General features: G+C 45.4%; 1 protein-coding gene across 1 annotated transcript; it reads left to right on the forward strand.

The window, feature by feature from the left end:
* The first annotated feature begins 2038 nt into the window (after positions 1–2038).
* ASB7 (ankyrin repeat and SOCS box containing 7) lies at positions 2039–39621 on the forward strand. The gene is made up of 6 exons (XM_048482168.1): positions 2039–2246; positions 7458–7579; positions 14051–14146; positions 16704–16963; positions 24392–24997; positions 38576–39621. Exons 4-6 carry the CDS (start codon positions 16753–16755, stop codon positions 38713–38715), a joined length of 957 nt encoding a protein of 318 aa, XP_048338125.1. The 5' UTR covers positions 2039–2246; positions 7458–7579; positions 14051–14146; positions 16704–16752; the 3' UTR covers positions 38716–39621.
* Positions 39622–71642: the final 32021 nt, after the last annotated feature.

Genomic DNA, 71642 nt, shown 5'->3' on the forward strand with positions numbered 1-71642 from the left:
TGTGTCTGGGCAATATATGTTATGTGTATGTGTAACCTCAGCTTGTGGGTTCTGTGGGGCAGAACCTGGAATGAGTTGCAAAGAACCAAATTTAAACAACAAAATGGTTTACTTTTCTTTACAATTAACACTTTTAAAACATCAACATTTAACGTTACAATTCAAGGTCCTGTTCAGGTTGCATTTCAAGTCCTTCTATTTACAGTCTACTGATATTGCCAAGTCCAAATCTTCTTTGCAAGTTGGCTGGCTCCTGAAGACTCCAAGGGCTTGATGAACAGGTTGCAACATGATGAAGGTCTCCAGGAGAACTCTCACCCATTACAACCACAAAAGAAACCCTTAACAAGGTGTTAAGGGCTTATAGAAATCAAGGTCCGAGTCTGGTAGCCTTGTTCTTCTGAAAAAGAGCTCTTTCAGCCTCTCTCCTGCTCCGAGTCTCCACCCCTTACTGGGTCAACCCATTCTGGGCCAACCCATTCTGGGCATGGGGGTTACATATGCATGTAGTGTAGTAGTTTAATACAGCATCTATGTGTGTGTGTGACTATACATGCGTACATATATATAGGTGTATTGTGGATGCGTATATATATGCGTATATTTCCTTACATCTCAATGCCATATTTAGATCTTGTTAAGTATATATGAAACATGAGCTAGATCTACACATCTGTAACTTTAATGAACACAGATATTCAACATGATATGTGTGTGTGTATGAAACACACATGGATGTATTGTTTATAGTGAAATAGTTTAGTACAGCATCTACATATGTTTGTGTGTATGTGAACATTACATCTCAATGCCACATTTAAATCTTAAGTATATATATATAACATGACATAGATTTACATCACTGCCACATTTAGATCTTTAATATCTCAATTTAGATCTGGAGGTCACATTTAGATCTTTAATAAATACAAATATTTAACATGATATGTGTGTGTGTGTGAAACACAATAGTATGTGTTGTTTATAGTGTAATAGTTTAATAAAGCATCTATGTGTGTGTATGTATATCTGCAGGTATGTATGTATTAACATATCTTGATGCCACACTTAGATCTTGTTGAATGTACATATATTTATGTGTGTGTGTGTATATAACATGAGCTAGATATTCACTGTAACAAATACAAATAATCAACATGATATAGACCATATTTTGTTATATGTATGTGTATAAAACACAAACACACGTGTAGGTTTATAGTGTAATAGTTTAATACAGCATCTAGCCAAATACATATACAAGACTGTCTATACAATCATAAAAGTCACCACAATCCTAAAAGAAAATAAAAGAAACCAAGGTTTGGTAATAAATCCTACATTGTGGGTTTAAAGGTGTATGGAACACACATATGTAGGAAACACATACATACACAAGTGTATATGAAACACACACATGACATGTCTATTAGTATTTTGCAGTTCGTTTACTAGTTTACATATCTGTTCACTAGTTTAAACACCGTTTACTTGCATTTTACACAATCAGTTTACTAGCTTACATATCTGTTTTCTAGTTCATTACACATTTGTTTACTAATATTTTATGAAATCTGTTTACTAGTTTACACAACCAGTTTACTTGTTTACATATTTGTTTACTACTTTATTACACGTGTTTACTAGTAATTTACACAGTCTGTTTACTAGTTTCCCCTCTTTTTATCAGTATTTATACAATCAGTTTACACCCTAGCAGGATTTTACACAATCTGTTTATTAGTTTGCACAACCAGTTTACTAGTTTAATAATAATAGTTTGCAAATCTGGTTTGTACCCGCCGTGGATGCATCACCGGAAGTGGCCGCCTGCCCTTCCACTTGACTGAGCCCCTAGGGCGAGACGCAGCCGGCGCAGCAGGGCGGTGGGTGGGCGGAGCTTCCGGAACCCCCTCCCTTCCCCCCAGCCGCGCCGTCCAATCGAGAGCGCCGGTGGGTTGCGGCGCGAGGGCGTGCAGGGGGAGGGGGCGTCCGAAGCGAGCGCGGTCACGGATTGGCTGAGCGCAGGGGTCAGGTCCCGCCCGCTGACCCTGGAGCGAGGAGGCTCTTCTCCAGTCAGTCAGTCAGTCGGTGCGAAGTGCCCCCCCTCGGTCTTCCCCTCCCCTCGCGGCTCCCTCCCTGTGCCCCTCTTCTTCTCCCCCCCCCGGCGCCCCCTCAAGCGGGAAGGGAGCGGCTGAGGCGAGGCGGCTGGGCTGGGCCCTGAGGAGAGGCGCAAAAACGGACAGGTAACGGCTGCCGAGGGAGGAGGGGCTTAAGCGCCCCTCCCCCAACAGCAGGGCCCACGGGGGGGGGGCGCTGCTGAGGGGGCTACCCCATAGCTCTTGGGATCCAGGTCTGGGGGCAGGGAGGGAGGGAGCTTCAGGGCTCAGGGTAACGGGGAGGGGGTTTCAGGACCCAGGTCGGGATGGGAGGGGGCTTGAAGAAGATTTAGCCTTTGGGAGGAGGGAAGGGGCTTCAGGAGTCAGGTTTGGGGAGGAGGCTTCAGGATCCAGAGTGAGTGAGTGAGAGGGAGGGAGGGAGGGAGGGAGGGAGGGGGTTTTAATTTAGAGAGAGGGAGGTTTTAGGTTTTCAGGACCCAGGTTTTTGGAGGGGAGTTGACTTCAGGACTCAGATTGGGAGGGAGGTGACTTCAGGACCCAGGATGGGCGGGGAGAGGGCTTCGGGATCCAGGTGTGTGTGTGGGGTGGTTGACTTGACCTCAGGACTCAGATTGGGAGGGAGGGGTCTTCAGGGCCCAGGATTGGGGGGAGGGAGGTGATTTCACGACTCAGATTGGGAGGGAGGGGGCTTCAAAATCCAGGTTGGGGGGGGGAAGGGAAGGGGCCTTTGTGTGGGATGCTAATGGGGTGGGGAAGAGAGAGGTGTTTGTGACCCCCCTCCCGCCCACTAAGCAACCATTTTGATGGCTGCTTTTTGATTAAAAAGAAAATTGGGCTACTTTTCTCATCAGAAATAATTTACAGCATTTTTCCCCTCGTTCACTCAGTTTGGAATGGGGTTGCAGGCAGATGTGCTAGTACAGATCAAGGTGTATTGTGGATGGTGTTTGCAGCTGTATTCAACTGGGTGTTTGGGGTTTTCTGGGCTGTGTGGCTGTGTCTTGTAATTTTAGCTCCTAATGTCTCAGCTGCATCTATTACTGGCACCTTCAGAGGCCTGTCACAATAAAATGCCTACACTGTGTCATGTAGCAAAACACATCTTACTGTGCCATGCTTCTGAAGATGACAGCCATAGATGTGGGCAAAACGTTAGGAACTGAAGCTACCAGACCATTCCCACACAGCCCAGAAAACCCACAACAGCCAGAAAAGAAGAAGAGTTTGGATGTATATCCTCCCTTTCTGTCCTGTAGGAGACTCAAAGGGGCTTACAATCTCCTTGCCCTTCCCCCCTCACAACAAACACCCTGTGAGGTAGGTGGGGCTGAGAGAGCTCCAAGAAGCTGTGACTAGCCCAAGGTCACCCAGCTGGCGTGTGTGGGAGTGTACAGGCTAATCTGAAAACCTATTAAGACCAACCACAATGACATAAACCAGTTTTCAAGTTGTCCTTGAACTCTTCATCAATCTTTTCTTCCCCGCCCTGTTTTTTTCCTTAATATCCAGCCTGCGGAATAGTTTCTGGGGAACACGAAAGCTTGCAGGCTGTTTTGTGCCACTTTGGTTGGTCTTAGGAAAAGGTATTTCACGTAGTTTTCCAAACTGTTTTGTCTCCTCCCACCCTCTCGGTGGCATCCTCAAGAATGTGCTCCATGGCACAGAGTACTCCAGTACTGCAGTCTGAGTTCACCAATCCCAGCAGAAGCCGCTTTCAGGTAGCTGGCTCAAGGTTAACTCAGCCTTCCATCCTTCTAAGGTCGGTAAAATGAGTACTCATCTTGCTGAGTAAAGCTTGTAAACAACTGGGGAAGGCAGTGGCAAACCACCCCGTAAACAAGGATCTGACTTGTAAACCTTCTGACGTGATGTCACTCTATGAGTCAGTAACAACCCATTGTTAGTACACTGGAGTACCTGGAGCTCAATGGAAGAGCCTCTGTTCGGCATGGTCCAAGATTTAATCCCCAGTATCTCGAGTTAAAAAGAACCTGGCAGTGGGTGGTGTGATTCTTCCTGAGGCCCTGGGGAGCTGCTGCCAGTCAGAGCAGACTCATCAGAGGGAAGCTTCTGCCTCTGTGAAGTCTTGCCATTTTTCCATTGCCTGATGTCTTTCCCTGCAACAGAATCCTCCCTGTGGGATTTTTTTCATTATTTTAATCTGGATACCGGATTCAGCCAGGCTGATCCATTTTCCAGGCGCTATGACAGCTTGGGAGCTGGCAGGCTTGGCTCTGGTTAGTATTTGAATGGAAGACCACCAAGAGAGTCCAGGGTTGCTTTACACAGGGAGACAATGGCAAACCACCTCTGCTCATTTCTTGCCTCGAAAATCCCACAATCCTAAGGCAGCCACCAGTTGGTTGTGAGGTGACCCCATACAATTGTGATAACCAGCAGAACCAAACAAGACTATTGCAAAGGGGGAAAAGACAGTTGTGTGTAGGAGAGCGGAGAGATTAGTGGCGGGTTTGTCATAAAAATAATTATAGCGCCTTAATTAAAAAAATTGGCATAAGGCTTTGCAGATTTGAGCCACATTTCTCTCTTCCCTTCTGTACTGACAGCCAGCATGATGGGGTGGTTAAGAGCAGGTGGATTCTAATCTGGAGAACCGAGTTTGATTCCCCACTCCTCCACCTGAGTGATGGAGGCTTATCTGGTGAACCAGATGTGTTTCCGCACTCCTGCATTCCTGCTGGGTGACCTTGGGCTAGCTAGTCACAGTTCTTCAGAGCTCTCTCTGCCCCACTTACATCACAAGAAGAAGAAGAGTTTGGATTTATATCCCCCTTTCTCTCCTGTAGGAGACTCAAAGGGGCTTACAATCTCCTTGCCTTTCCCCCCTCACAACAAACACCCTGTGAGGTGGGTGGGGCTGAGAGAGCTCCGAGAAGCTGTGGCTAGCCCAAGGTCACCCAGCTGGCGTGTGTGGGAGTGTACAGGCTAATCTGAATTCCCCAGCTAAGCCTCCACAGCTCAAGCGGCAGAGCAGGGAATCAAACCCTCCAGTTTAGATACATGAGCTCTTAACCTCCTACGCCACTGCTGCTCCTAAGGGGTCTGTTGTGGGGAGAGGAAAGGGAAAGGAGCTTGTAAGCCACCTTGAGTCTCCTTACAGGAGAGAAAGGTGGGGTATAAATCCAAACTATTCTTCTCCTCCTCCTTTTTTCTCCTCCATCCTCTTGAGTGTCTCTTCCCCCCCCCCCAAAAAAATCTTTAGTCTTACTTGCAGTGTTTGTATTTCTGAGCTAAGTGAGACCCTGCCATGCCACTTTCCCTTTTTATCTTGTCTGTATCATCTTAGTCTCCACTTTGGCATACATTATATCCCACATCCTTTCTTCCTATCAACTTAAAAAAATCCCATACATTTTAGTAGGAGATGTAATGACTGAGCTATTTCTCTAATGTTGTGGTCTTCAGTCATTAAAATAAATGTTCTATTTCTCAGATTTCTTCATTTCCACTCCTTGAACAGTGTCAGTGTGTCCTTAGCACCTGTAAAGTGTCTCAGGTGATGCTTCAGGTTCTGATTTGGATCCCACAGTGCACGAGTTTACTCCTGCTTGCACAGGGCTTCAAGTGACTATTGTGGTCTTTTTCTTACTTCTCTTTTTGGGGAAGAGAGATGTGGTGCATGCAGACATTTTGTGCAGGATCCAACCCTCTGTCATATTTTTGCCATGTGATCGAATAGCTTCCCCACCAATGTTCTTGGAAGTCTCCTGGGAGGAGATTCAGTGAACTTTTGTGTAATTTTGTATGGTACTTATTCCTTACATTCTGGCGTGTGATTGCATCTACGTTTATGAGGCAGTAGGGGAAAGAGTCCCAAGGAATTTGACATCTGAATGTAGGGTTGGAGAAGGGAAACCAACAAAGAGAGGATGAACCAAGCTCTGAATTGAGGATACTGATCAGAAGAAGATAGAGTGTTTCTTGAGTAAAAGTGTTTTATTGAGTGTTCTTAATCACTTATAGATATGTTTTTAAGATGGCATTAACGGTAAGTACCTGTTTTTAGGAGAGAAAGATGAGTGGCCACACAGTTTCAGGAACTACAGGATCTTGAAATGTGTATGTGCTCTGTCAAATCATTCCTGACCCAAGAAGACCTTATGAATTGATGGTCCTAAGCTGCATGGCGCAGGCTAGCCCAATCTTGGCAGATCTGAGAAGCTAAGCAGGATCAGCCCTGGCTAGTACTTGGATGGGAGACCACTAAGGAACCCGGGATCGCTACGCAGAGACAGGCAATGGCAAACCACATCTGTCCATCTACAGCCTTGATAACTCTGCAGGGTTGCTATCAGTTGGTCGTGACTTCACGGCACTTTCCGTCCCCACTTGACTTGATGATTGCCAGAACAGCCTTGCCATGAATGTCAGCCTTGCCATGGTTTTGCAAACGGCGCTGCGGCTTCATTTATTGTGTCAGGTCATTTCATGCCGGGTGTTCCTCTTTTGCTGCTGCCTTCACCTTTTTCTAGCGTACAAGATAAACAGATGCTGAGCATCTTAAAAAGGAGTCTCATATGTCTGCTAGAAGCAGATTATAAACATTATGTTGAAAAATTAATCCTGTCATGAAAAGCCTGGGTAAAAAAAAATTTGGGCCTAGCCCCTAAAAGAGAGTAGGGTTGAGACTCAAGTGGTAGGGCATTCCACAGTCAAGGTCCCAGCTGCTGAAAAAGTGCCATATCTGGTTGTCATTGACATTCATTTCTGAAGACAGCACAGGTAACAGGACTTGCAAGCGAGATCGTAGCTGAATAGTATGAAGAAGAGTTTGGATTTATACCCTGCTTTTCTCAACCATAAGCAGTCAGAGCTGCTTACAAACTCCTTTCCCTTCCTCTCACCACAACAGGGGCCTTGTGAGGTAGGTGGGGCTGAGAGAGTTTGGAGAGAACTGTGACTGGCCCAGACTGTAAAAATTATGTTGAAAAATTAACCCCATAATAAAAAGCCTGGGTAAAAAAAAATATATGGGCAGGCTTCATGTGGAAGAGGTGTGGTAAACTGAACCTGGTTCTCCAGATTAGAGTTCTCGAGATTTGATCCTTCCATTTCCCACACATCTCAGATCAAAGAACCACTTTTTAATATTCTACATGTAGCACAATTTCTTGGTCCAGTTATGCGTGTGTTTTCCTTGCAGCAGGACTGTAGGTAGCAGTAGGGTGTTAAGTTTGCAGTTGAGTCCTAAGTCCAGAAAGCTAACATACATGGCTCTTTTCCCTATTCAGTCTTACCAGATCTAATGCTACTTAATCACGACGTTTCAGATTATCCATGTTTAATTCCCCTATTCTTTTTTTTTTTTTTTTGCAGTGATTACAAACCTGGTTCCTCTCTTCATCGTGTCAGGCCCATGCTACTTTGGAGGAAATCTGGATATTCAGAACTTGAAACACCATTTAAGAGGCAAAGATGTAACAGAACTCTGCATACAGGTGACTATCTGTAGTCCTCATCCTCTGTTCTCTCACTGATTCACGAGTTTTTGTTAGCCAAATTCTGGCGTTAACTGCTGCTAAATGAAGTGTCACATGGGGTGTTTTCTCTCTGCATATTGGCAGGTTGTCCAGGAATATTCAACTGACGCTTTTTGATTACATGGTCTAAATTACTTGTCTAACCAGATCTTATGCGTATTTCTTTAAACCTAATTTAACTCAGTAGATCTTTGTTTTAATTGTCAGGGGTTCCGGGGGCAGAATTGCAACCTGGTGTTGGATCCTTTGTATTGCACGTCCTTAACACATGTAATGGACTTATTGTAGCTAACTGGAGATGCTACCAAGATTTATTACTCTGTGTCTTAAAATCGAGCTCTGCCATACATATTAATCTCACTCATTTTACACAGAGCTTCATTTGTCCCAGACTCATCTGTTGGCAAATTTCAAGCAGTCAGCTTTTTTTTTTTTACTTTTTCTCTCTGTTATTTGCATTTGTGTGATTATGGCTTGTTTTTCATCATGCAAGACGCCTTTGCTTTGCTAGAGGGATTTTATGATCTCTGAACGCAACTTGCTACATGAGGGAGACTTACTTGAGAATAAGTATCATTTTGACATAATGGGACTTGTTTCTAAGTAGGCTCAGAAAGAAGTGAGGAATGAGTGAGGGAAGGAAGAAGAATAAGAAGGCTGGATTTATAACCCTTTCTCTCCTGCAAAGGGGCTGACAAATATCCTTCCCCCCGCCCCCCCAACAACAAACACGCTGTGAGGTAGGTGGGGCTGAGAGAGCTCAGAAGAAGTGTGACTAGCCCAAGGTCACCCAGCTGGCATGTGTTGGAGTGCACAGGCTAATCTGAATTCCCCAGAGAAACCTCCACAGCTCAAGCGGCAGATCAGGGAATCAAACCCGGTTCCTCCAGCACCTGCTCTTAACCACTATGCCACAGGAAAACTGGCTTTTATATATATCCCACTTTTTGCTTTCTAGCCAGTGGGATTCTCTAATATGTGATGGTAGCTACTTGAGAGAATTCAGAGCACCTGATATGTGCTTGGATAATATGAAGTATTTGACATACCCTTGGATAGTTTGATTTTTTTTTTCAAAATGAAATCTGAGGAGAGCTGGGGAAACAGATCCTTGAAGATCTCTAGAAATACCATAGTGATTTAAGTTTCAAAATGAGAAAAGAAAACCGGGCAGCTAAGACCAAGTGAACTCATTACTGTAGATCAGCTTTTAGCTGCATCTGGATTTTTTCCCCCTTATGCATCAGTTTCTGTGTGCTCTTTTTGCAGATCCACAAAAATTAATTATTCCTTATGATTAGTATTTTCTTATAGTCACAGACATCTTCGATGAACCTTAGAATGTGTTGATGCCATTGTTGCCAAAGAATCAAATATTATTTTTGTTCAGTGCAGAAATTACTGCAGAAATTAAAAATATGTTGTTGGCAAAATAAAACTGAGAGATCTTCCATAGCATTTCTCTTAGTTTAGTAAAATAGATCTTGTGTTGTTGTTTTTTAAATTCAATATGTTTACTTTTAACCAAATTGTTATTGATGTTTAGAATCTTGAGGTGGTTTTTGCGCTTGTTCAAACAGCAGTTTTACACTCAAACTTTGAGTTTATTTGTTGGTGTATTAACAATATTTTGCCACACTTTTCTGCCCTCATAGGGCCGCCAAAGCAGCTAATATGTGCAAATAGTCTTTTGTAGACTTAAAACCAATTTAAGTAGTGCTCTAAATTGGAGAACCAGTGTGGTGTAGTGGTTAAGAGCAGATGGATTCTAATCTGGAGAACCAGGTTTGATTCCCCACTCCTCCACCTGAGTGGCAGAAGCTTATTTGGTGAACCAGATGTGTTTCCCCACTCCTACGTTCCTGCTGGGTGACCTTGGGCTAGTCACAGTTCTCTCAGAACTCTCAGTCCCACCAACCACACAAGGTGTCTGTTGCGGGGAGAGGAAGGGAAAGGAGCTTGTAAGCCACCTTGAGTCTCTTCTTCTTTGTACGGTCACAATCCAAAGGGTCCATTTATGAGTATAGAGGTCTTGTTTTCATCTGGTAGGGCTTTCCTAGATTTCTCTGCGTTTCAAGAGTGAAGCAGATGTCTTCCTGGGCTGCAGTTAATTTTCAGGATCTTGTGCCTAATCATCTGCTGGATTAACAAACATTGGAATCAACTTCCCAACTGTTGTGCAATCTTTAACATTCAGCTTCTTAGCGTTCCAGTGAAGAGAAGCTTTTATTTCCATTGTACAGTTGGCAAGATGAGGCACCATGACTTGCATAGGGACTCTTTAGTTTGGAGAGGAGATGTCTGAGGGGGGATATGATTGAAGTCTATAAAATTATGCATGGGGTAGAAAATGTTGACAGAGAGAAATTGTTCTCTCTTCCTCACAATACTAGAACCAGGGGGCATACATTGAAAATGCTCAGGGGAAGAATTAGGACTAACAAAAGGGAACATTTCTTCACCCAATGCGTGATTGGTGTTTGGAATATGCTGGCACAGGTGATGGTGATGGCCACTAACTGGGATAGCTTTAAAAAGGAAGCTTGGACAGATTTTTAGGGAGAAGTTGATCTGTGGCTACCAATCTTGATCCTCCTTGATCTGAGATTGCAAATGCCTTAGCAAACCAGGTGCTCAGGAGCAGCAGCAGCAGAAGGCCATTGTTTTCACATCCTGCATGTGAGCTCCCAAAGGCACCTGGTGGGCCACTGCGAGTAGCAGAGTGCTGGACTAGACCGACTCTGGTCAGATCCAGCAGGCTCGTTCTTATGTTCTTAATAATAAAATGACAGTGGGCCCAGCATTGAGGGATGCACGTTCGTAAGACCCACATCCAACGTAGACTACTGTCATTGGTTCAGTGTGAAATGCAGCCACTTATATGGAATATAACCACATAAGTGCTGTTCGGTAGTGCATAGCAACGGCAAGAGCAGTAATTTTTATTTCTTTATCTTGCCTTTGGCTGAAATTGCTAGGGAAGAGTCTGAAGAAAATCACTTGTAAAAAATGTTGTTTTGTCTAAAATGGGGGATGCAGGAATGTGGTACTGATAAGTAAAGTCCTGAGGTATTCCTAATATCCCCACTATTCTGCCAGTGGGTGAAGACTTTTTGTTTGTTCAGTATTCCCTCAATGATCCCTCCTTCCTAACCATGTTTTGTACCTATTTTAACTGCTCGATATTTACTTGAACTCTGTTTTTTAACTTGTTTAAACATTATTTCAATAAGATGTTTGGGAGGTTATTTAAATGGTCTTGCAATGTATTGTATCATGGACATTTAAAATTTTCAATTTTAAAATTCGTTTTTATTGGTTTTAACAAATACAATCGAAATAATAATGAACCGTACTGCAATACAGATGTACAAAAAAGAATAACCAAATACACAAAAAACAAAAACTGATTAGATCATTAAAAGTATTAACTTTTCACAAAGTTCTGTCAAGGATGACTTCCCTCTGCACCATTCATAAATTGAGGTGCCGTTCTCATACTTATAATAATGACAAAATCTACATCTAATATATCTTAAACTACAACTGAAAATAAGAAAGAGGACGTGTAAAATTTTAATGCCACCTTGGCGACCCTTGGAAGGACGGAAGAGGATATAAATTTCATAAAATGAATCAAGAGGAAATACAAGTGGAGGAGGATTCCCCCCGCACCTAATCCCACATGTTCAACATAGGCCCTTTCTGCACAAATCGCCCAAAATGTTTTCAACCCCGCCCCTCACCATTTACAATGATGTGTGTCTTCAGTTGTCCCTGTGAAACGATTCATGGCTGCCATTGCATGATTTCCGCACCCGCTTTTTGAGTTCTGTGTTGAATCAATGCTTCAGTGCTTCAAAGCCTCATGCCGCAATTCTCTATGCCTCATATACTCGATGCATCAAAGACAAAGCCCATTAAAAAACCCACAAAAGCTGCAAACAAACAGGCGAGGAAGAACAGAGTGAGCTCAGAAAAGGGTGCTGAGAAAGTTCAGGGAAGTAGAATGTAGTCAATAAGTCACACAGAAACTGAAGAAGTTTTCGAAACGTTTCAACAGGGGAATCAGTTAAAAGGAGAGCAATTTAAAACATTTTGAGGCTGTAAATAAAACTTTTGGGGTAAAAGCAATGCAGAACTCGTTGGAGGAAACAGTTTCCTTCCTGCCTCAAAATGTTTTAAAAGGTTTGGCCCTTTCCGCTTGGGCCCAATACAGCGCCCTGGGGACGGCAAAAACGCTGTCCCCAGGGAGCTGTTCGCATGGGGGGCTCAGCTGCTTAGCAGCCGTGCCACCCTCGCTCCTCCCCAGTGGTGCAAAGCCGCTGTTTCCCAACCTCGTTCCCGAGCGAGGTTTTTGGGAAACAGCGGCTTCCAACTCCTGCCGTTCTCACGGCAGCGGCTGGAAGGCACCATCCCTTCCCCCTTTCCCAATCGATGTACCTTCCCTGCGACCATCCGGCACGTCGCCGAGGCCTGGAGACACGCCCCCCCGACCTGCGACTCCGGAGCTGTCGCACAGGGCAGGGGGGCGTGTCCCCTGGCCTCGGCGACGCGCCGGACAGTCACAGGGAAGGTAAGTCGATCAGGCAACGGTGCAGCGCGGTAGTTTCCGGGACCGTTTGTGCGAACGGTCCCGGGGGGGGTTGGGTCGGCGTCATGTACGCCGACCCAACCCCCAGCGTGGCCGTGCGGAAACGGCCTTTGTGTGGAAAGGGTGTTCTGTGTAATTTATGATAATGAAACAAGAAGGAATCAGGGATCACATTGCAAACCTGAGATGGATTATGGAAAAGGCAGGGGAGTACCAGAAGAAGCTCTACTTATGCTTCATTGACTACACCAAGGCTTTTGATTATGTTGAGCACAATGAGCTCTGGGAAACATTGAGAGAGGTACACGTGCCTATACACCTAATCAAATGACAACCATGACAACCAAGAAGCCACAGTGCGAACCAGGTATGGGGACACAGACTGGTTCAAGATCGAAAAGGGTACTAGACAAGGATGCCTCCTCTCTCCTTTTCTGTTCAACCTCTATGCAGAAGTGATCATGAGGAAGCAGGACTTAAATGTTGGGGTGAAAATTGGCGGAAGAATCATCAGCAACCTGAGGTATGCAGATGATACAACCCTAATGATTGAGAATGAGAAGGACCTGAAGAAACTGGTACTGAATCTAGAAGAAGAAAACAAAAAGATGGGACTTCACCTGTACATCAAAAGGACCACTGCCAACAAAGAAGTCCATATTAAAGTCAGCAACATAGAAATAGAAGTGGTTGACAGCTTCATTTTCCTTGGATCCCTCATCCATCTTAATGGCAGCTTGACAGCAGAACTCAGACAACGCTTAGCCCTGCTACTCAGAATGGCCGGTGATAAACAGAAAAGAGGAGGCCAATGACTGTTTAGTTGGGAATCATTAAGAGGAACCTGGGCCTGAACATCAACCAGTTGAAAGAAATTGAGGCAAACAGGGAAGCATGGAGGGGACTGGTTTACAGAGTATCCAAGAGTCGGACACGACTAAACAGATAAAGGAGATGGAGAAACAAGAAGAGGGCTGGAAACTGACTGTCTGCAGTTTTAATTAAATGCCACCTCCACTAGGGTAGAAAAACAGAAGAAAGCCTTCTCTCTGCTTCAAAAAAATTACAAACCAGAAAAGCCAAGCAATGCATGTGTAGGATAATAGAAAGGCAAAAAAAATCCTTGTTATTTTTATTTATATTTTATTTATTTTATTTTTTCAATTTATATCCCGCCCAGTCCCCTTCAGCCACGTCAAAATGTGGTTAAAGCTCGCCAGTGTTGCTCAGTTAGCTCCTTAAAAGTGCGTGGGAACCTCAAGACGTATTCAAAGGGGAAACAGCAATAATAAAAGCCATGAGAGGAAGCTGTGCTGTTGAACATCTAGCAGCAGCGCCCTGCTGTGTAGGTCTCCTTGGGTATTGACTTGTAATCACAATAAGGGGAAGTTAGTTTCTGAACCCGTCACTGAGGCCACCTGTATGTGCGAGCCTTCTATTTTAATCCCGGGGTGACTTTTCCACTGAATAATCATCTCTGTTTTTAAAAAATTAGATTAATTGTAAAGGTGAAACAGGAAAGGAGTCGTTTCCTGCCCAAATGACCATTCTGTGGTTTGAGTTAAGAGACTGAACCTTTGGGGTTTAATACATACACATCTGTGCATGTGCTGGGGGGGGGGGATGCAGAACTGTGTGTGTGTTCCCTCCTTTCTTTTTTTTTCTGTCTCTCCATCTGCATTTACAAGCATCTTGTAAGGATTCTCTCCCGTCATTGTGTTTCTTTTTTGGGTATTATAGTATTTGGAATCATTGTGCATGTCAGATGGAACAAACACTCTTTTGTGTGCACTTTGCTTACTTTGATCTAACAAAACTGCATTGTTACTTTCCAGGAGATGCGGTTTTCTTGATGTACAACACATGCATGCAAGGTTATGTATAATGAAGATGAGACATGTCCCTTACAAAAAGTAACTTCTACCTATAAGGTAACGTCTGTCTGTCTCTCCCTCTCACTCACAGAGACTGATTTAGACCTTATTGTTCTAGGGTGGGGGGGTCTCCAACGTGGTACCCGTGGGCACAAAGTTGCCGGCCAATACTTTTTTCTACTTTTGCCCAGCAAAAGCTGATTGACTACTGGAGATTTGATTGGCTGTGAAATTTTTTTAAGAAGTTGCCTTGACAGCAGCTGTCCCCGCAGCCCAAGGATCTGCACTGGGTTTTCAACATTAAGCTGTGGCAATCATTTTGTGGCTGGCTTCACCCCCTGCTGCAGCCATTTTGTGGCAGACATTTTGTGACTGTGCCCACCCTGGCTTGTCAGAATTCCAAATGTGCCCACACAGATTCAAAAAGGTTGGAGGCCCCTGTTCTAGGGGAACAGGTTTTTTGCAGATGTTATGATAAAAAATATTCAAGAGCTCCAAGCCACCTGTTCAGTCCTCCCTCCAGGGAAGGGAAATGGTTTCCCAGCATGCAACACGCACCATGAGGAATTGAGCATTTTCTGTCCATGTTTTCCTTCATTTGCACGACAAAGAACTTTCCAGTTACCTGTACTCAAAATTGAAGTCTGTAAGACGGAATGTCATTTTGAGCATTAATTGCTAAATGGTACAGACTTTTTTCAATAACTTCTGCCCTACTCCTTACATCACAGATCCAAAGAGGAATTTTCAAGTGGAGTTTAAAGTGGAGTTTAAAGAGCCATTTTAACTGTGGTTTTTTTAAATTAAAAGTGTATTTATAAACATAATCCTTTTTTGTTTAGTTTTTTTGAAAACAGTGTTATCCTTTGTAGACTGTGAGTTGCTGTTCTTTGGTTGAAATTTAAGAAGAGTTTGGATTTATATCCCCTTCTTTCTCTCCTGTTAGGAGACTCCAATTTTTTTTTTTAGTATATGTGCTGCCGAAGCAAGCACATGTAAGGAGACTCAAGGGGGGCTTATAACCTCCTTTCCCTCCCCCCCAACAACAAACACCCTGTGAGGTGGGTGGGGCCAAGAGAACTCCGAAGAACTGTGAGTAGCCCAAGGTCACCCAGCTGGCATGTGTTGGAATTCACAAGCTAATCTGGTTCACCAGATAAGCCTCCACAGCTCAAGTGGCAGAGCAGGAAATCAAACCTGGTTTGTAGATTAGAGTGCACCTGCTCTTAACCACTACGCCACTGCTGCTCTAAGCAAGGAACCATCTCCCCCTCCCTTCTTCTTTGTATAAATTCGCAAGTTAGGGGAGAAAAGCCGCTGGTATGTTCCCACTTGTAATGTATACTTCTGAATTGTGGTTCCAGCTATTCTTGCTATATGCAAGTAGCAAACACAGTGTTGCATTATGTGGCGTTAAAAATACTTTAGGACCCCGAGTCTTCAGAAGTGGCATGAATATGCTTTCATTTTTTCCGCTTTATGTTTGAATTCTTGCCACTGAATTCTCCCTGCCTGCCTCATCTCCACGCAGACTCCTGCTTTAAGAAACATCCTTGGTATCCTGCCTGCCTTAAGCATTGAATGGTGCCTCTCAAAAGGTGGCACATTTTATTTTAGTTTCAAGGTGAAAAGCTAGGCACTTTCTTCAAGTGTTATAACTCAAATGAAAACCGGAGCGAGTTGTTTGAAGTGCACTCAAGACTTCAGCACAAGAATGGACTAGGAGTTGGTTCGCCATAAGTTACGGCAATGAGGATTTATCCAGGATGGAAGATGATGCCAGGCGCAAGGTTGCTCTGTCAGCGATGGTCTCAGTTGACCCAAATGTAACTCATGTCACAGTTAAATGTTACTGTTGGGGGAAGGCCCCTCAGCTTTCAGGAATGGTTCTTGTAATTGGAATATGTGAAGGGAGATGCAGTATGGTGTAGTAGTCAAGAGCGGTGGACACTAATCTGGAGAATGGGGTTTGATTCCCCACTTCCCCAAGGGTGACCGTAGGCTAGTCACAGTTCTTCGGAACTCTCTCAGCCCCACCTACCTCATAAGGTGTCTGTTGTGGGGAGAGGAAGGGACAGGAGCTCGTAAGCTGCCTTGAGTCTCCTGTAAGATGGGGTATAAATCCAAACTCTTCTTCTTCTCTTCTTCCCATCAGTGGTGGACTCTTAATCTGGAGAACTGGGTTTGATTCCCTGCTTCTTCACATGAGTAGCAGACTCTAATCTGGTGAACCAGGTTTGTTTCCCCACTCCCACACATAAAGCCAGCTGGGTGACCTTAGGCTAGGCACGGTTCTCTCAGAATTCTCTCAGCCCCACCTACCTCATAAGGTGTCTGCTGTGGGGAGAGGAAGGGAAAGGAATTTATAAGCCCCTTTGAGACTCCTTACGGTTGAGAAGAGTGGAGGATAAATCCAAACGCTTCTCTTCTTTCAGGAATGGTTCTTGTGGTTGGAGTATGTGAATGGAGATGCAACGAGGGGGGAAAAACCTCAGTGTGTTGATACCATGCTCAGCCTTTCGAATCCTAAATACCACTGAAGGAATGATGTTGTTGTTTTTCCTCCTCCCTTGCCTTTTTCTCATGTGTCTGTTAATTTTTTGTCCTTCGAAAGCGACCAGAGACACCTCATGACCCTTCCTTAGGAGGTAGATTCCGCTAGGATGTTACATCACCACTGTCGAAGGAACCCCGAGCTACAGGAGGAATTGCAGATTCAGGCTGCGGTGGCGGCCGGTGATGTCCACACCGTGCGCAAGATGTTGGAGCAGGGCTACTCTCCCAACGGGCGAGATGCCAACGGCTGGACCTTGCTCCACTTCTCGGCAGCGAGAGGGAAGGAAAGATGCGTGCGCGTGTTCCTTGAGCATGGAGGTTGGTTGGCTTAAGAAAAATAAACTTATGGTTGTCTGGCAAAGAGCCAGTGTGGTAAAGTGGTTAAGAGCAGTTGGATTCTAATCTGGAGAACCGGGTTTGAGAATCAGGAGAACCTGAGTTTGAGAACCAGGAGAACCTGAGTGGCAGAGGCTTATCTGGTGAACCAGATGTGTTTCCGCACTCCTACAGTCCTTCTGGGTGACAGTTCTTCGTAACTCTCTCAGCTCCACCTACCACACAAGGTGTCTGTTGTGGGGAGAGTAAGGGAAAGGAGTTTGTCAGCCACTTTGTCTCCTTACAGGAAAGAAAGGTGGGATATAAATCCAAATTCTTCTTCAAAGTGAAGACTCTGATCTCATTCCATAGCAGGAGACTTCAGTCCAGCCTTTCAGGCCTTATTTTTGAATTCTTCTTTCTTCTTTTCTCCTTTTTTAAACTGGCAGTATCTCTCCCACACCATAAATTTATTTATTTATTTAACTTCAACCCCACCCTTTTCCAGCACAGGAAATTAGGTGCAACCTGAAAATAATTGCTGGTAGGCAAAGGAATTGTTTCAAAGTCTGCCATGGGGTGGCAGCCTTCCATGGTGTCTGTAAGCACTGTTTTCCGTAGATGAAGAAAAGATGTAGAGCATTTATTTTCCAGAACCCTTACAGCAGGAATTGACCTATCGAAGTCAGTGTTTGCTCTGGTCCTTTCTGTTTTAACCCATGAACGGATATAGGTAAAGTAGCTTGACAATCTGTGGAGTTAGATATAAAGTGAATCGGGATGTCAAATTTCTACCAAACTGACAAATTTTGTATTCCCTCGTAACTAAGTGCCTAATAGTAGTAGGTAAAGAGACATCTGTTACAAGCAGGAGGTTGGTTGGCTTAAGAAAAAGAAACTTATGGTTGTCTGGCAAAGAGCCAGTGTGGTAAAGTGGTTAAGAGCAGTTGGATTCTAATCTGGAGAACCGGGTTTGAGAATCAGGAGAACCTGAGTTTGAGAACCAGGAGAACCTGAGTGGCAGAGGCTTATCTGGTGAACCAGATGTGTTTCCGCACTCCTACAGTCCTTCTGGGTGACAGTTCTTCGTAACTCTCTCAGCTCCACCTACCACACAAGGTGTCTGTTGTGGGGAGAGTAAGGGAAAGGAGTTTGTCAGCCACCTTGTCTCCTTACAGGAAAGAAAGGTGGGATATAAATCCAAATTCTTCTTCAAAGTGAAGACTCTGATCTCATTCCATAGCAGGAATGAGAACAGGGTTGGCAAAATTAGGTGGCAAAATCTTGATTTCACATAGCAATAAGAAGAAGAATTAGGGATGTGTATTAAGTTTTGTTCATATATTTAGTTGCCAGCCTCTCTTTTCATGTCCTTGCAAGAACATCCTAATTTTGCAGTCTTTGCTGGTGATCTCACAGTGGAAAAAATTTTGGAAACACCTATACTGGTCCACACAGAAATTCAAAAATTCAAAGTGACCTGGAAGTAGGGGTAGGTAGTGTGGTGGCCAAGTTTGCAGATGATACCAAATTATGTAGGGTGGTGAGAACCACGAAGGATTGCGAAGAGCTCCAAGTGGACCTTGATAAATTAGGTGAGTGGGCTAAGAAATGGCAAATGCAGTTCAGTGTAGCAAAATGTAAAGTGATGCACATAGGAACAAAAAATCCAAACTTCACATACACGCTACAGGGGTCAGTGCTATCAGTCACAGACCAGGAAAGGGATTGGGTGTCTTTGTTGATAGTTCCATGGGAATCTCAACTCAATGCATGGCAGCTGTGAAAAAGGCAAACTCTATGCTGGGGATAATTAGGAAAGGAATTGATAATAAAGCTGCAAAGATTGTCATGCCCTTATATAAAGCAGTGATGGGACCGCACTTGGAGTACTGTGTTCAGTTCTGGTCGCCACATCTCAAAAAGGATATCGAAGAGATAGAAAAAGTGCAGAGAAGGGCAACGAGGATGATTGAGGGATTGGAGCACCTTTCTTACGAGAAGAGGCTGCAGCGTTTGGGACTCTTTAGTTTGGAGAGGAGATGTCTGAGGGGGGATATGATTGAAGTCTATAAAATTATGCATGGGATAGAAAATGTTAACAGAGAGAAACTTTTCTGTTTCTCACAATACTAAAACCAGGGGGCATACATTGAAAATGCTGGGGGGAAGAATTAGTGCAAATAAAAGGAAGCATTTCTTCATGCAATGCATGACTGGTGTTTGGAATATGCTTCCACAGGAGGTGGTGATGGCCACTCACCTAAATAGCTTTAAAAGGGTCTTGGACAGATTTATGGAGGAGAAGTCGATCTATGGCTACCAATCTTGATCCTCCTTGATCTGAGATGGCAAATGCCTTAGCAGACCAGGTGCTCAGGAGCAGCAGCAGCAGAAGGCCATTGCTTTCACATCCTGCATGTGAGCTAGCACCAAAGGCATCTGGTGGGCCAGTGCAAGTAGCAGAGTGCTGGACTAGATGGACTCTGGTCTGATCCAGCAGGCTCTTTCTTATGTTCTTAAAATCAGGAACAGTCAGTGTCATATATTTATAAGGAACTACTGTTCTGTGTATTGTCAAAGACTTTAACAGCCGGAACCAACTGACTGTTGTGGGTTTTCCAGGCTGTGTTGCCGTGGTCTGGCAGTTTATGCTCCTAACATTTTGCCTGCATTTATGGCTGGCATCTTCATAGGCATGTCACAATAAGATGCTTTTCTGGGCAAAAACTACCCGACCACAGCCACACAGCCCTGAAAACCCACAACAGGCAATACTGTCCTGTCTTTTTTAATTTTGTAGCAGCTGACCTGGTTCACACTGTGGTATATGTCTGTCGGTCCTAACAGAATTTATTGCATGGATTTTTTTCCTGAATTTGGATCTCCTGGTGAACCAATGGAGCAGAATTTGTCCTGTGGCTATATTTAGAAGGAAAACAGCAGCATTGCAAACTGTAAGAACAAAAGGCAATATTAAATAATCAAATCTCTCGCTGTGTTCTGGATTTATGCAGCGTTCTCCTTCTGCCCCTGTGTATTCACTGTTTAAATAGAAAGCTCTTACTTCTAGATGGTGTTTGTTTTTGCTATGGGCCTGTTCGTTTTAATGGTAGTGGTGGTGATGAATGCCGGTTGGTGTAACCCCGGGATCACTGCTGGGGAATACAAAACTCCCTCTCCCTACCTTAAAGAATACAAAGAATACAAAGCTCTAAAGAATACAAAACTGCCTCTCCCTCCCTTAAAGTAAAGGTTATAGTCAAAAGAGCCCACAGGAGAGGAGAGTTTACATTTCAGCTTGTAGCTTTGGGGTTCTACTAAGGCACTTAAAAAAAATAAGACCCAGTATGACAAAGGCGACGTCCGGCTTGGCCAAAAGATGGCAGCACAGAGCTTGCCGAACAAACCTTAGGCAAGAGCCAAAGCAAATTTCCCCCCAGATTTCTTCTTCGTGAATTCTGATGGCAGATGTTCTCCAGGTGATCATGCATGTTCAAATATTCTCTATTGAAGAGCTGTATCTGACACACGGAGGTGCCAGTTTCAACATGTGATAATTTTTAGTATGTATAAAAGTTGGTACGCAGCGGTAGTTTTAATTAGACGGCTATACCTAATATACAGTGGGTTTATTGCAGCGCTGTATAGTCATAGGGCACTTCTGCACCTGTAATGCACTTTCAATCCACTTTCACAGTTGTTTGCAAGTGGATTTTGCACAATACTAGAACCAGGGGGCATACATCGAAAATCCTGGGGGGAAGAATTAGGACTAATAAAAGGAAACATTTCTTCATGCAACGTGTGATCGGTGTTTGGAATATGCTGCCACAGGAGGTGGTGATGGCCACTAACCTTGGTAGCTTTAAAAGGGTCTTGGACAGATTTATGGAGGAGAAGTCGATCTATGGCTACCAATCTTGATCCTCCTTGATCTGAGATTGCAAATGCCTTAGCAGACCAGGTGCTCGGGAGCAGCAGCAGCAGCAGAAAGCTGTTGCTTTCACATCCTGCATGTGAGCTAGCACCAAAGGCATCTGGTGGGCCAGTGCGAGTAGCAGAGTGCTGGACTAGATGGACTCTGGTCTGATCCAGCAGGCTCTTTCTTATGTTCTTATGTTGTTTGCAAGTGGATTTTGCTATTTCACACAGTGAAATCTGGCTGCAAAGTGCAGTGAAAGTGGATTGAAAGTGCATTATTCTGCAGGTGCGAACGTGCTCATAGAATGTTGTCCACTGCAGAACCTCTAGACCAGAAATTAAATGCACTTTAAGCTAGGAGCTTCGTTTTAGCAGCCTTAATAGCTCCAAATAGCCTGATTTGTTAGAGCTTGGAAGCTAAGCAGGATTGGTACTTTGATGGGTGACCTGCAAGGAAGACCTGGGTTGCCGTGCAGAGGAAGACCCGGGTTGCCAAATCACCTCTGCTCATGTCTTGTCTTGAAAACTCCATGGGCAGGAAGAGACCGGTTCCTCTTCCATCTGCCGAGCTGTCCCTGCAGCGTTTCCCTCTTCCTGTTGTTCCCTTGCCTTTCTACAGTCCTTGAAGTTCACTTCCCCAGCTTCAGAGAGGACTGCTTGGTGAAGAGGAATGCAAGAGCTCCTTCCCGTGACGGCCTCGCTGAATCCAGCCCTATAATCTTGCTGGCATTGCCAAAATGCCACTTCTCGCTTTTTAAAAGGAGATAAGATTAGTATTCATAGGTGGAGCTACCGGGGAAAATCCCCCCTTGCCCCACACTTACCTTATTGAAACAGTGCAGGCTGGAGAAGTGGCCTGTTCCCTTCAGGCTGAAAACAGCCTGGTGGGAACTACACTTCCCAGGAGACCTTGCGAGCCCCAGGGTCTCATGGGAAGTGTAGTTCCCACCAGGCTGCTTTTCCAGGCAAAACTAAGGTGAGGGGGCAGGGGGCGGAAAACGCAGATTGCGCAACGGGCACCGTATGGCCCAGCTATGCCTCTGCCAGTATTTAGAATTGGATGGCAGGCATCTTGCCAGTTATGTATGAGCAAGGAACGGGGATACCAAGTTAGAAGGGAAACATATATATGTGACTGTTTTGCAAGACTATTAAATCTATCCATCTGTCTGTTTTTTTTACTCTAAAGAATCTGATAGCTATGCTATTTTTTGTTGTTGTTATTAGAACATAATCCCCCCCTGAAATCTCCCCCCCCCACCCCCCGCATGCACACAAACGCTGTAGCTTTGGCCTGGATAGCCCCAGACTAATCTGTTTTCAAATCTCAGAAGGTGAGCAGGGTTGGCCCTAGTTAATACTTGGATGGGAGACCACCAAGGAAATCCAGGCTCTCCAAGCAGAGATTTTGGCAAACAACCTCCGTTTGTCTCTTGCCTTGAAAACCCTTCGGGGTGGCCATAAGTCAGCTGTGACTTTATGGCCCTTCCCACCACCACCCTGCTGTAATTAGAAGTTTATGTTCTTGGGTTATCTTAGATTTTGTGAAATGAGAAACCCAGAGCGGATTATTTTTGTGTTACAGAAATCAGTTTCTCTAAGTGATCTGGGGTAACATATGGCTTGTATTTTTTAGAAAGGCTGCAGAATACAGAGGAACTTTCTTTATCCCCTGCAGCATTACATCCCGTCCCCCAAACAACCTCTTCTTGGCAAACCACGATGTGTCCTCAACATGGGCCGGCAGATGTTGCTGCACGTGCTTCTCTTTAAGATGAAGAGGCAGCACAAGGGAAAACGAAAAAAGGGAAAAGAGGCATGGAATTTTAGGGCCTGAAGGAGCAGACAGAAATACCTGAATGGTTAGATTTAAATTTCACATTGGAGGCTAGGAAGTGTGACTGTGAGAGGGTTTTTTTTAAAATCCCTTGAATTTGGCTGTCGGAAGCATCATTCTTTATATTTATTTGCCTTATCTTGCAATCTGGGCGTGGTCAATCTAGCTCCAGTCTGATCTATTGTGTGAACTGGCTTTCTGTTGGTGCTTTGCATTTAAAACTTTTGTGCATAATATAGATTCCCGCAACACTTGCGTTCATTTCCCAACAGCTAATAATTATACACTGAACAAGAACTTCTTGAGAACAGCAGTGGTATAAAACCTTTTTACTTAACAATGTAGTTTGCTCTTCCTAGTCTGCATTTCGCAGCAAAGTATCATTTTATTATTGGGATCATACCTTGCAAGAGATCTCCTTAACGTCTTCCTTATTTTAGGTCGTTGTTACTGCTGTACTTGAAGGGAGGAGGGAAATCCCATAATTTGTGGCAAACATGTTAAAACTTTTTCTGTTCACCAGTAAAAATAAGTTTCATGGTCTTTACGCTGCTAAACCTTGTTTTAAGTTCCCTTACGTTTCAGAGCAGTTTTGAGACAGGGAGATGCTGCTGTGAAATGAAAAGATACAGAATCCTAGAAGCATGCATCCAATGTGTACCTGTGAAGTGACGTAGTTTAGGTCAAGGCTGACTTGGGAAACTCTAAAGTAAAGCCAGATTTATTTTCCAGTTGGTGGACCCAAACAACTAACTGTTCACCAGTCTCTCCAGTTCTTTTGTAATATTTACTTTAAAGAAATAAAAATCAGTGCTGTAACGTAGTGGATTAATTCTGGGTCTTATGAAGTGTCCCAAAAGAGGTCCAACAGACGACAGTTGAATAGGAGCATTTTATAAGCCACCTTTCCATCAGTTCTAATAATGTTTGGAGAAAAGCTTGATTCAAGTCCAGAGACCAACAAGATTTAAGTTTGGGAAAATCAAAGCTCCCTTCATTGTATCTGACAAATGGAGATTTAACTCCAAAGGTTTATAGCCCCCAAACCTTGTTGGTCTAAGGTACTACTGGGCTCAAATGTAGCTTCTACGGCAGACCGGCATGGCTACTTGTCTGAAATGCTTTGAGGAAAGTTATTTTATTTTACCTTTTTGTATTCTCTTACTGACAACCAAGGAGCCCCTTGGCACAGAGTGGTAAGCTGCAGTACTACAGTCAAAAGCTCTGCTCCCAGCCTGGGTTTGATCCTGACGGAAGTCGCTTTCAGGTAGCTGGCTCAAGGTTGGCTCAGCCTTCCATCCTTCTCAGGTTGGTAAAATGAGTACCCAGTGTTGATGATCGGGGAAGGCAGTGGCAAACCACCCCATAAATATAGTCTGCTTAATAAATGTCGTGATGTGACCTCACCCCATAAGTCAGTGATGGCCTAGTGCTTGCACCTGTAGTTAAGAGATACTCTTAAGTTAGTTGCATAGACAGATGATAGACATCAGGTGTACACACTTGTTGGGTATAACGTGTAGATGGTTGGGGAAGGCAGTGGCAAATCACTCGGTAAACAAAGTTTGCCTAGTAAACATTGTCGTTCGGTAATGATCCAGTGGTTTTACTACACCTTTACATTTTGACCTACTGACAACAAGTTATTTCCCTTTTTTCCTCAACGTTAGCTGATCCCACTGTGAAAGACTTAATTGGAGGTTTCACTGCTCTGCATTATGCCGCCATGCACGGCCGGGCCCGGATCGCCCGCTTAATGCTGGAATCGGACTACCGCGTTGATATTATCAACGCAAAGAGCAACGATGGTTGGACGCCCCTGCACGTGGCGGCACACTACGGCCGAGATTCGTTTGTCCGGCTCCTATTGGAGTTCAAAGCTGAGGTTGACCCGCTCAGTGACAAAGGTACCACGCCACTTCAGCTAGCCATTATCCGCGAAAGGTCCAGCTGTGTCAAGATCCTCCTTGATCACAACGCCAACATTGACATTCAGAACGGCTTCCTGTTACGCTACGCTGTGATCAAAAGCAACCACTCCTATTGCCGGATGTTCCTGCAGAGAGGGGCGGACACGAACTTGGGGCGCTTGGAGGACGGTCAGACGCCGTTGCACTTGTCTGCTCTTCGGGATGATGTGCTGTGTGCACAGATGTTATACAATTATGGAGCAGATACTAACACAAGGAACTATGAAGGACAAACTCCTCTGGCAGTTTCAGTAAGCATTTCTGGAAGCAGCCGACCTTGTTTGGATTTCCTACAGGAAGTTACAAGTATGTATTCTGAAATATCTACTATATAAATTTAAATACACTTAGTCAAAAATCCTCCAAGGTGATCTTTGGGTATGTGTAGAATAATGGGAATTTGTTATTTAAGGCGGTTGTGCTTTGCATTTTTTTCCTCAATGGCATAGTAGCTTCATAATTCTCCCCTCCTCCAATTTGATTCTTGAGTTATGGGCCCATGTCAAGCTGTTTCCCTGCCCAGACGTCATATTATGCACGACAACCATATGAGGTAGGCTAAGCCAAGAATATGTGACTGGCCCAAGATCACCCGGCGAGCTTCCATGGCAGAGTGGAAATTCAAGCCCAGTTCTCATCCTAATGCAGTCCCAGAGCTTTGCTCAAGCCTTTTATGTTGGGGGAAGATTGCCGTGTTAGCGACACAGAGTAGTAGGAACCAATCCAATTAATTTCTTATTGAAGAAATTATTACAAGTTTGTTTGTTTGGGAAGTCTACCGGGACAGGACAGCCGTGCTTTTGCATGTTTCTGTTTCCTTTGAATGAATTCTGGTTGAGAAGTTTTGAAAATTTTCCCGTCGGACCTCAATAAGCTTGATGGTAGATGAAATATTGAATTTCTGGGAATTTTTTCAGGATTTTTGTGAACTGGAAGCTGCTGCAATGAAACATGAAAATCTCGTGAAAACTATGCTTTTTTGACGACCAAGTCAACTTCCATGAATGGGAGAGATCAGCGCAATCTGGGGGGGGGGGATCCCCCTTGGAGGCAGCATGGGCTTCTGCTGGTGGATTTGGCCTCCCTGGTGCAAATCCACCAGAGCCTGACCACTCTGCGACCTTGGAACGCTCAGCTGTGCGCCTAGCTCTCTGCCAGCACTCCCACACTGCCCCAAGCTGCGCTGGTGTGGTGAGAGCATTCCCAGGGGTGGAACCGACCGTAGACTCAAGTTTTTCCCAATGGGAAAAATGGCTCAATCTGACCAGATGGGAAATGGCAAGGTGACATGCAACATATGCAAAACGGCAGGAGTTCTCCCAAGTTCTACACAAGCATCAACTCACTTTACATGCTGGACAGAGTTGCTGCTAAAAGGGGGTGGTGCAACATGAGTTCTAGGCCCGTGTCAAACTGTTTTCCTGCCCAGACATCATATTATGCTAAGGTATAGATTGGGCAGCTACAGCTGTAAAAAACCTCTCTATTTTATGAAAGAAGAATAGGGTAACGCAGAATGTTAACATTCCCCTTTTTTCCATTTTACCCTTTTTCCATTTTAACCCCTGGAGGTTGGTTAGGCTGAGAGCGTGTGATTGGCTCAAGGTCACCCACCAAGCTTCCCTGGCAGAGCAGGGATTTGAATCTGGGTTTCTCAGATCCTAATCTGACTCCCTAACCTCGACACCCTGTTTTCCCGTGCGTTCTGTGAATACCATGGCACATTTGAAAGGCTGTACGAGATCCAGAATCACTTTTGTTTTGAAATGAAATCTTCATTTTGGTGACTATTGTATTCTAATGTTACAGTCTTTTCTCTCTGATTTTTATGAATGTCATCTAATTAGTTTGTTAAAAAATGTGTGTTTAACATTTTAATAATATCCAGGAACTACCGTATATATTCGTGTATAAGCTGAGTTTTTCAGCCCTGTTTTAAGGCTGAAAAATGCCCCCTCAGCTTATACACGAGTCACTGTTTACCAGCCAGCTATTCAGGCCTCTGCCGAGGCTGGGGGCGTGGCCGGGAAGACCTCCCTGCGGCTGCACAAGCCGCTTGTTGCTGCCCTCCTCTGAGGGTGAAGGGGAACCCTGGCTGGCTGGGCTTCCTCAAACCCTGGGAGGCAGAGGGAGCTCCTTATTTGGGCAGTGACTCCCCCTGATGTCATTGCCCAAATAAGGAGCTCCCTCCACCTCCCAGCTGGGTTTGAGGAAGCCCAGCCTGCCGGAAGGTGGGAGGGTAGCTCACTTATTTGAGGAAATGACATCCAGGGGAGTCACCGCCCAAAGAAGGAGCTTCCCTCTGCCTGCTAACTGGCTAGACTTCCTCAAACCCAGGGAGGGTGGAAGGGAAGCTCCTTATTTGGGCAATGACATCAGGAGAGTCACTGCCCAAATAAGGAGCTCCTCTGCCTCCCCGGGCTTCCTACCTTCGGCCAGCTTATTCCACGAGTCAATACATTTTCCCAGGTTTGGTAGTAAAATTAGGTGCCGCGGCTTATACACGAGTCAGCTTATACACAAGTATATACGGTATTTGTTCCCCTTTCTTTGTAGGTTAGATACTTTACCCCCCACCCTTCAAACTTTTCTCTAAATTTCTGTAACGAATCAGTCCTTTTCAAACGCTTTACAGTTCACATTTTCACTGTGCTTTGCATACCTTCAAACTTCCCTTTGCTTTTTGGAGACCGCAGAAGAGTACTTTGTTTCTGTAGTATTGTTTCCATTTTTCAGTATGTAGATGTAAGTGATACACTTTAATATCAAATATTTGGCACAAGGGCTCAGCTGGTTTTGTCTCTAACCAACCTTTCTTGCGTTGCCTCTTTGTTTCAGGAATGCGTTTACCATTTCCCCCCTCTTGCTTTAAAATAGTGGTGGAAGCATTTGATTTGCAACGCTCTGAAGTTTTTCAGGTTTTTTTTTTTAAGATTCTTACCCAAAATACCTCATTGGCACTCCTGAGGGATTGCAAGATACATTTTCTGGTGGTCCCCCCAAACTGCTTCCTTTAAAAATATATGCGTGTGGTTTCAATATCTTAATTAAATTTGTATGGATGGATTCAACTCCCTGTTTTTTCAATTACCTTTTTGTTTGTATTTCTGACTTGATACCTTCCTTCATTGCTCCTATTCTCTCTAGCTCTTCCAAAGCCATTATTTTGGCTGGCTTGTAAAACCACAGTATTCAGCTAAAAAAAGACATCTGCTATTTTTATTTGTATTATTGTTTTGGGGGGGGGTGCCTTTCTCCCTTCTGTGAGTTGATTCTCTGCATCATCTCTGCACTTCATTATGATTTTTCTCTGTGCACGATGAGGAACATGTTTGTCCGAGGTGTACCTTCTGTCTAATCATTGGATGTTTCTGTGCAGTTTTTAAATCCTGCTTGGTTCTCCCTTCCAACCGCTTAACTTCCATCCTTTACATATTCAGCTCACTTTTTAAAAAGAAATAGCAGCAGATTTTCTCATGGTCAGTTGTGCTGAAGTTAGTCTGCTAGTTCACTCCTGAAAGCATGCATGATTACGCTACACCGTAGCTCCATAATACATGTTTCAAGACAGTCAATCACTTTTTATATATTGCACAGCACTCTTCCTTTCCTTCCTTGGTAGCATTCTGTGTTCATGTTGTATATTTCCCAGTGCCAGTTGCAGGTAAATTGCACAAAACATATTTTGATTTTGTCCTTGTGTTTATTTTCCTCCATTCCCTTGTTAATTTCAATGAAGTTCTTCATCTTTGCTCGGAAATATGAACCATCGCAGTTACAGTGTTCTTATTGTTTTGTTTGTTTTCAGTTTCAGAACAGCCATGAAGTGTGTTTTCGACAAGACTTGTTTGTTGAGATTAGAGTTAGCTCAGAAGCAAACTTGCTTAGCTCACCTTCCAGGCAGCCTCCCCCCCCCCCACACACACACACCAGACTGAGGTTTGCTTTGCTCACTCTGAGCTCAGCCTATCCCTGTCTTTCACCAGCCCCATTTTCTTTGATGCACTGTGCTTAACATCTGGGACGTTCCCATCGCTGTGGTTATTTATTCTTCATTCCGAAGATAACACTGTAGTTAACGCTGTAATGTTAACTACTGTAACGCTGTAGTTTCAAATATGTGATGTAGTTATGTTTGCTGTTTAAGAGGACAAGCAGGGACCTGTGAGACTGACAGCGGGTGAGATTGCATCTTTTTTGAACCCCAGTTAGTCACTGGTCAACTCACGTTGCAGCCACTAACATCTTAAGAGGTGATACCATGCGGGGCTCCTATAACAATTTAAAATGTGTGCGTGTTTCTTTAAATGAGAGATAAGTTGTAGAAGAAAGGGATGCAAGGGGGATGAGAGAGTGGGCTGATTTGCTGATACTTGAGAGAGGCAGTGAAGGGTTTTTTTAAAAAATAATAAAAGAAAAGCAGGGAGAAGGGGCTGAAGTAAACACAGAACAGTATGATGTTAATAGGCTGGAAAGCAGGTTTCTGACTAGAATACTTCCTAGTGTTGTACAAACCTGCCCAAAGAAATAGGTAGAATACAGATAAAAGATATTTGGAAACCAGAAAGTTAAATCCTAATATGGTCACAGGGGCTTAGAGAGAGTAGATTTGCATGAAGTAAAAGTCACCTTAGTCAGAAGTTACTGCCTCAAATTGTTCTACTCCTTGTAGAGAGGAGATAAACTATGAAGCTAAATAAAATACATCAATACAATTTTAATTTGTTCAAATTAACCTGGAATCCTATACCAGTAACTTATGAAGCTTTATTCTTCAGGACCGCATAGACCCTTGAAACTGCTTTAGAGCTCGAACACAATACTTTAGGGAAAATTTAAAAGGGGCTTGGAATTAAATTCCTGGTCGCAGCATCATATACCTTGGAAAGAAAGGGAGAAACAAACAGTATTTTGCATGTATCATATTTATTAACCTTGTCTGAACATGGACCTATTCTTTGGGTTTTTCTATCCACATAGGGGCCAGGTTTGGATTCCTGCTCCATGCAGTTTTCCATCCGATCAGTCCCAGGCAGAAACACAATGCGGGATGTACTTCTAGTGATCAGTCATAAATTGAATGTAAGTGTATCGAGCCACTCCTAACTATTTGGCTTGCTTGTGAAAAGACAAAGTGCCAACTACTTCCTGTACTCTTTTTGTAAAAGGAGTGGCTCACGGTAGCCCTTCTTTGAGCAAAAATCTTTCATTGTGAAAAATGGCTCTTTTGAGAGCAACCTCACACAGGTTTGCTCAGAATCCTGCTCGGGTGTATTCAGCAAGGCTTATCCCCCAAAATCTGTTTGAGGGATTGCACTGTTAGTTCTGCCAAACTGTGCAAGTTAAGCCTGACCCCCACAGCCATCTGTAGTCAGGCAACTGTGCATCTGAACGCTGTGCCAAAGTTGGTGTCCTGTCTTGAGTTCCACTGGTGATGGTGTAACTGTTTCTTGAAGCCAGGTCAGAAGTTAAGAACATTAGAAAGAGCCTTTTGGATCAGACCAGAGTCCATCTAGTCCAGCACTCCGCTACTCGCAGTGACCCACCAGATGCCTTTGAGAGCTCACATGCAGGATGTGAAAGCAATGGCAAAGATTTTGTGGGTCTTTTCAGTGCCAGTTTCATAGCTGGACGCTTGTAGCTTGAGGACCATAAACGGAAAGGAGCAATGAATTTTGGAGTGACAAGGAATTGAGCCACAGAGAGGCGCGTCTGTCGCAATGCCCTCTTCGTTGAACAACCGGATAACTTTCGTGGATTTACAAACCATTCAAAACCCTCCAGGTTCTCCTTTCCATACAGACCAACTGTTGAAGGAGGCCTAAATTTTTTTTAAAAAAACAACAACCTTGCTACGACTTCAACTGCCGCACCGTTTGAAACCCTTTGTAACAGAGAACTTCATGAAATGTAATTCTGCAGTTAATTGCTAGCTTTTACCTGTGGCTCTTAGGGAAACTGTATCCTCAGCATCTTTCGCACGGGTGGGAAAATATTCCCTAAAACTTAATGTGAAATTAAAGCCTTTACTTTAGTCCTTCCTAACTGTGAACTCCGCCATGTGTTTCATCTGCTTCATTTGGTTTTTGGTTGATTGCATCATTCACTTACCCTGTAACTTTATTTATTTAATGTTGAGGGTCCCGGTGCAATCTACTATAGGCTCTTCATACAGTACCTGTGTTCCCTTCTTAGTTAACTGATACTCAGAGCCCAATCTTAACATTATTTAAGGGGGGAGGGCTCTTTTATGTATGCTGGAGATGGATCAGACGCCTTCAGAGAAGTGACATACCCACTCCTCTTGGACAAGAAATGTAGAAGGCTAAGCTTTCAAAGTGTTGTGTAGTATCTTAGGTGAGTGGCTGTCCGTCAAAGCTGCCTCCCTTGCTATCGTATTGCCAGCACATTTTCAAAGCATGCATGTTTGTCTTGAAAGCATAACTGGGCTTTTTGTTCCAGGAGTTTCTTTGATATTGCCGTATGTTTTGTGTGTTTAGCCTCTAACAATCCCTTATTCAGACCCCAAAACTGCCCTGTTTTGTATAGCGAGGAGGTCAAATTTGGCTGCCCTTTCAACGTGGCAGTACAGTATGAAAGTGAAATACCAAAGACTACTGCTTTTTTAAATGTTTATATCCAGGCTGAACTGATTGCAAATCAGTTTAGAAACGCCATAAATGTTTTTCTTATATGTTGAGGCACTGGTATTTTTATTATGCCAGTGTGGTGTAGTGGTTAAAAGCAGGTGGATTCTAATCTGGAGAACTGGGTTTGATTTCCCACTTCTCCACCTGAGTAGCAGAGGCTTATCTGAGTAGATGTTCCAGATGTGTTTTCCGCGACTCCTACGATTTCCTGCTGGGTGACCTTGGGCTGGCTGAGTCACAAAGTTCTCTCCAAGAACTCTGTCAGCCCCACCCTACCTCTCCCCACAAGGTGTCTGTTGTGGGAGGAGAGAGAAAGGGAAAGGGAGCTTGTAAGAAGTCAATCTTGAAAGGTCTCCTTACAGGAGAGAAAAAAGCATGGAGATTATAAATCCCTAACTCTTCTTCTTATATATTTAATGTTGGTGATTTTTTTTTAAACATTTGTTTTTTTTTTTTTCCTTGAGCCTAGAAACTAAACTCTAATGTGGCAATTTGCTATCCTAAAATTATCGGTTTATTTCTTTAGTGCCTCATGAGGTCTAGGCATTATACCAAAATAAAAACAATTCCGACCCACAGATTTACCTTTTAAAAGACAAGAAATCTTTTTTGGAAGAGAAAGAGGAAGAGAAAGAGGAATTTTATTGTTCAGACATATGGAATGATTATTGCACTGTGTGGATCCTTAAAGCCACAAGCGCATTTTCTAGAAATGTTGATTCTTCATGGGCCAATTTGGGAATTGTTTTTTAAATGATGGAAAATTGTCTTTCTAATCTATATTACAGCAACAAAAGTCAACAGAAGTGTATCCTGTTATTTGTAATTAGGTAGGGGTTGTTAAATGCTAGCTTTGTCCTATTTGAGCTTACTAGCCCCAGGGAGAGCATTTTCTTGTATAGATCTCTGTTGTGTCACTAGCCACAAGAATCTGAAATGGTTGCAAGGGGCATGTTTTTTCTACAACAAGTTAGAAGCGAATTCACAGCTTTTGAGGCTATGTTTAGCACCGTGAATTCACTTTTGTGTAACTCAAAGTATGTAACATGCCAAGCCATACATGCATCGAGGAGAGAAATGGGATGGAGAGAAAAATACCAGTCGACAAAGTACTTAATTGCTCTGGGTTTGGTACATTGAACATTCCCATCTGTCAATTGTAGATCAATTTACCCTCTGATAGTAACGGCTTTTTTTCTGGTGAAATTTACCACAATCAGAGCCCCACCCCCAATCCTGTAACCCTTGGTCCTAATCCTGCAGGCCACTTAACCCTGCTTAGAGGGATCCTCTGATAGGATTGTAATTAATTTGTAGATGTTTTTATGTCCCACGTATAGCCTTGAATGATCTCAGGTTGGCGTCAAGTTTTTCTTACATTTTAACTACTGTGCTGTCTTGCATTGTACTTGGTACTTCTTATTGGTACTTCAGATGATGGCCTTCTAACTGTGCAGTGAACACATTGGTTGGTTGAGATTTTTTTAATGTTATGTTTAAAGATTGCAGGTTCCAAGCAATCAGCTTGCATTTTCTGAAAGATGGCCAGGTTTGGTTAACTAAGCATGAGAAATTAGTGATTAGATAGGATCCTCTAACCAGAAGCTTTATAGATGTGTGTCTTATTAAGTTCTGGGGATTCCTGTTACTACTGTTTTTGGAGTCTCCTTCTTTGGAGGTTTTTAAAGAGTGGCTGGGTGGCCATCTGTCAGGAGTGTTTTGATTGTGTGTTCCTGCATTGCAGGGGGTTGGACTGGATGGCCATTGGGGTCTCTTCCAACTCTGTGGTTCTATGATTCTACTTCTTTCTTGTTAAACCTGCTGGGGAGAGGTCCCTTTCTCAAAAGTGCTTCCACTCAATGGTAAAGTAAACTACATATTTAATTTCTGTATTTTGGAATAACCAGAATCTGTCATTCTTGATGAAAAGAGTATATAGATTGATGGCTGACCAACACAAATCCATTCCTGTTTAAGTCAGTGTAGATGGTTATTGACTTCTTGGTCATTTACTTTGGTCCCAGTATGCTCAGAGGAAGTATCTCTCCCACTACTATCATGAAAAATTAATGTCCATATTGTAGGGAGTGCCACCACCATCTTCAAGTGATTAGGAAACCAGTGAGTTTAATCCAACCCCCACTATTCTCCAGTATATCTGTCTGATGAAGTGTAGTGATAAAGAGTAGCATATCTCTAATCTGGAGATCAATGTTTGATTCCCTGCTCCTCTACATGAAGCCTGCTGGGTAACCTTGGGTCAGTTCTCTCAGAACTCTCTCAGCCCATTCAGGGGCAAGCAGTGGCAAACTCCAGTGTAGCTAGTGGTTAAGAAGAAAAGTTGGATTTATATCCCCCCTTTCCTGCAAGGGGACTCAAGGGGGCTTACAATCTCCTTTTCCTTTCCCCCTTACAACAAACACCATATGAGGTAGGTGGGGCTGAGAGAGCTCTGGAGAACTGTGACTAGCTTCATAGGAGTCCCGCAGCTTCCAAATTAGGTCTGGCTACTACATGGCCACTGGGTCATGCTGGTAGGGGCTGATAAATCTTCGTTGTAGTTCCTGAACATCTGGAGAGCCGCAGGTTCCCTACCCCTGGACTAGCCCAAGGTAACCCAGCTGGCATGTGTTGGAGTGCATAAACTAATCTAGTTCACCAGTTAAGCCTCCACAGCTCAAGTGGCAGAGCCGGGGAACCTCATGACACCTGCCTCCAGATTAGAGTTCAGGTTTTAACAAGTACAGAGATTCCCATCAGCCCCTACTAGCATGGCCATTGGCCATGCTGGTAGGCTTGATAAAGTGGATCCTAATTTATCTGGAAACCGCGGAGTTCCTATGGAAGTAACCAACTGGCATGTGTTGGAGTGCATAAACTAATCTAGTTCACCAGTTAAGCCTCCACAGCTCAAGTGGCAGAGCGGGGAATCACACCCGGTTCTCCAGATTAGAGTGCACCTGCTCTTAACCACTACACCACACTGTCTCTCTTAAGAGTAGAAGATTAATTTGAGACCCGGGTTTGATTCCCCATTCCTCCGCATGAAGCCTGCTGGGTGACCTTGGGCCAGTGACATTTCTCCCAGAACTCTGTCAGCCCACTCGGAGGCAGGCAATGGCAAACTACCTCCAAATGCCTCTTGCCTTGAAAACCCTATGGGTTTTCATGAGTCAGCTATGACTTGCTGACAAGCTGGCTAGGTCCAACCCTCTGTGTTCTCCAGTTTATCTATCTGATATTCCACATAAGTCACAGTCTCATGTAAGGTCAGTAGACTTCATGCTCTGCCTGAGTCACCATCCTGGTATTCCTTGGCAGTCTCCCATCTAAGTGCCAACCAGGGCTGACTCTGCTTGGCTTCTGATGAGATCAGGCTATCCTGGGCCATCCAGATCAGGTCCATTAGGACAGACCTTTTTCAGCTCAAGATGCTCAGAAGCTGCTGCCAATCAGAGGAGCCAGCACTGAACTTAACGGACCAATCGCCTGCCACAGTATAAGGTTGTTTCAGTGGTCAATCACCTCTATTCTGCTGGCATTCAGTTCCCCATGTTATTCTGCATGTGCAGAATAATACACTTTCAGGCCACTTTCAATGCACTTTGCAGCTGGATTTTCCTGTGTGGAATAGCAAAACCCCTTTGCAAACAATTGTGAAAGTGGATTGAAAGTGCATTATTGTGCATGTGTGGAAATTCCCTAAGACTTGACACATTTCATTAGCAACATCAGTTCTGTGTAAAAAACTATAATTTCCTATTTGATCACTTGCAGCCTCTTCTCTAGTGTGCAGACAACAGCAGATTGTGTCCCTGTCGCTAGTGATAATGTGTGCACGCCAGTATGATAACAGTGACTATACAGGGTATTCAACTTCCTTTAAATGTACTGGAATGGAGTGTTACAAGTAGTAAATAAGATAAATAGGGTAGAATTGTTAGATAGAAATCAGTTAATTTAGTCTTTTCAGCCATCATATCCTCTCTGTTGATACGTTTTGACCTATCGTACTGGCTCATGATTTTTTTAATTTCATGCAAGGCTTTCGTCTGTGTGTGTGCAGGCATGTTTGATTCCTTTGATTTGATTTTCTGAACATGTGCCAAGTCTTGGAGCAGGTGGCAAAGAGTTAATAAAATTGGTTTGGCCTCTGTTGCATTTCTGGGGCCATGGTGCCAGCTTCAGAAACCTTTTGGTTCAGCTAATCTCTTTTTAATCCGAACCTGACGATCTTTCCAAATTGAGCAAAGAATCCACACTTATTATATCTTAATCATCCTCAGGCAAAACCTGATTTGTTCTCTCTCTTTCTCTCTTTTTCTTGCCTCGCTATTTCCAAATCTAATAATGTTTCACATTTTACCAAATGAAAGTTCACTGACGTGAATCTTATAACCCTTCTCTCCTTCCCTTCCCTTGTTGCATTCAGAGGCAATCAAGAATGAGTAAGTGCTCTGGACACAGGAGTGGTAAATGGTGCTTAACACTGCAAATGCCCATTGTTAACACATTCCCAGGAACTGCTCTTCAGCTTATCAGGGGGAAATGTCAAGACTGTTGATAATCAACTCCTCAGGAAACTCTTAGTATGAATTGACCCCCCCCGCCCCCCCAGCCGCTGGAGTTCCTTTCTTTGCAGTGAGTCTCGTTAAATCCCCCAAACAGATACTGAGACTGTAACAGACCCCGTGTGCTCTTGTTCATTAGTTGGTCTTCAGAAAGCGGAAATATTTTTTGAACGCTCGCAAACACCATCCAGAATTTTCCACCTTCGTGTGAACACAAAACTTCAACTCGCATTCCGTACATTCTCTGCAATGAATGGGTAATGTTGAAACTAGACTATTATAATGCACTCTGGTTTTTTAAAATTTATTTATTGGATTTCTTAATCACCCCTCCCAGAGCTTGCTAAGGCGATTTACAAATCGACAACAGCACAATGAAAGTGTCTCTGCATACGTAGACCGTAAAATTGGAAACCAAGTCATAGTCTAAAATTTGTAACATCATTACTTCAGTTCGTTAAAACAGTCTGATTAAAAATTTAAATAAATTTAATAAGTATTTAAAATTTAATAAATGCCAATAACAGTCAGATGGTGGGCGGATAGATGATGGTGACAGCCTCGATACTTCGCACCTGCACCTCTCCTCAGAATCGACTCTTGAGATTTCAGTCAGTGCAGAATAGTTTGTCATCTGAAGTTTGGCAGAGCAGGGGTTACGAAGTTTAGTTACGAAGTTTTAGTTACGAAGCTTAATTTGAGATATTAGCTATCCAATACAAAGCTCTTGGTGGCCTTGGATACTTATACTTGCCTGTCATAACCACTGATCTGAGCAGGGCCTTCTTCAGCAGATACCACCTTGCAGGTAGGCACAATAAGCCACTGACCATCCACCTGTTTTTTCTGTAGTGATCCACCGGAGAAAAAGAAGAAGAGGAGTTGGGATTTGTATCCCCCCTTTCTCTGCTATAGAGTCTCAAAGGGGCTGACAATCTCCTTTCCCTTCCCCCCTCACAACAAACACCCTTTAAGGTAGGTGGGGGTCAGAGAGTTCTTCTAACTGTGACTAGCCCAAGGTCACCCAGCTGGTGTGTGTTGGAATGTACAGGCTAATCTGAATTCCACAGCTCAGGCGGCAGAGCGGGGAATCAAACCCGGTTCCTCCAGATTAGAGTATACCTGCTCTTAACCACTACACCACTACTGCTCCTTTAAAAGGGTCTCTGGCAACAAGAGGGGGAAAGATTTCTACCTGTGAAATACCATTGGCTGAACTTTGGCCAAAGTTAACAAAGCAGGGAAGAGGGTGAAGGGCTAAACCCTCTATCCTCACCTGGTTCCTGTTTGGATCGAGACCATCTGTACTTCCTGTTTGGTCTCCATATCAAGGAAATCTAGGGTTGCTACGCAGAGGCAGCCAACGGCCAACCGCCTCCGTTCATCTGTTGCCTAGAAAACCCTATAGGACTCCATAAGTCAGCTGTGATTTGGCAGCAAAAATTGTTTGAAAAAGAGGGTCAGAACTACAGTATATTGCTTCTAAAAGGCATAGTATCGTAGTATTGTTAGCATCACCTAACTTTACAACCAGAGGCTGTGTGCCAGTTCCTTAAATGAAGTGGATACTTTAGAACAGGGGTAGGGAACCTGCGGCTCTCCAGATGTTCAGGAACTGCAATTCCCATCAGCCTCTGTCAGCATGGCCAATTGGCCATGCTGGTAGGGGCTGATGGGAATTGTAGTTCCTGAACATCTGGAGAGCCGCAGGTTCCCTACCCCTGCTTTAGAACATAAATCCCTAAAATTATACAATAAGATCCATAGCACAGTTTTGCCTTTAGAAAATCAAAGGATAGAAGACTTCCTGTACTATCAAGTGCTATGATATTGACTACTCTTTTTAGCAGCAGCGGCGAAGTGGTTAAGAGCAGGTGTACTCTAATCTGGAGGAACTGGGTTTGATTCCCCGTTCTGCCGCTTAGGCTGTGGAGGCTTATCTGGGGAATTCAGATTAGCCTGTGCACTCCAACACATGCCAGCTGGGTGACCTTGGGATAATCACAGTTCTTCTGAGCTCTCTGACCCCCACCTACCTCACAGGGTGTTTGTTGTGAGGGGGAAAGGGAAAGGAGATTGGAAGCCCCTTTGAGTCTCCTTACAGGAGAGAAAGGGGGGGATATAAATCCAACTCCTCTTCTTGTTCTTATTGGGGTGTACCTAAAAGCCTGTGGAACCTTCTATTTTAAAATTTTTATTGTTTTACACTGGTTGTTGATGGCAAATAAATATTCATTCATTCATTCACTTAACTTTTTTATTTCAGTACAAGGTCTTCTATCTTTATGGAACCCCCCCGCCCTTTGGTATTGCATGTCAAACTGCACTATTTTGTTGCTTTAGACAATTTTTTCTCCTTGCATTCCTTTCCAGGTCTTCAGTCCTAACCTTACTGCATCGCTTTGCCTATTAGAAATCTTTGATTTTTGATTGAATGTTTTTTTTAATCAAGTCTTCTAGCCTACCTTGAGTCTCGGCGAAGAAAGGTGGGCTATAAACAAAGTTAACCATAACATTGGAGGAAGATTCAAACACTGTTAACCTGTCATCTTAGCACATCTCAGCTGCAGACATATTAAGTGGACCTCCTGCTTATCTACATCAGTTGCATTTGAAACCGTTAGTTGAGATATTAATCCGTTGTCGTCTCTTTTGTTTTTTAGGGCAACCCAGGAATTTGCAAGATCTATGCCGAATTAAGATCCGCCAGTGTATAGGCCTTCAAAATCTCAAACTACTTGATGAACTACCGATTGCCAAGGTCATGAAAGACTACTTAAAACACAAATTTGACGATATCTGACCCTTTGTAAAAAAAACGAACAGTGGACGCTAAGCAAGATTAGTTTATATTCCAGATACTTTTCAAAGGCTGGTTGCCTTGCACAGAGTATATCCTATGCAATTTCTGATTCTTTTGTTTTTTTCCAAGAAGTCAGAAGGCAGGTATACAATTCCAGGGGGAGGGGGGAGTGTTTATACCAAATGCTGAGAGGTCTTAATTTTTTTTCTTCGATTTCTTGGTCCAAGTTTACAAGATCCAAGGTTTCTATACAGTCTTAGAAGCGTAGGACATGTTCTTTTTTTTCTTTTAAGCATCGCTTTGGAAAGTCTTTTAATTTGCAGGTTTTGAAATGAAGGAGAAAAAAACCCACACTTGTCCCAAAGAAAGTTTCTCCTCACCTAGCCGCCCCATCCCTGCCCACGTAGCATGTGTAATACTGTGCAATGGCTGAGAAGCACTGAAGAACGTGAGAATAGAAAACGTAAGGGGAGCGATCCGTCAGCCTCACTGGTCCACCGCAAAACCATTTCAAAGGAGGTTTTGCGGGAAGCCGACTCTGAGCCCTCAGAAATAAAGAAACTGTAAAATGGCACTGGCTACTGAATTCAGTCCTCGATCTCTGCTCCTGTACAAATCGCCTATGTGAGGCTCTGCCTATGCCCTGCAAGGGAATCGTTCTGGTCTGGTCAGATTCCATACGCCCCTACATAGATAGCCTTCTGCCGAAGCTGTGTCACTAGCAGTAAACTCTCAACAGCTTAATTACGGCAAGTCTTTGGAAATGTTGCCATCTACAACTCTCTTTTTTTTTAGCACAAGTTGGTGTTCTAACATAATTACTGTAGTTCGAACGTCTGTATGTCTCACTGTTCAGTTTTGATGCCTGTACACGGGCTGTTGTTTGTAATTAAGTTTTACACCGCTCCGATGCCTCTGTGGTCTCTCTAACCTTCCCCCTCCCCCCTATAAAAGCGTTAAGGGAAAACAAATTTAATTTCAAAGTACACGCATCCCGCTTTTCCAATACAGCCTCACGTGTAATCTTTTTTCACTTAGTATTTTTGCCATCACGCGTGTGAATTTTTTTGCACATTCCTGTCTTGACCTCAACATGGTGTTCAGTTACTCTTGCTTTGTTATTTCAAGATCACTTGCTTTTTTTAAAAGGCCCTGCTCCCCCAAATTTCAAAGTGGACGATTGCGTTTAATTTTTGAGCTGCGGTTTTTTTGTGTGAGAACCTAATTTGTTTTGTTCCCAGCGTAGCCGTTCACGTTAAAGGGGTCCCGTGTTTTGCTCGTCTCTCACTTCTTCTGCTGCTTCAGCTGATCAGAATCCCCCCATAAGAATCACGTGAGAATGGCTGGTTGTTTAAAATACTGCAGGTTGAATACTTTCCCTGCAGACAGATATGTGTGATGCTGAACTCTTCAGTTCACCTTCATAAGTATTTGAGACACCAGGTGCCCAGCCATGCCCACAAAAACAATAACATCCCCATCTTGCAAACCTCATAGTGCGTTTCTGTCTTTTAATGCTGGCACATGATTACAGTTACAATACTGGCTGATGTGGGACTTGTTAGAGCCCATTCTTTGGCATGCGAGAGCATCATGGAAATGGGCATTTTGATTGGGCCCTTTTTCACAACCTGTTCCCAAACCGGAGGTGTTTGCCTTCCATATTGCCGGTGACATCATCAATTGGCCATGACCCTGAAATTTTGGGATTCACTTTCAAATTGGACATCAGCTCTGCATGGGGAGGAATATAACCTTCTTACTTGAATCTAACTTAATTTCCCCTTTTACACATATTTTTTACCCCCTTGATGAAGGAGGAGAAGCAGTAGGAGGCAGGATTTATTCTGCTTGTCCATCAGTCACGTGTAATGCCACCAGCTCTTGTTTTCGTAAGCATTGATCACTCCCTTGTCTGCCAATGGATTACGAGGAATCATAGTGCCAAGGTTGTGTTTACTCTGTTGTGTCGCTGCAGTAAGAGCAGGTGCACTCTGATTTGGAGGAACCGGGTTTGATTCCCAGCTCTGCCGCTTGAGAAGTGGAGGCTTATCTGGGAAATTCAGATTAGCCTGTACACTCCCACACACGCCAGCTGGGTGACCTTGGGCTAGTCACAGCATTTCGGAGCTCTCTCAGCCCCACCCACCTCACAGGAGATTGTAAGCCCCTTTGAGTCTCCTACAGGAGAGAAAGGGGGGGATATAAATCCAAACTCTTCTTCTTCTCTTCTTCTGTAAGCCAGTAAGAGTGGGAAGCTTGGAGAATTGCATCACAGGTTAGTCAACTATTGTAGGTTGCTGGCAGCTGATTTTAACACTTTTCATTGAGAACAACCAGATTGTCACAAGGCAGCAGGCAAACTTTTCAGTTCCCCAGAAACCATCCTTTGGTGTTCTCCGCAAAACATACAAAGGAAAGGTTGAGGGGAAGAAGAAGAAGAGGAAAAGATGTGCCCATCCAATTAGTTTTCTAAAAGTGATCTGACTAACAGCCCAATCCAAATGGGGAGAGGGGCTGAACAGCTATAGGAGGTGGCGTGAGCCTCCGCCACCACGTTTGCCCTCCCGACTGGTATAAATGATGCTTATGCTGGACGGGGGGGCAAATGGGGAGGCAAGTGGCCTGCTTGGGGCGTTCTGGGGGCATTCCCAGAGACTGAGCTGACATTAGATGGGAACGGCGGCGGCAGTGAGGACAGACTTGCGCCACCCTTTTGGGACGCGTAACTCTGTTTTCCCCTCTGGAAGACTTTCAGGCAGTCATGGAGGCTATTTGTTCGTTCTGCCTTCCTGGCTACCGGAAAGCCTTCCTGAAGCAGCACGGTGGTGCATCAGCAACATTGTCCCAATGGGTCTGGATCGCTCTGCAAGTCTTCAGAAGCTCCTGATCTCGGTTTCAGGATTTCCCCTTCCCTAGACCTCTCCCTCCTTGTTGGTGTGTGTCCCAGCCTGAAGCAGAATCCTGCTGAACACAGTCACAACGTTGTGACCATCTGATCTGAACAGAAAGGTATTACAGGCTTAGAAGCGTATTTTTCCGCCCCTCATCAAACCTCTGCTTTTCTTGAGCAGTGGGCAGAGAATAGTGGTTGAAAGGCCACCTCGCCTTCTGCAATAATAACCATTCGTTTTCGGATCTTGACAGAGACCCCAGCCGAGGAAGCCTGTTTCATTTCTGGGGCTGGGTCGAATGCAAAAGTTTTGTGAGGCTTGCACATAACAAGGCCTCAGTGCATAGCTAAGGGTTACAACCCAGCCTTAACCTTCAGAGAGCTGCAGAATGCCTTCCGACTGTCAATCTTTTCTGGTTCATGTTCTTTAGACTGGAAAACATTTTTCCGGGGGGGGGGGGGGGGGGGGGTGTTAGTCTTGCATAATTGAGGTTACAGGTCTGGATCTAGTTTGGTCGATTAAGGATGCCTGCTGTGGAGGTTTGTTTGCTGCTTCAGGGATCCTTGGTAAGGTGCATTTTATCCTGTCTTGCTGCAGCCGCTTCGGGAAAAGAAAAGAAACATGATAAAACGTCTTTGCTGCTTACAGAAGTGATATTTAATGAAATGTATAATGACATTATTTATTTGTTTTGAGGTTTAGGGTTTTTTTCTCCCTTGTTTTAACATTCAGGACACGTAACTGAAGTTAATCTTACGCCATCTCAAGAACTCCCTTAAACTGTGGAACCACCACCACCCCGCCGCCCCATTTCTATAAAGCTATTTCTGCAAATTTTAGGCAACAGGTCTGGTGTGTGTCGGGGTTCCCCTTTTGTAGAAAATTAAGCACTTGATTGATTGATTGATTAATAACTAGGAAGAGTCTTGCTCTCTTTTGTAATGTCTGGGGCACGCCGAAGCCTCTGTGCTGTGTTGAATTGGTGCTGAAAAGCAGAGCGTACCACATACCACTCTACATAACCCTCATTGGTTTGGGAGTTATATGGGACGTGCACATATGAACAAACAGCTTCTTTATTGGATTGGGAAAAAATCGGAAGGAAACAATGTTGATATATGTATTGTTGAAGGCTTTCACGTCCAGAATCACTGGGGTATGTAGGGTTTCCAGGTTGTATGGCTGTGTTCCAGTAGCATCTTCTGACATTTTGCCTGCATCTGTGGCTGGTATCAGAGGATCCTCTGAAGATGCCAGCCACAGAGGCAGGCGAAATGTCAGGAGAAAATGCTACTGGAACACAGCCATACAACCTAGAAACCCTACAACACCCCAGATGTTGATATATTTTAATTTTACAGCTAGAAAATGGTGGGAATTTTCCATTAACATGTGGGTTTAAACTCCGAAATGAAGAAGTTAAAAGTATTGTACCCCAGGCCTATAACCACTGCTTGAATATTTGTTAGATTTTTATTTTCGCTTTTAAAAATATATATATATATATATACACAAATTGGCAAACGCACCAAAGAAACAGACAAGATTATGATCATTACAAACCACAAACCTCATTTTTTTTTAAAAAAAAAAGCAAAACCAGCGTTTTGTAAATATTTATGTTTATAAATGTACAGCAGAGTATGTGTTTGGGGTGTTTTTTTAGATTATTTAATTACCCTATTTCTAATCTATTTACAGTTTTATAAATCACATTTCTCCATTTCAAAGGCTTCCGTTGGGGTGGTTGTTCTTGTTGTTATTACTGTGAGTGGCTGAATTGATTTCTCATACTAGGAGCAACTCTGCGCCTGCCTTGGGACAGCACGTAGACATAATGTTCTATGTGTGGTAAAATCTGGATAGTTCTTCAGACAAGTCCAGGGGTGACCAGGGGCAAGCTGCAGATCTCTTCAGATGCATGGCTTGCAAATGATGGACAACTTCAAAAATGTGTTCTTGCCTATCTAGTCAGCATTAACAATGGCTTTTTTGGTGCATCTGTGTCAATTCTAGCCAGGATCTTCACATAACTAGGGACCACAAACTAGTTTCAGATTCTGGTTTAGCATTTATTGGTGTTGTGCTGAAACCTGGTTCCGCAGACAGATGGAAGGGGGGAATTAATGCAGAATATGGAGAAAGGCCTGCAGGTTGTGTCTCGCAGCTAACCAGGTTTTGTCTGCAACAGGCCCAAGTGGATTGTTAGCAGAGCCCCCTCCAAAAGCCCTGTTGAACTTCTCGTTCTCGTCCTGTGTGAGCCCCCATTCATTTCAAGAGGGGCTCAAACCGCCCGTCACATCTTCACGAAGGGCCGATTAAGATCTTTGGAAACCCTGATATTGGTAAAGTCAGTGCAGTGTTAACAGGAGGAGGACCCAAACAATTTAACCACCATTCTGTCTTCCATGCCGCTCTTTCTGTGTTAGCAATATCGTAACATTTTTTGTTCTTCCTTTTGTAATGTATGGGCTGGGTTTTCGTTTCCCTTTTTTTTTTTTTGCATTGGGTCATTTTTTTGAATTAAAATAATTACGAATTCTTTTAAACACATTTCATCTTTTTCTTGGTTTTCCTTCCAATGTTTTAACTCATCAGACTGGAAAGAGAAGCTCTGTCGCTGACTGATACAAAATCCTTGTTCAACTGTGCCTTTTAAAGCATTTAATGCTAGCTTCGAGAAACTAACACGGTATTCCCAATCTCGGCAATTACTGTGTACAGAAAGCAAAATAGGAATTAGCAGCAGCAGAATTAGCAGCAGTGGTGTAGTGGTTGAGAGCAGGTGAACTATTATCTGGAGAAGCAGGCTTGATTTCCCACTCTGCCACTTGAGCTATGGAGGCTTATCTGGTGAATCAGATTAGCTTGTGCACTATAACACACGCCAGCTGGGCTTGTCACAGTTCTTCTGAGCTCTCTCAGACCCACCCATCTCACAGAGTGTTTGTTGTGGCGGGGGAGGGAAAGGAGATTGTAAGCCCCTTTGAGTCTCCTTACGGGAGAAAAAGGGGGGGATATAAATGCAAACTCTTCTTCATTTTTTTCCACCCATGGGTTATTTCTGCTAGAAGTTATCATCTTTACTCTTATTTGGGTGGCCACATGACCCCAGAATTTTTCTGTAGCAGTACCCCTGTTCCAAAAAGCAGAGATAGTTGGCTCGTGCTGAATGTGCTAAGTCTCTGCTGGCAGTTAAAGATGAGTTTGTTCATCCAGACTTTGACCCTGTGTCTGTGTGTAAAAATTTCGATGATGGGGCTTAAGCCATCCTGGGTACCTATGCATTTAATAAATCAGCCCTCATGCCATGAATTAGGGTAGATGTACCTGTCCTATCTGTCGGGATAGAAAAAAACAGTTCAAGGAAAAATAAAATAGGCCACCACACCTCAGGCGGCCAAGAAAACACACTGACACATAGACTGTGCAAATACGTATTTAAAGTGCTAGAAGATTTAAAAGTGCAGTTCTATATATATATAAATTGGCTGATCCTTCCTATGTCACTATATGCTCATGGCAGATGTACCTGCCCTATCTGTAGGGATGTCAGAGAGCCAGCGTTGCGTAGTAGTGAAGAGCAGGTGGATTCTAATTTGGAGAACCGGGTTTGGTTCCCCACTCCTCCACCTGAGTGGCAGAGTGGAAGCAACAGTGGCGTAGTGGTTAAGACCAGGTGCACTCTAATCTGGAGGAACCGGGTTTGATTCCCTGCTCTGCCGCTTGAGCTGTGGAGGCTTATCTGGGGAATTCAGATTAGCCTGTGCACTTCCACACATGCCAGCTGGGTAACCTTGGGCTAGTCACAGTTCTTCTGAGATCTCTCAGCCCCATCCACCTCGCAGGGTGTTTGTTGTGAGGGGGGAAGGGAGAGGAGATTGTAAATCCCTTTGAGTCTCCTGCAGGAGAGAAAGGGGGATGTAAATCCAACTCTTCTTATCTGGTGAACCAGATGTGATTCCACACTCCTACATTCCTGCTGGGTAACCTTGGGCTAGTCACAGTTCTCTCTGAACTCTCTCAGCCCCACCTACCCCACAAGGTGTCTGTTGTGGGAAGAAGGAAGGGAAAGGAGTTTGTAAGCCACCTTGAGTCTCCTTACAGGAGAAAATGGTGGGGTGTAGATCCAAACTCTACTCCTCATTCTCCCTGGTTTTGTTTGGGGGTGGACTCCAGGAGGGGGAAAATGTCCCATCATTGCATGGTTGATGAACAACGTAGATGTAATCAGCTGGGCTCTCTTGTCATTAGGGTTGCTAGCTGATGGCTTTGATGTCACTTCTGACACAAACCAGGAAGTAATGTCACGCTGCACTTGGATTTAGTTTCTGCTAAATCCTAGGCCCCTTCTGCACATGCAAAATAATGCGTTTTCAAACCACTTTCACAACTGTTTGCAAGTGGATTTTGCTGTTCTGCACAGCTTCAAAGAGCATTGAAAGCAGTTTGAAAGTGCATTATTCTGCATGTGCGGAATGAGCCCTTGAGAGGTTTTGCATCACTTCTGGCTTTGCCCTGAAAATGATGTCACGCTATCAACTTGACAGTGATTTTGCACCATTTCCCTCGCCACTATCAGCCTACTAAGTGGTGGGGTGTAGTTGTGCCTGCGGAAGTTAAAATGCGTCGTAGGAGCGCAGACGAGACCAGCCGGAGAGATATCATCTGGTGGAAGAGAGCCAGCGAAAGCGGGAGCGCGAGGAGATCCGTGGATCCTGCAAGCAACTCTGCCGCATGCTAGTTCCTGGCACCTTTTATTAGGGTTACAGCGGGGGCGTGTAAAGGGGTGGATCGGTGGGAGACCGGGAGATCATCATGTGATGCATGATCTCATCGGGACTGCCCCTACGTCAAGGCGGGAGGAAGTGTCGAATGCGTGCCTGGGTCTAGTATCCACACCCTGGGGGGCAAAAGGGTTCCATTGTCCCTTTGTCTGGGCTTTTCACCACCTGGTGGTTTGTGAGCCCAGGTAGTTCATGACCTGTGACTCACCGGAAGTGGTGGGATGGGAGGCCGAGGTCGCGCACCAGAAGGTCGTAGATTGGGCCGGCATGCCAAAGCCGCTCTGCCTGGCACGGTGCTGCTGCTGGTCAGCCCCGGCTCATCCCTACATCCCTCCTCCTTTTTTTCACGCTTTTAGGAAGGAGGCCGAATCGTGGGGATAATTTAAGGGGACGCTTACTGCCTCCTCCGCCCGTTTGCCCAAGCTGGAGTCGAGGAGCTGCTTGTGTAGCATGAGAACTTGGTTGCGACGCAGGAGGAAGTCAAAGGGTTTCTTGCACACGTTACAGGCAATATTAGAGATACATTGAATAAGACAAGACCTGACGATGAGGCACACAATCAAGCCAATGCAGAACTGTACAATAGTACTCAACCATCCCCCCGGCAGCCAACTCCAAAGGGCGGACCACCAGTGGGGCAATACTGTCATTAAGTACTTCAGATTGGATACAACATCTTGCAACTCCATGCACTTTCATATGAAATCAAATGGGAATTATCAGAGAGATTAAAACAACACATGTATTTCTTTTTTTTACATTCTCACCAACCTTGGTGATGTATAGCAATAATAATGGGTAATCAATAGCCGGTAGCGATTATCTAAGATTAAGGCAGCCTTAGCCGAGAGTTCCTGTTGCTCGGAGGCCAGAGCGTCCAGAGCAATTGAGGTAGAGTTGATGGACTTCGCAAGGGCACAGGCCAGCCGGCCAATAGTCTTAGCATTGTAGGAAGCAAGTCCAGGGACTCCTACTAGGGAAACTGCGAGGGAGACGAACTCCGCCTTGGAGAGGGCCACCGCGTTGCTCCGGCAAGAGGGGTCAAAAGAGAGGGCGGAGTGGCGGCGGCGCTTGGGCTCCCGGGGTGGAGCCTGAGGCAGAGACGATGGTGAGGCGGCTGAGACAGCAAAGAGTTCCGGCAGAAAGTCGAGCAGGGATGTAGTTAAAGGTTCTTTCCCCACAAGTCCAAAACCAACCCTTGGGGAGCAGGATGTTCCCGTACACGGGGGGAATGTCTTCCATGTGCGTGCAGTTCCAACTGGCCGAGCCGGTGAATGGACTCGGGCCGACCTCTCGTCCCGCCATGCCGGAAATCACGTGAAATGCAGGTGTTGGATTTGTGGTTGGCAACAGTCTTGGTGATGAGGGAGAGAGCGCCGGGCCGGGAGGGTTTGAGCGATGGAGTCCCCAGTCAGGCGCTCATGGAGTATTTGGATGGGCGAAGGCGTTCATACAAAGGGGCTTAGGCCAGATTCCTCTAGGAAATCTCCAGGGGGGGCTTTGCAAGCCGGGGGAGCAGATACAGGAGCTTAGCAAACTCTCCCTACTCTCCTAGGTACCCTGGCCCAGGAGCAGAAGGTTAGAGATGTTGGCAGCGGACAGCGAACCGTTTCCCAGATGTTGGCCTGATCAAGGCTTTGTCAGGGGGTGACCGATTGTCACCGGCAGGGAGAGCAATAGGAACAAGGCAGAGAGGATGGTGACTGCAGAATTGGCAGTGATGATCGCTGAAGATGGCAGCACTGCCAGAGAGGTCCTGCAGGCGGGTGTTTCAGGGGTGGCCCTGCGGCTGTAAGTAGTAACTCCTCCCGAGAGGAGCCTGGCTGGTGGGGTTTGCCTTGACGTCTCCCCCCAGGTCATCCCGAGGTCTTTGGAGCCGTCCCTGGGCCCTGGCGGCGGAGAGTTCCCATCCCGAGGAGCCGCAGGGCAGGATCCTCCAAAGAGATCCGCTCCATCTCCGGGATGGGGTTGGTTTCCTTCTGGTGCCATTCCATGGGCTGGTCGGACATGGCGAGTCGGAATCCACAGGGGACCTGTAGGAAGAGAGACTGAAACACCCCCCTTTTCCCCCGGTTATGGGAGGGGCCAGGTCCCGCCAGGCTCGGTCTTGGAGCTGGCTTGGCCCGAGGGCCTGTTGAGCATGTGGGTGAGGATCTCGACTGCTTGATGGGGCCAAGTCCAAGTTGATTGATCAAGTTTAAGTGATTGTTAAGTATCGTTTTGTCGCCTGCGTGAATAGTATTGCTTTTGGTGCAGGGGCCACCTCACTCCCTCTTTCTATAAAATTTCTTGACAAGAGGGAGGCGGGCAAGGGGCAGAAGGCGATCCTGATGGGAGGTCGAGCTTCAAAGCATCAATATCAGGACGCTGTCCAACAGGTGAAGGATCCGAGCCCCGAGGAGGAGGGGGGCGAAATGGACCGATTAAGAGGAGATGGTGGGTATGCATACTTAATTTGCAGTACAAAAGGACTTTGAGAGCGTTTTGGAGTAAGGAATGCATCAGGGGAATCCAAAGAGTACCAATCAGGCACTTAGGAGTAGAATTTCAACACAAGGGGGGGAGGGGTTTCCTTTGCTGCAAAGGGGATGTACTTACCAAGTGACCTTGGTGAGATTGGCCTTGGCCCACAAGGGCTGTAGGGTGCTAGATTGGCGCATTAGTTTATCTTGGCTTGGCGCTGGCCAGAGACCGTTCCTTTATAAGTAAGCGGTCTAAGCCAGAGACTGCCGAGAATAGCCTAGAGGTCTTAATAATAGATTTAAATGTAATGATAGTGCTTAAACGCTATAGTTCTAATTCCTGGGAGGCCTGTCCTGGCAGTGCTGCGCGTACCAGGAGGCCGGGCCCAGATTTTCTAATCAGGAGGGAGGGGCCAGTCAGCCAGGTGGCCCCTCCCACGCTTTGCTAGTTGAAGAATAGAAGGAGAAAAGGGAGGAGGAAGAGAAACAGCTCCTGGGGCAGAAGTCAAGGAGACGGAGCCAAGGTCCAGAGGAGGAAACACAGTCGGGATCAATGATCTACGTGATGGGGAGAAGGCGGCAGGGGTGGATTTATCCATCCCAGACCAAGGTCGTCTTGACACCGGCTCATGAGAGATCCTCTTCTTCCCAAAGGTTAGCACGCGTGGATGTCCAAGACGCAGTGGGGCGGACTGTGAACTGGTCGCTCCCGAGTCCCGGGCTGTAGAGCCGATGGCCCAGGCGGATGCTCTGTCTCATGGAGTTTGTTTTCCCCCACCCCCCCCCAGATCGCAGCGTTGGGCAAGCCTCTGTTGGCCACTGATCAGGCCACTTTCGGCTGCTCTTGATAGCCCAGTTGTTCACGTCCGGGCGCCGGTGTCCACCAGGTCCTTTGAGCGATTGACACCCCTCTATGAGTAGCGAGAAACTCCAGATGCGGTAGGAGGCTCCCGATGGGCGTTTCCCACACGCTGCTATGGTGAGTGTTGGCTGTGCCCTGATGGCTGCTTGGGCTCGCTGGCCTTTTATTGAATCGGGATGTCCGGGCAGCTCATGGGAGGGCAGGAGGATCCCAGCTGTGCTTGCAAGAGCTGGTTCCGCTCGGCAGTTCCTGGCCGAAGATGTTTGTCCATGCACTTGGATGTGGACCCGAGGCTCCCTGGTAGCGTGATGGAGTCCCGGCTTTGACCCCTGGGATGATGAACAATCCCTTGCTCAAAGCAGCAGAAGCTCTTTGAAGTAAAACCAGCCCAATGGTCCCCATGGGAATGGGATCGCTATACTGGGTTGGGGCAACGAGAATCTCGTGGGGGAACTTAAAGGCGATAGGCTGGGTGCAGACGAGTGCGATGCCACGAGAAGGAGGTGGTTTGGGTGTGGGCATCGGTGCCTGGGGCTGTTCTAGTAATCTCCCCCTTGGTCCTGGACTGGGGAGATGCCCGTATGAAGTTTCAAGCCGACGGGCATTCGCCAGCTTCTCCAGTGGAAGCCTCTCTGTAGCACTGGGGGAATTTGGTTCCTAGAGCTTTCCTGGGGGGGGTCTTGCGCCTTCCTAGGGGAGGACCCTCCTCCGTCGGGGTTGTAGGCCCCCCCGCCGGGCAGCCTACATTCCCTCCGGAAGTGCCCTGGCGTCCTGCAATTAAAACACTCATCTTGGGACTGTCCCCTGGTAGTGGAGAGTGCTGCGGCTAGGAGGCTGGCTTGGTGGGCGGAAGATCCGATGTCCTGGCAAGCTTTAAGCATGTCGGCCAGTTCGGGGTTCTGCCCTAAGCCTGTGATTGCCCTACGGCACTCAGTGGAGGCGTTCTCTTTGGCGAGGCGGATAAGGAGCTCGTTCCGGGCCTCCTCGCTATCTACCTGCCTCTTGAGGGCTTCCTGGAGCCTGTTCACAAACTCAGCATAGGGCTCCTGAGGCTTTTGCCGGACGCTTGAGAAACTTTGGGTTGGCTGTCCGGTATTGGGGACCTTCAAAAGCGCCTTTGTAAAGTAGCGCATCTCAGAAGCGGATCGTAGAGGGTGGCCTCGGCAGGACGATTTGATCACATTGGGGTTAGCGAAAGCTTCGCAGCCGTAGAAGCTGCCTGCCTTGTGGCCCGGTGTAGGCGCCGCCAGAGGCTGCCCTCGGCTTATGTCATTGCTGGCCGATACTCAAGCTTTCCCAGACCACAATACTGCGCAGGGTTCAGGAGGCATGTGAAAAGTAGTTTTCCAGTCCTCCTGGAACCATTAGGTGATTCCTTGCGACTGCTTCCAACATGCCTCTCAAGCATAGGGGCTTAAGTGGATCCCTATCAGTCCCGCATTGCCTTGCGAAGATTCAGTGAGAATGTTGTAACCTAAGGGGCGGTACTCGACAACCTTTCGCCCGGACGAAGGCGCCCACCATCTTCCCCTTCGTGATCCCAGTGTAATGGGCCGGGGCACATGGCAAGGATGTCGGTTATCGTCTTCCTCCGTCAGGAGTTTCCTTTGCAGCTCGTGGCTAACACGCTCTGCTAGGGTTTTGAAACCCATTACATTAAGCATTGGCCGGAGGTGCGGTGGCTTCCAGAAAAAAATGAAGAGAAGGGCGAAGCCCGGAGGAGGGCGGACCAAGCCGCTGAGAGGATTTGAAGGAGGCTGGCGCAGGAAGCAAGGGGAGCAGAAGAAGGAGGACCAGGCGTCCAGTTTATAGGTGAGAGAGAAAGTTCCGGGGAATTGAAATTGGAAGCTGGAAGGGTCAAAAGGAGGGCAATCCTCACGGCAAGAGGGGCCACCATAGACCTGCAGGCTGATGCGGTAGGAGCATAACATTGCCTCCATCGTCAGTAGCAGCGACATCGGCGCGCGAGGAACTCTCTGTGCAGAAGTCGCCCGATGTTTTCCCCAATCGCTAAAGATTCCAATGTCCCCCTCTCTGGAGTACCATGGACATTGGAAGGAGCTTCAATCTCCTCAACCAATTCCGGCGCCAGAGCTCCCCTCTCTTCACGGAGACCCTGCAGCTTCTCAGCTAAGCGCCTTGAAGCTAGTTAAGCTAGCGCGTGCTTTAAGTCATAAGCCCCTGCTTTTGCAAGCTCCCATACTTTCTACCGTTAGTCTCGTCAGACCCGAGAGAATTAATCCTAGAACTTGGAGTCCCTGGATCGCGCCCGATCCAGTGGACGGTCGGTACCCGCTGGAGCCCCTTTCCCAGAAGCTGACGGTAAAGCGGAGTCAGGAGGTTCGAGGATTCCCGGGTTTCAGCACCAGCTTGGTAGTTACGTGCCCAGCCCGGGGCCGTCGTTAGGAGCGAGACGAGGCGAACGAGGAGATATCATCTGGTGGAGAGAGCCAGCAGTGGGAGCACGGGGTCCGTGATCCTGGCAACTCTGCCACATGCTAGTTCCTGGCACCTTTTATTAGGGTTACAGCGGGGGCGTGTAAAGGGGTGGATCGGTGGGAGAGAAGGGAGACCTGGAGATCATCATGTGATGCATGATCTCATCAGGCTGCTACGTGCGGGAGGAAGTGTCGGCGTCTGGGTCTAATCTACACCTGGGGGCAAAGGTTCCATTGTCCCTTTGTCTGGGTCACCTGGTGGTTGTGAGCCAGGTAGTTCATGACCTGTGACTCACCGGGGGGTGGGGGATGGGGGAGCGGGTGTGACCAGAAGTCCGTAGTTGGGCCGGCATGCCAGCGCTCTGCCTACGGTGCTGCTGGGTCAGCGGCTCATCCCTACAGTGGGGAGGGTCAGGTGCTGCCACCAGGAAATCTTCCCTTGTGGCAACCCTGCTTGCCACCCCCTATGTTTAGGGGCTAGTTCTTTTTCATTTGTTCTCACAGGGAATTTACGCTTGGAAAATTTGGCAGGAGTCATGCCTAACTTTTCTACTCTAGTTCCTTCCTTTCTTACACTTGGAAGTCACACCCGGCCTCTCCCCGCTGCCTCTGTTATCTTCACTAAAAGAAGAATTCCTGGTGTGATGTCCCCTTGGCATATCTGAAGAAATGAGCAGTGGCTCACAAAAAGTCATATTAAAACAAATATTGTCAGTCTTTTAGGGCCACTGGACTTCTGTTTTGTTACTAGAGACTAACATGACCTTTTCTCTTTGGACTGGATAGCAGAGCAGCATTTGGGGTCTAGGTTGGGGGGAGGTGCTTATGGGGTGGAGAAGGGAGCTGTCCAGTCCGTCTCTAGTACTGACTGTCTTTCTCTTTGGCAAGGCTTTCGACAACTGCAATTTTTTCCTGAGCCTTCTGGATGGATTTGGAAGCCTAAAGCTATTTGCCGAATGCTAGCTCATAAATTATACTCCAGATTTATGTATCTCATTTCCTGTGTGTGTGTGTCAGTGGAATAATTAAAGAAGCATGCTGCAGTTTACACAAGTGATGGATCTGCAAGCTATTGGCAAGCAGCTCACACATGGAAGGAATTTGCCATCCCATACGCATCTTGGATTGTGTTGCGCAAAATGGGGCTTGCTTTTGTGGCCATGGGCTACTAGCTGAAGCCCAGCCACTTTTCTACATTTTTTATGTCTGCTTCTAAATTGTGGGTGCAAAGCTCCTTTAATCCAAATATTGAGAGCCAGTTTTGGTCTTCTTTGGGGGGCAAAGTGGGGTACAACCGAAGTACATAAAATAAATATTATATACCGAACATCCCTGACTCAATAGCTGCAGATCCTGGCTTCATTCTCTTTGGGTGGCCTTGGGCTAGTCACAATTCTTCCCTGGCTCTCTCAGCCCTGCCCACCTCACAAAGCATCTGTTTTGGGGAGAGGAAGGGAAAGGAGCTTGTAAGCCACCTTGAGTCTTCTTACAGGAGAGAAAGGTGGAATATAAATCCAAACCCCTCCTCCTCCTCTTCTTTGTTTAAATAAATAAATTCAGGCAGTGGGTATTTTGTAATTTTATAATATGGCTTTCCTGCCTGTGGCCAGCTTTAATCTGCTTTACTGTTCAGATTTTAGAGGTCACATATCTGTAGCCCTTCTGAAAACGTGAAATGCATTTGATAGAACACAATTATATCCAATCGAATTGTGGCGTCCAATCTCAAACCCTGGATGCCACAAATTCTTCGCTTCAAATAAAAGACCAAGTTGGAATTCAGGATTGGTTTTTATACTGGCTATTAGAATATTATGGTCTTATGTGAAGATTGTGGCGGGGGGGGGGGGGGGGGACATACTGGTGAAACACATTTGCTATCCTTGTAACAAACCCCTTTAATGAAACCCCAGCAATCTGTGTACAGTATACCACAAACAATGGGGATTTTTTTGCCTGGTTCTTTGGGGTTGTTTTAACTTCATGACTCAGCTTTTCATTTGCTTGATCTCGAGTCAGTGAGATCCATTGTAATGACTGCTGTCGTCTAGGGTTCTGTCTGGGTATATAATGGGTTGCAGTTTGGAGCCAATTCACATCAGGGGCATTACTAATCAAGAGAGGCCCTGAGAAAAATGACCTGGTTTTCTCTGCCAAATTGATTCTGCCAGTGAGTCTTGAGTGGCTCGAAATTGTCGGCTGTTCTTTTCTTTCTAGTGTGTTAAGAGTTTATACTAAAAGATCCTCCGAGCGACGGGGCTCAAAACTACTTCCCCCATTGATCTAACAAGGGTCAGTCTGTGGGTGGTGGGTCATAATGGGGGAGACAAACTCTGGTTTCTCACCTATACCCATTTCAAGGGATGTTTTGAGTCAAAAGCCAGGGGCTTTTAAATACAGATCTTTATGAAGCTTTACAGCCAGACCTGAGGAGCTGATACCTTAAATCTTGTAGTTTGAGTAGTTAGTGGAAAAAGAAGGGCAGAATACCACGTTCTCACCCAAGGAGCTGAAGGACATCTTCCAGGTAAAGGAGAATCTGAAGACAGCAGAAACATCCTAAGCTTAAGACCCTACCCCATTCTAACAACTGATGGAGGAGGGGACTGAGGAAGTGTGTTTATCTTTCTTTTCTTTTGAATCCCTTGGTGCTGTGCTAAAAGTACGCTTGTAAACATTTTCTTTTTAATAAGTACTTTTGAATGTTGGATGCTGGTAGCAGTTCTCTGTGTCACATAGACCTTCACTGTCTTGGACATGCTATTTTAAAAGGAAGGCTGGCAGGTGGCAGGTATTCATCCAGGGGTGCACCCGGCTGTAAACCATCCCTGTCGTACCCAGGTGTGGGGAAGCAGGAGACACAGAGGCCAGGCCTCGGAGTGGAAAGTTGGGGGCCCCAGACCCTCCCCAAAGAGAAATTCCTAAAAAGGTCAGGTGGTGGCTGAAGTTAGTGTTTGCTGGCAGCGTTGCTGTGTCATTTGCACATGCCTTTAGTGAGACTCTTGCAAAACCCTTGGTATGTTGGCGTGCTCTTAATAAAAATAAAAACAAGAAGGAGATCCTATTAATTCTGCCGTTTTGTTTGTGCAAAGCTGTTTCCTCGTTCTCTAAAAATCGCCTGATTTCCTTCAGGGCTGGGTCACTTCAATGCCGGGAAGCACATCAGAAGGAGATTCCAGATCAGATCAGATGGTTGTGGTAAACAAACCAACTGGTGTACGGCCCAAATGGTGCCTGTTTCCTTGGAAGTGGGTTACTCTGTGTTCATTGGGGTTTACTGCCCATATGCATAGGAAGGCACTCATTCCTGCATTTTGGGGCTGACAGAAATTAGGTTCACGGTCTTTTATTCACTGTGATTAGCAGCCTAACCTGTACCAAAGAAATAAATTAGGCCCTTGAAACAAGCCAGAGAAGTAACTGTAGTAATCATAGGGACATCTTCTAGATCAAACCAATGGTCCATCGATGTCATAGAATCACAGTTGGAAGAGACCCCAAGGCCCATCCAGTCCAACCCCTTGCAATTCAGGAACGCACAACCAAAGCCTCCTGACATATGTTCATCCAGCCTCTGTTTAAAAACCTCCAAAGAAGGAGACTCTACCACTCTTCGAAGCAGTGAATTCCACTGTTGAACAGCCCTGATGGTCAGGAAGTTCTTCCTAACGTTTAAGTGGAATCTCTTTTCCTGCACCTTGAATCTATTACTCCTGGTCTTACTCCTGGTCCTAATCTCTGAGGCAGCAGAAAACAAGCTTGCTCCCTCTTCGACATGGCACCCCTTCAAATATTTAAACATAGCTATCTTAACCTCTTCTCCAGACTAAACATCCCCAGCTCCCTACGTTTCTCTTCATTGGGCACGGACTCCAGACCTTTGACCATTTTGTTTGCCCTCTTCTGGACATGTTCCAACTTGTCAATATCCTTCTTGAATTGCTTTCCAGCTTGTCAATATCCTCCTTGAATTGTGTTCCATCTTGTCAATATCCTTCTTGAAATGTGTCTTGTGTACCAGTTCATACAGTGGCCAACCAATTGCCCTGGAGGGTTAAACAAACAGAGCACAGTGGCTAAGTCTTTCCTCTGATGCTGCTTCACAGCACTAGCAATCAGAAGTTCATTGTCTCCATATATGGAGATTCCCTTAAGTTATTGTGGGTTCTTTCTGCGCAAACCTTTTTAAAAATTGTGACGCAGGAAATAAAATGCTTCCTCCATGAGGCTCCGCATTGTTTTTCCCCCTTTGGTTTCCAAAATGTTTTATTTCCAGCCTCAAAATGTTGTAAACAAATGCCCTTTTAAAACAGTTCTTCAGGCTGAAACGTTTTCAAAACGTCTTCACAGTGTGATCTATTTAGTATGTTTTCCACGCTTCTCTGCCATCCCCAAACTTCCTCCTTGGCTGCATTTTCTGAGCTCACTCTCTCCCCCCTTGCCTGTTTATGTTCATTATTTCTGTGAGTGACTTTATTTAGGGGAGGGTTATCTTTGAAGCACTGATTATACAAGGTATAGAGAATCGCTGTAAGAAGCTGTGAAGCACTGAAGCCTCGAGTCATAGAATCGTAGAGTTGGAAGAGACCCCCAGGGGCCAACAAGTCCAACCCCCTGCCATGCAGGAACACACAATCAAAGCACTCCTGACAGATGGCCATCCAGCCTCTCTTTAAAAACCTCCAAAGAAGGAGACTCTGCCCCACTCCAAGGTAGTGCATTCCACTGTTGAACAACCCTGACGGTCAGGAAGTTTTTCCTGATGTTTAGGTGGAAGTTACTCAAGAAATTGCATCTGTGCTCCCTCCCCCTTGGAGAGCCTGCTCATTTTAAGTGTCATCCTACTTCAATGCCCTGTCTGTTCTCCTGACCGTTGTGTCAGCTCTTACGCATCCTTTCTGTTTAGTCTACATCCCACTGGGGGCAACCTTGGAGATAAAGAAGGCTCTGTGATTGGGCTAAGTGGCATTCTGGGCTTATTGTCTTCCCGGATGAAGCTCTATTACAAATTTAAAGAAGGCTTCTTACCAGAAAGGGGGTGGGGAGAGGCAGACGAGACTTCTCTTTCTTCGAGGCTTCAGTCCAAAAAAGGCATTTTTTAAAAATTGGGTCAAGGAAACGAAAGTTTTTAAGTAGGAAGTGAGCAAACTGTTTTACTGACTGTCTTGTCGAAGGCTTTCACAGCTGGATTCAACTGGTTGTGGTGGGTTTTCTGGGCTGTGTGGCCATGGTCTGGTAAATCTTGTTCCTAACGTTTCGCCTGCATCTGTGGCTGGTGTCTTCAGAAGTGTATCACAGAGAGAAGTCTTCTTTCTGTGATACGCCTCTGAAGATGCCAGCCACAGATGAAGGTGAAATGTTAGGAACAGGATCTACCAGACCACGGCCAAACAGCCTGGAAAACCCACCACAACCTGTTTTACTGAAGATTAAATTGATGATAGCTTCATCTGCCATTGCTTGGTGTTTTTTCCATTCAGGTGTATTAGATCTTGATTTTGATCTACAGATACCTTTACAGTGCTGAACGGGGCAGGTAAAAGTTCCCCCAGTAGTTTATCTCTCCGGCAAGTAATGCCACCTGCTGCAGATGAAGTGAGCAGAAATGCTGGCATAAATCTTAAGGAGCCGTTGGATTCTTGTTTTATTTTGCAGCAATGGACTTAACGCAGCTCCTAGGTCCCATTATTCTCCATGTGCAGAACGGACCAGAGTATAACATTTTCAGAATCAAAGGTGGAAAATAAACAGAACTCCACGGAGGAAACATTTCATGTCCTTCCTTAAAAGGTTTTTTAAAAGCTTGTGCAAACCAAGCAGATGCAAAGTGTTGTGGAAACTAACAAAAAGGAGAGAGGCAGCATATTAAATTATTTACTAAATAATAGCCTAAATTATCTGTTCGGGACCATGCTCCATCTTTCCCACCTAGCCAGTGTGGTGTAGTGGTTAAGAGCATGTGGATTCTAATCTGCAGAAGCAGGTTTGATTCTCCACTCCTCCACCTGAGTGGCAGAGGCTTATTTGGTGAACCAGATGTGTTTCCGCACTCCTACATTCCTGCTGGATGACCTTGGACTAGCTAGTCACAGTTCTCTCCGAACTCTCAGTCCCACCTACCTCACAAGGTGTCTGTTGTAGGGAGAGGAAGGGAAAGGAGTCTGTAAGCCCCCTTGAGTCTCCTTACAGGAGAGAAAGGTGGGGTATAAATCAAAACTCTTCTTCATAATTTAAAAGAAGCATCATAATCCCTGAGTGAAAGAACACAGCACCAAGAAACATGTAAACCCAAATGAAGAGTTCAGAAAATGCCGTCATAGATTTGATACAGAAGTTCTTCCCATTCCCAGATGGAATTTGTTGATGCACACGCTGAAACTCCCCAACATTCGAACCATTGTGAAAACAGCAGGAGTATTTAGCCCCGGCCATGCATAGCTGAGGCATGAAGTCATGTTGGTGCTTTGCAGAGCCGTGCTAGTTACAAACTTCCTTCTTCACAACAGGACATCCCATTGAGTATTAGATAGCATAATGGCAATTTGTCTGCCTCGGAAAGGATGCGGAAATATTTCTTTTGGGTGTGAAATGACAAAGATGAAAACCTCTCTTTCGCAAGTTTGCTTTCTTTTCAGTGAATCGTGTAATATTGCATACCATATTCTCACAGGCGAAACAGTTTGGAAAGGGCACTTAATAATCTTTATGTGAAGTAAGAAGGCTCATTCTTACACCTGACAGCACACACTTTTTACAGTTGTATACTCTGTTCCACAGAAAGATGTTACTATAGACAGTTGAGGTGGAGCAGTTAAGAAAATTGTATGCTTCTGCAGTAGAATATTGTCCCAAACGAATATGAGAATTATCATTTATTTTTACATGCTGCCTTTGTCAAAACCATTACTGTGTGCATTATTGAATATGGTGCTTTGATACAAGAGTATTTATAGTTGACTAGCGGGGCCCGGCCATGTGTTGCTGTGGCAATTGCCCTTCTCATCACAGTCCACAACCCACACAGATATCCATGCAGGTCCAATGATCCACAGCATAGCCTTTTGGGGTGGTCAAATGGAATCCCTCTTTCCCTTTTCAATTCACATTGTTATATAGTGCTGTCTTGTTTTTTTAGAATAAGGTAACCCTTCCCATTCCACAACGGAACTGTCCTGAGTGTGAATCCTGCTGTCTATGAGTGTGGTTGACATGCACAGTCCTGGCTTGGGTAAGGCAGAACTGGGAGCAAAGGGAGGGCTATCCCAGTCAGGCAGCAGAGGCAGGGAAATGGTGGTAGCTCAGATCCGAAGGAGAGCCAAGCTCCCTGGGAGTTCTTAAAAGAGGAGCCACACGATGCAAAGAAGCCCGGAGCCAGTAGTTGTTAGTTCGCCCCACCCAGTGGATTTTCTTTAGAAAGAAAAAAGGCAAACTCCAGCTTGCTTTTAGTAAAAAAGAGAGCTGTGGTGAAGATATATGGCTGAGGAAGCGGGTAAGTGGTGGTTGGATGTGAGGGAGGGCAGAGTGAGGTGTGTGAGGATGAGCTGGATGTGTATGAGAGTATGTGTGTTGTGTGGTAGTAGTGGGTGAGGCACAGAGAGTGAAAGTTACCTGCGTGTGGGGGGGGAACCCCACCTGACGTCTCACATGGCAAAGCTTGTATGTGTTTCACTTCCACTCTTATTACCTAACAGTATTACCTATTTACTGTTTTCAATGCTCATCTCTGGCCATCTGCGTGAACATTGTAAGGGCATACCAACCCCTCAGGCCACAGACATGCTGCACGAACATTCTAAGGGTGACAGTAAACACAACCAGCTTCATGGCCTGGTGCGCCAGGAAAAAGACGTTTTACCTGACTCAGGTATTGAATTTCAGCAGTGTGAATATCCGAAGACCTGCCTGCATTGGAAAGGCACATTGAGTGAAAATTGGAAAGCAATCTGTCCAGTGGTTTCGGAGTTAGAGCACGACTCACAAACGGACGGTTTGCTTTTTATATATATAGATTGAATGACTTTCAGAGGCAGGAGCAGAGCTAGGTAGGCACTAAGACCTGGGCAGAGCATTCTACAACAAAGAAGGTCTGGCATGTTTTGTTCTGTGGTGGAGGAATATACAACCCTGCTATCATCTTTCTGTGGACCAGAGAGTAGAGGAATACCAACTGCCCTTCACTAAGGCCCCTTCCGCGCATGCAGAATCTTTCAATCTACTTTCCATGCACTTTGCAGCTGGATTTGACTGTACGGAATAGCAAAATCCCCTTGCAAACAATTGTGAAAGTGGATTGAAAGTGCATTATTCTGCGGAAGTGCCCTGTGTGTTGCTGTGGATTTGGTCAGATGATAGAAGTAAAGTGACAGATGCTTAGGGTGATACCAAGATCCCCAATTATAACAGGGAACAAGTTTCCCTAGCAGCCGTAGTAAGTCCTTGAAACTGTCTAAAATTCTATGTTTAAAAGTGCAGCATGTGATCAGAACACTCTAATCAAGATAAACGGCACCAATGTTCCTCTTGAAAGTCTATTAAAAGGGGGGGGGCAGCAAATCCTCAGTCAGCCTCCCTTATCTTTTCCCTGTGAGAGTCTTGGGCAAAGCAGAGAGAGTCAAAGGGAGACCTTTCCGGCTGGGCTTGACCAGAAGCCAGGAGAGGAGAGAAACGATCGGGCCGTGATGTCATCCCTTTCCTGGAACAGGGGCTGATTCAGTCGAGGCATATCAAGCTGCGTGGCTCTGTTTTGTTACCAAACAAGAATGGGTTCTGAGGGGAAAAAACCCCCAGCCCACCCGAAGATTTACGATACCAGGACCCAGGTGGAGGGGGTGGCTGAGTCAAGATTTCCATAGAGCTTTCTCAGTAGGAAGAGAGTGCCTTGTGCGTCGGGAAATGTTGGCTCCTCTCAAAAGGTAAACCCAAAAGTGTTTACAGAGAACGGAATGTGTAGGCGGGAAGCGAAATCAGAACAAATCATTCTGATGGAAGTACCAGAGAATCATCCCAGGGGCGTTGCTAACATTTCTGTTGCTTTCACCCATGAGCTGCTGGCCTTTCTAAGCACTGGGGCCATTTTGAGGAATCTAAGATCATCTGCATTGTGCTACCAACCTCCAATGGAGTCTGGGAGATCTGGTACTAGAATTGATATCCAGGCTACAGAGATCAGTTCCCCCAGCTTGGAGGGCGTCATTGCACCCTGCTGTGGTCCCTCCCCTCTCCATACCCCACCCCACCCCACCCCAAATTTCCAGGTGTTTCCCAATCCAGAGCTGGCAATCCTAGAAAAAGCTCATGGTTCTTACCAAAGTTACTGTGGAAATGGATTCTGGGAAGCGGAACCTGCAAGGTGAGGAAATTCTCCTTAATCAAACCTCTGTGTTTGATAGCCAGTGTGGTGTAGTGGTTAAGAGCAGGTGGATTCTAATCTGGAGAACTGGGTTTGATTCCCCACTCCTCTACCTGTGTGGCAGAGGCTTATCTGGTGAACCAGATGTGTTTCCGCACTCCTACATTCCTGCTGGGTGACCTGGGGCTAGTCCCAGTTCTTCGGAACTCTCTCAGCCCCACCCACCTCACAAGGAGTCTGTTGTGGGAAGAGGAAGGGAAAGGAGCTTGTAAGCCACCTTGAGTCTCCTTACAAAAGAGAAAGTTAGGATATAAATCCAAACTCCTCCTCCTCCTCCTCCTCCTCCTCTTCTTCTTCTTCTGTAGGAAGTTGTCCTGGAATAGTTTTATTGGGTACTTGGAGCCCCAGCAGTCAATTAAGGAAGTTGAAAGAGAACAATAAAGTTCCATATTTTTGGAGCCTGGATCAATCCTGAGGATGAGGACTCAGTCAGAAGGGGGGGGGTGGTAACATTTTGAGAAGCCACCGAGCCTGAAACGCTACATCCATCGTATCATTTCTTTGGAAAGCATATATGCTCCATCCCCAGAGACCTGCTCGAGTTGACTGACGATTAATAAAACCACAGAGGCAAGCATCACCAAACCATTAAAACACCAGCATTGAATCAGGCCAATGTCATTCAAACAAGTCAGGGGTTGGAGCTCAGGAGGCATGAAGGGATTTGACTGCATCTTGTGATCCCCACAATCCTGAGGGAGAAACCAATAGATAAGGAGTTGCGTTGCTAGCTGGTTTGCCAGCTCCAGATTGGGAAACTCCTGGAGATTGGGGGATGGGACCAAGGGATGGCTTGGGGACCCCCTCAGGAGCTGCACGTGATAATCTTCGGCCCATTGCTTGTTTTTGGCAAGTGGATTTTTTTATTTCATTCAGTAGCTTCAAAGTGGATTGAAAGTGCATTATTCTGCGTGAACGGAAGCGGCCATAGAGTCCACCCTCCAGAGCGGCCATTTTCTCCAAGGAAACTGATCTCTGTGGTCTGAAGATCAGTTGTACTTCCAGCCACCACCAAGAAGAAGAGGCGTTTGGATTTATACCCCGCCTTTCTGTTCTGTTAGAAGTCTCAAGCAGAGGTGGGATCCAACCAGTTCTCACCACTTCTCTGGAAGTGGTTACTAATTTTTTCTGAGTGCCAAGAAGGGGTTACTAAAGCAACCTCCCTGTCCAATAGGGACTGGAGGTCCGTGGGTGCGGCTGCGCCACTGTTTGAATCCCACCACCATCAGAACCTGTTATTAAAATTTTTGGATCCCACCACTGGTCTCAAGGCAGCTTACAAACTCCTTTCCCTTCCCCTCCCCATAATAGACACCTTGTGAGGTTGGGACGGGTGGGGGCGGGGTGGTAGCTTCCAGTAAATTGACTTCAAATTGCTCCCTAAGAGACCCAGCTCTTATCTCTTTTGATACTGGGTTTAGCAAGGCCGGACTTCTTCAGAACTGCTGAAGGCATCATTTGGAAAATCCACAACTGGCATCAAAACACGTCTGCTTGCAAGTTCCAGTACTTTCCCGAGGGCCCCAGAGGTTGTAGGGCAGCTGCCGAAAGAAGTGCGTGGCTTCGCTCCGATAAGATTAGCTTTTTACTCATTTGGTCTTGCTCGGGTGGGGAGTTCTGGTAGCAGAAAATGGGTTGGTGTTTGGCAGAGAACAAGGCAAAATTTCTCAACAGAGGCAGCTGGGCCAGGTAGGGAAATGACCAGCTGTTTATGAAATATGCAGACTCTGATTAGTACTATTACCCTGTGCCATTTGTTCCGTTAAAACAGGAAGCAAAACGATTCCAGGTGTACTGACTTTTGTGTGGCGTTCTTGCACAAAGCCCTGAACCTGTGAGTCCACCACGCTGGACATCAGCCAAACATCAGCCACAAAGGGCAGTCAGTGGTTTGCCCTCTGCCACCTGCAGTCTAAGGCAGACAGCAAAACATATGCAGTGGTACTAGACCACTAGAGGTACTAGACATGGAGGGCCAGTGTGTATGTGTGACTCATGGCATCCCCAGCAAGGGGCTTTCACAGCAAGTGAGAAGCAGAGGTGGTTTGCCATGGCCTTCCTCTGCAGAGTCTTCCTTGGTGGTCTTCCTTTCAAATATCAGCCCTGCTTGCTTAGCTTCCAACATTTATGGTGATCACAGCAAAAGGCTTTCAAGGCAAGCAAGATCAGATGTGGTTTGCTATGGCCTTCTTCTGCAGTCTTCCTTGGAGGTCTCCCAGCCGAGATTTATGGGGACCCCAGCAAGGGGCTTTCAAGGTGACTGAAAATCAAAGGTGGTTTGCCCTTGCCTTCCTTTAAAAAGCCTTCTTTGGAGGTCACCCTTCCAAGTTCCAGCCCTGTTTAGCTTCTGAAACCTGATGAGATTCGGCTACACCATGCTGTCTTCAACCTCAAAGGGATTAGAAAGGGCACTAATACATAATTAAAAAGAAATATCTCATCCTCTCCCCAATGGTCCCAGGTATGTGGAGTCAGGGTAGGTAAAGAGTGGGATGGAAACTGGGTGGGGGGGGGGGGTTTAGGATCAAGGGGGTATGTAGAATGGTTGGATGAGAGCAGCAGGGTGGGTAACTCACCAGCAGTACAATCCCAACAATATTTTCCTAAGAACATGTCCCTGAATAAATGTGTATCGGATTCCATGCAGACCTGTTTAGGGTTGCTCTCTTTATACCCATTACAGTTTGAACAATCCACATTCTTTGGATTGGATGCTTTCTCACTCATGGAAGGAGGAGGAGGAGGAGGAGGAAGAAGAGGAGTTTGGATTTATATCCCCTCCTGCTCTCCTGTAAGGAGACTCAAAGGAGCCTACAATCTCCTTTCCCTTCCCCCCCTCACAACAAACACCCTGAGAGAGCTCCGAAGAACTGTGACTAGGCCAAGGTCACCCAGCTAGCATGTGTTGAGGTAAACACACCAGCTAATCTGATTCACCAGATAAGCCTCCACAACTCAAGTGGCAGAGAGCGGAATCAAACCCAGTTCTCCGGATTAGAGTGTACCTGCTTTGAACCATTACACCACGCTGGAAGAAATCCGCCTTGGCCACCCAAAAGGTTGTGACTGGAGATCAGGTGACATACCAAAAACTAGGTGTCATATGGGCTGGTATGAATGGGCCAAGGTACAGTCCCCCCTCCCAAAAAATGATAATTCAATGGGTAAAATGTTTGCTCAACATTTCTTAACGTTGCCATTCAAATAATCCATTCAAGCACATATTCATATGTACAATATTGAATGAAGATACATAGCTGATGGGTGTTAAAAGGATTTGTTTTGCCAGTATGCCAAATCTGCAGAAGTAGAATTATCTGTGGGGATTCTCTCTCTCTCTCTTTCTCTTGCTCACACTTTGAAAAAACTCTTTGGTTCTGGTGGGTCCGACAACAAGAACATCATAGCAGCATTGAAAGGACTCTTATGTTCAGTCCCTTAAGCTGCCTGAAGGCACTTCTCTCAATGGGAAAGTGGGAAATTAGCCCACTTTGAACTTGGAAGCTAAGTAGGGTTGCCCACAGTCAGTGTTTGGATGGGAGACCACCAAGGAAGACCACAGTTGCTATGTGGAAGGCAATGGAAAACCACCTCTTCTTATCTTTTGCCCAGAACATCATGTGGGTGGGGTCCCCATGAGTTGGTTGCAATTCAACAGCAGAGCCTTCTGGTCCTCGTCGGCCTCTTCCTACTGTTACCCACTGCCAGGGGTGACTAGAAAGTGATTTCAGAGTGATTTCAGCTTTGGCGGAAGTGAGCGGATGCAGAGGCAGGCTGCCTTCAGAGCAGAGGTTCTTTATTGTGATTTCAAGCTCTTTCCAGGCCAGACTGCCCACTACAGAACGAAACACCAGAGGCGTTCCTCCCATTGGGCAAAGTGGGCAGTTGCCCTGGGCGCAGTCCTGTAAGGGGCGCAAAAACTACAGGTTCGTTTGTGGGATTTTTTGTATTTTCAGTGTTTTTCCATTTTTGGCCTGCAGAGGGCGCAGTTTTTAGGCTAGCAGCACCAAACTTTCAGGGATGATTTGGGAGACTCTCCTGATGCTATCACCCATGATTTGGTGAGGTTTGGTTTTGGGAGTCCAAAGTTATGGACTCCCAAAGGGGGTGCCCCATTCCCCATTGTTTCCAATGGGAGCTAATAGGAGATAAGGCTACACCTTTGAGAGGTCGATAACTTTGGACTGACCCCCCTGAACCAAACTTCACCAAGAGCCACCTGGGAGGTATCATCAGGAGAATCTTTTACTGATACCACTCCAGGGTGTTTGTGAAGTTTGGTCCAGGAGGTCCAAAGCTATGGACTCCCAAAGGGGGTGCCCCATCATCCATTGTTTCCAATGGGAGCTAACAGAAGATGGGGGCTACACCTTTGAGGGTCCATAACTTTGGACCCTCTGAACCAAACTTCCCCAAACCTGGGTGGTATCATTAGGAGAGTCTCCTAAAGATACCTTGAAAGTTTGGTGCTGCTAGCTTAACAATTGCACCCCTGACAGCAGGCACCTCCCAAATTTCCCCAGATTCTCCTTTCAAATGCAGCCCCTTCAGCATGCATTTAAAGGGAGAATGTGTGGTCCCCAGTTTAAACATTGAAAGTGATGCTGTTTCAGGGTGGGGGAGAATCAACCCCAAAATAGCATCACTTTCAATGTTGTTTAAACTGGGAACCCCAGATTCTCCCTTTAAGGTGGATTTAAAAGGAGAATCTGGGCTCTCTAGTTTAAACACCATTGAAAATGATGCTATTTGGGGGTTGATTCCAGCATCACTTGTTTAAACTAGGAAGCCCAGATTCTCCTTTGAAACAATGAAAGTGATGCTGTTTCCCCCAATCGGGGGGACTGGATACAACACCATAAAATGTTTTCATAGCAGTAATAAAACATTTTGAAAGCATTTTGAAAATGTTTTCAAAAATTATTTCTGCTGTGTGGCATGGTTTATTGCTGTGTTCAGATTTGTGAGTTGGGGCATGTTCTATAATGTGATGGTGACTTTGAAACAACCTGGTGGAAAAAATAATTGCTTGGTCACAGTGGGGGAGGGTGGCTACCCAGGGTGTGTGTGCCAAACTCCAGTTTGCCTAGATATGCCACTGGGCGTAGCTACAGGAGGGGGGGTGCGCATTGCATTGGGCACGTGCCTGGGGGGGGCATCAAACTCAGGTTTTGCCCAGGGCTCCAGCTTGCGCCACTGCGAAACACAGCCCTTTTTATACAGTTTTTCACCCAATCAGAGAGGGAAGGGGGCAGTCCCCTGCCACATAATACAATCTATAACAAAGAGGAGGAAGACAGTCTTTTGTTTTTGCTGATGGGATTAAGTCCCAGAAGAAAAGGCTGCCAATGAATCTTGAGATCCTAGAAGTGGAAAATTCAGTAGTCCAATAGGTCTTGAGATCCTCTTCAGTGAAAATTCAAATAGTCCAATGGGAAGTAGGGTGATGTCCTCCAAACGGCCAAGGCACACTTTGTAAGTCCAAAAGGTATTTTGTTGAGGTTGACAAACTTATCAGATTGTAAGAAGGAGTTGTCCTTACTTTGCATTTTCTGATCTATTGTTACCTAGCTAAAATAAAACTACTAAAATCCTAAGAGGCTTATTCTATTAATACAATAAAGTAAAAGGAATATTTCTAATCCATTTCTCTTCTTGTCTATCACTTAAAGTAACTCTATAGAATCTCTTAACCTTATAACAACATGCTTATATATTGGGGAGAGATAACACCAGCAATACATTTTTACTACATACACACATGGGTAACAAGCAAAACAATATCAGTATAATATCAAGGAAACTACAACATAACTTTCAACCTATATCACACATCATAGAAATGGGATGAAAGCTCTATCTAGGTTACATGCAAGGGTTTATATTTAAGAATTAACACAATCTTTATTCTAAAGGGGGTTCACAAACGGTTTGAGGGGGATAAGAAGGGGAATCATAAACTTCACACATTCTTTATTGATACCAACATATATCTCTATTTAAGGCTTAGCCAGGCATATTCTATAGGAAAATAGATTTCTGGGAATCCATGGGTACAAAACAACCACCATAATCGGTGGCAACTGCTTAACACTTCCGTGGTAGGCTGCCAGATTATGAAAGCCTTTAACAAGTTGAATTGGAAATCAGGATACGGTTTTCTCATAAAGAGCAGCTGTGTTTGGACTTGGCCTCTTTCTCTTTTTTAAAACTGCATGAAATTCAACAGGCTGATGCTCAACTAATTCTCCCCCAGTGGATGCTTCTTTGGAGAAGAACTTGTATGGATTAAGATGGTGTTTATATTCCTTCCAGTATCAGAGGAGAGAGATTAGTTTCACCTTGTAAAACATTTAATATACGCCTCATTAAAGAGATAGTTAAAGCCAGAAAGTTAATACAGAAGGGTTTTCCGGGGGGGTGGGAACGTGTGTGTAATTTTCACGCAGATAGAGTACGTAAGCAATTCATTCTGAGGCCCGGCTACTAGCACCTGATGCCTCGAATGAATCCTGCCCTCTTAGTCAACATTTCCTACTTCCCCGAGATGATTGGGTCTATTCAAAAAGCCTTGGCGAAACCAGCTGCGTTTGGAGATTTGGTTGTGAAAACAACTCGGCTTTTGTACCATTAGTGACTAAGTCCATTGCAAACAAGACAGTTTCTTCAATCCAGCTGCCGTTTCAGCCCTCTCATTTCGCCTGCTGCATGGAACTGTCCCTATTTGTTCACGGCGAGAAACGGCAAGGCGAAACGGGAAGCCGAATTTTTCGCAAAGACGCAAGGCGCAGGCAGGAGAACGCTAAAATTTATCCTTGCTTGCATGAAAGCCATTGCATCCCAGCTGCATTTTCTCTTGGTGCAAGATCTTTCTTCTGATACAATCTCAAAAGCAACAACAACAACAACAACCTTCATTAGGCATGTAAAATAGGCTGTAGTACATTACCAGTCATTCGTTATGTACAAAGCAACAGTAAGATCGAAACACAGGCAGAGAAACTATAGCTAGCATCAGACATTACTTACAGAGTTCCGTAACTTGTAGGATAATTTTTGCTACTTTTTCCAAGAGCACGATAACAGAAGACCTACAACAAAATTGTCAGAGTCTCTTACAGATTTGTCTAGGGCCAGCCAATGAGAGAAAATCCTGATACTCAGAAAGTATCTCAGACAGTAGAGTATAATGCGAGCAAGAGTCTCCACTTGATTTTGGCAGTGTGGACAAACCTGATCTTGGAGAGGGACAGTTAAATAGTGACCCTGTGCAATGGCTGATGGGAAAGTATTGCATCTGGCCCTTGTAATAATCCATCTCTGTTTGGGGTTCCATTAATAATTCAAGATATTTGGCTATAAACCCCTGTTCAGGTACTATTCCGAAAGAAAGGGGTGAGCATGATTTATTTGCTTACCCCAAGAAGAGATGGTATTCTTGCTCTAAAAGTTTGCTTTTTAAGGTTCAGAATATCTCACTGGGTGACAACATACAGAGATCTTCAAATAATAAACCTGGAGAGTAAATTTTTTATTTGAGTAGTTGATACCATTCAGGTGCAAACAGGTCCGGCAGCGCAGTATGCATTAAACTACGCTCATCAGAGTTGAAACATAATTTGTTCCAATACTTGAATGTATTCAAACTGTTGTACCCTGCCCTTCCTGGGTTCGGATCTTCGCTCCTACCCACGCTTAAATATCTAGCCCTCTCCTCTGCATGTTTACTGAAATGTTAGTCTCAGAGTCGGGGAGGGCTTACTCGCATGTAGCAGTGCACAAGATTACAGCTTCGCTTCTGCAGCCACCTGTTTTTGCGCGCCACATCTACTGTACAAGACACTGGAGACAGGGCTGGCCGAAATGCAGTGAGCGGAATTCCCCCCTGCTGGGTTAATTTCTTTGGAGATCTTCGGGAGCCATTGTTTATCTGCTATCTGCCTTGTTATGGAATTCTCTGCTGGCTTGATTGTAATTGGTGTGTGTTTTTGCGGCACTGGCCTCTCTCGGAAACCCCAAAATACAGAGGCCTACTTATTCATTTAGCGCTATGGTGGCAGGGGTGGGTGGGTGGGCGGGCGGGGGGGCGACCTGAGGTAGGCCAACCTCAAGGAATCCTTCCCAAAACAGCAGGCGAGGGGTAGCCAAGGGCCAACAGTAGAGGCTTTATTTCAGGGGATTTTTTTTAAGTTTGAAGAAGAATATGAAACGAGATCTGACAGGCATTCCAGAAGCACAGAGACGTTTGTCTCTGCGAGAACTGGTCCTGATATTAGCCGGACAAAGCTAACCCTGGCGACGCATGGTAAACGGGGGGCCGTACATTTCTTGAAATAATTAACACATGCGCACACAAAAACCTCCTCACACATGACTTCACCTAGAGAATGCAACCTTCTTGGTTTTCAGTGCCACCCTCCCCCCTTCTGTGTTGTTGGGATCTTTTTCGGTTTTGCTCAGGGGAGATTCGGTGAGGACGTAACGGAGCTGTGCTGGTATACAGAGGGAGAGGGACTCAAACTCTAAATATCATGGCCAGTTATACCTCCCAACATTTTGTGGATAAGCATAGGCACAGGCTGCCTGGAGTACCCTTATTTACATTTCAAATCTCACTTCCTGAATGCACCCCAATTTTTATTTTTACACATCACTGAAAACTGTGCTTTGCCTGTCCATGCTCATTTATAGAATTAGAGTTGGAAGAGACCCCAAGAGTTATCAAGTCCAACCCCCTGCCATGCAGGAACACACAATCAAAGCACTCCTGACAGAAGGCCATCCAGCCTCTGATTAAAAACCTCCAAAGAAGGAAACTCCACCACTCTCCAAGGTAGTGCATTCCACTGTCAAACAGCCTTTACTGTCAGGAGGTTTTTCCTGATGTTTAGGTGGAATCTCTTTCCCTTCACCTTGAACCCATGACTCATGGTCCTAGCCTCAGGGGCAGCAGAAAACAAGCTTGCTCCCTCACCAACATGACATCCCTTCAAATATCTAAACATGGCTATCATGTCACCTCTTAACCTTCTCCTCACCAAACTTAACATACCCAGCTCGCAGTTAGTTAGTTAGTTAGTTAGTTAGTTAGTTAGTTAGTTAGTTAGTTAGTTAGTTCGTTCGTTCGTTCGTTCGTTCGTTCGTTCGTTCGTTCGTTCGTTCGTTCGTTCCTCCCATACTAAGTAGAATATCGGGCAGCAAGTGCTCTCCAGCATTTCTGGACTTGGATGAACGTTTCAGCCTCTTCCCAGGCAATATTCAGGGCCTTCAGGTCTTGTGTGAATGTTCTCTTCCAGGTGTTTTGGGGGCGTCCTCACTGGAGGTATCCACCTCATTGCCATCTTTGGGATCTGACCATTCTCTATGTGAAGGATGTGGCCAGCCAACTGAAGTCTTCTGTGTGCAGCCATGGTATGGAGTTTACACTTGCTGCTTCTTCAGAGCACTTCTTCATTAGTGATGTGGTCATAATATTGGATCTTCAGGATTCGGCGCAGGCACTTATGTTGGAAGACGTTGAGCCTCTTGTGGATACTTGTTGATGTCTTCCAGGTCTCACTAATATAAATTGCCAGGATCACCATGGAGGCAAATAGGCAGAGTTTGGTCTTCAGGGCAATGGTTGGTGAGCACCAGATCTTGTCCACGCTCTGAAAAACGGCTGCAGGCTTCCCAATGTGGCACCTGACATCTGCCTTTAAATCTCCATTCTGGGATATCACGCACACACACACGAAGCCAACTGGCAAAATATACCTCAGCTGTTACAGTGTGTAAAATGGGAACATTGCTTGCTGCATGGTATCTTAGTGATTATATTTATGAATTATAGCTCACTTCCAGACTACAGAGATCAGAAAAATGAATGCCTTGGAAAGTGGGCTCTAAGGCATTAAACCCTGCTGAGAGCCCTGTCTCCCCGGACCTTTATGACATTGTACTGGTGTCTATGTCCTCCCAGGATTTGATGAAATTTGGCTGGGCTGGGCCATCAAAGTTCAGGTGAGTTGCAAACAGAGAACATAAGAACGAGCCTGCTGGATCAGACCAGAGTCCATCTAGTCCAGCTTTCTGC

This window comes from Sphaerodactylus townsendi, linkage group LG17, assembly GCF_021028975.2.
Source record: "Sphaerodactylus townsendi isolate TG3544 linkage group LG17, MPM_Stown_v2.3, whole genome shotgun sequence".
Lineage (NCBI taxonomy): Eukaryota > Metazoa > Chordata > Lepidosauria > Squamata > Sphaerodactylidae > Sphaerodactylus > Sphaerodactylus townsendi.

Bases quoted from the DNA above. Each gene is read 5' to 3' on its own strand.
- ASB7 (XM_048482168.1), top strand. From the start codon at position 16,753: ATGTTACATCACCACTGTCGAAGGAACCCCGAGCTACAGGAGGAATTG. The intron at 16,964-24,391 runs GTTGGTTGGCTT...CCTCAACGTTAG, and splicing joins CGTGTTCCTTGAGCATGGAG to CTGATCCCACTGTGAAAGAC. The intron at 24,998-38,575 runs GTATGTATTCTG...TTTGTTTTTTAG, and splicing joins TTTCCTACAGGAAGTTACAA to GGCAACCCAGGAATTTGCAA.